Genomic DNA, 71,586 nt, shown 5'->3' on the forward strand with positions numbered 1-71,586 from the left:
CAACTGGAATAGTCTCGGTACACCAGTTGTGTATGGATATGTTTTGTATCTTTCAGATCCTTATTGTGGCTCAGTGGTTAAAGCTGCGGGCTACCGGTCTGGTGGTCTGGGGTTCGAGGCTCCAATGGGCCAAGTGAATGAAATACATATATATATATATATATATTATATATATATATATATAATAAATATATAATATTATTATATTTACCTGAGGGCCAATATCTCTTCAGTGGCCTCGACGAGGACAGGAAGCCGGCGGTCCCTATCTCATTTTTTAATACATTTCTAATTGAAGTTTCATTTGGTTGACTTAACAGAGAACTGACTTATTTTGTCCAGAATTGATTGATTAAGATTAAGCCACCCAAAAGGTGGCACGGGCATGAATAGCCCGTAAGTGGTGGCCCTTTTGAGCCATTACCAGTATCAATAGATGATACTGGAGATCTGTGGAGGTGCGACTGCACCCTGCGTGACGGGAGATGTGTCCCATTGTCCAGAATCTGCAGCACTGCGGATCTTTACTGCATCTTCTTGAGGTTATCTTGAGATGATTTCGGGGCTTTTTAGTGTCCCCGCGGCCCGGTCCTTGACCAGGCCTCCACCCCCAGGAAGCAGCCCGTGACAGCTGACTAACTCCCAGGTACGTATTTACTGCTAGGTAACAGGGGCATTCTGGGTGAAAGAAACTTTGCCCATTTGTTTCTGCCTCGTGCGGGAATCGAACCCGCGCCACAGAATTACGAATCCTGCGCGCTATCCACCAGGCTACGAGGCCTCCCCCACAGGGGAGCATCTCTAAATATTGTGTTTATATAAGAGGAATATTATGGTACTTGAAATATTTCGAATACCATTTTCTTAATAACGTGTAAAATATATACATTAAATAATTAGAATTGTTAATATAATCGTATATTTGGGTCGCAAGATTGGTGTCAAGTGAGTTCCATATTTCTGTTTATTTAGGATGTTGCAAACGTCAGATTTGCTTTGTGTTGGCAAGATCACGTCTCTGTGCAAGACCCTTGTTGTTCTTGTTGTTATAGATTCAGCTACTCGGAACATAAGTTCCAAGTAGCACGGGCTATGGTGAGCCCGTGCAAACAAGAAACTTGTGGCACTCTCGCTTAGTAGTTAACTCTTGAGAGAAGTGCAGGGAAGATAAGGAAAAGAAGGGAACTATCAGGAGAAAGCGCTAAGCCATTCCGAGTATAGAGCACTGGGAAGGGGGTCAGGATAAGGATTTGGGTTTGGGATGGGGGGGGGGATACTAATGGTACCCAACCGTAAAGAGATGGGAAGAGGTTTATTCATTATGTGGACTGTGTAGAATACACACACATAATAGTCACATGTAGTGTGTGTTGGAGAGTCGGGATGTGTGGCGCTGTGTGATACGTGAAGATGCTTCTCATTATAGATGTCTCATCTAGACTTGAGAATGACTTGACGGATGACTTGAGAATGGTCCAGGACGGACCGAAACGTCGTCGTCCCTTCAATTTCTAGTGTGTGGTCTGGTCAACATACTTCAGCCACGTTATTGTGACTCATCGCCTGCATATGTCTCATCTAGTCTTGGATAATATCTATTAACTTTATCTGTATTATGATATTATTAATTGTTTGAGTTTTATTTAACATGATTCAATTACCTATCCGGTAGTTGTGTTTGATGCAGCGATTGTATCACTTAGTCATTGTAATTATGAACGTATTAACACATAAATTAAACACAATGTCATTGTTTTATAATTATTATTAACAGCATATAACAAAGATTGATTGTAACACAGGACAGGAAGGAGGTGCTATCATGCCATTCCATATACTCAATACCAGGAAGATTAGTTAATATTTACGAACTAAAATGTGAACAACAAAGAAAAGTTACACTGAAGGAGCTCGGCGCTCACAGAAAGCAGACATTAGCTGGAGCTTGAGTCTGTGAGAAAGAGGTAGTGGACACTGTAGATGGGGCGGGACTACAGTGAAGGGGACTACAGTGTTTATTGTGCACCAAACTTGTCCAGTGATCAATCATAGGGTGAGGCGATTGGTCTCCTCATACTTCGGTTTATCCCTGGTAGCCTCTGGCCACAATGAGCTCGTGTGAAGAAAGTGAATTTGTCAGAAATTCTGAGATTGGATGACGTGTTTTAGCGTCATCAGAACGGTTACTGTCGAAGTGAAAGCTAAAGTGTTAAATCTGACGCTCGCAGATAACGGGCTTCGGGTGGCGACAGGCAACGTCGTGCCACTTGACGCCATCACCGTAGACGTTGTTGAGTATGGCGAGGCAGCTCTCGTTACCTTCACGGTTGTCGGGCTGAGGTCGGCCGAATCTGTAACGTACAACATTGATGACAAACTCGTCTCAACAAACTACATTGTCTCTAGATGCATGTATACTTAGGCCAAAGCTGACAGCTGACTAAAGTATATTCCAGTATAAACAAATTGCTGCAATGTAAGTGAAGTTGTATGTGTGTTTGTATATTGTCTTCTGCTTGTTTATAACTTCGTGTCCTTATTCGAGTCTGTAGGAGAGTGTTTTGTTTCGTGTGAATGTATAAACCATTTATTTTTAATTTCATGGGTCTGTATTCAGAGTGTGTGTGTGTGTGTGTGTGTGTGTGTGTGTGTGTGTGTGTGTGTGTGTGTGTGTGTGTGTGTGTGTACACCAACTTACCCTCCGGTGTGTGACCAATCATTAACGTTAAAAGGTTCTCCGTTGAGCCACCTGAAGCCGCCGCTAGAGATCACTCCGCCGGTCCAGATGTATTCCAGCCGGTCTGTACACAAACACACGAAAAAAATAATTAGAAATATATCAAGTATAATGAAATAATTTACATATACAGTATTCTGGGCTAACTTATTATTAACAAGTACTGACGAGTCATTAAACAAAATTTCATTTCAACGCGCAAGTAAGTAATTTTCAAAAAGAAGGCGCCAAGCCGGGGACACTAGCATAAATCTTACTTTTCTCAATTTTCTAAATACTTTCGAAGTGTTTACGTTCTCTGATCCCTTTCCTTGCATTAATTTTCTTAGCAACATAAATATACAATATCTCACATCTCGCCCAATCACCCACACACACTTCATTGCTAATAAAGTTGTCAAACAGTCCCTGTAAAATATAGTTACAGAAGCTGTAACAACTAACTTGATCCAACAATGCCACTGATGTAGCTGAGCTCGCCAGGAGAGCTGATGCCCACAGGCTGCCACCCGCCGCCCAGACTTGTACACAAGCCGTGAGCCTCTTCTCCGCGGTACTTCCTGCCGTTGTCGTGTCTCCAGGAGAAGTAGTACTGACTCCTATCGCGGGTATCGTCAACCTGTAATACCATCATATATTACCATCATATAATTCCATCATATTAACACCTTCAATTGATTCTAAATTGTATAATTTTCATGTGGAATAATTTTACTAATATTACATATTAATTATGTTAATTTTGTTATTAAAAAAGATGAAAACTTTCAGCCGAAATTGACCATTGAATATTGCAGTTAAACAGCCAGTTGCTGACATAATCCTCAAGCTAATATCAAGCCATAGTGTATAACTTTCTCCAGGTCATAATATGAAGGCGAATTTGACAGAGCTAACCTGGTCACCACTTCTTACAGGCGCGGGCCTAGGCCCACCACGGGTGGGGAAGGATGGCCTCCCAAAGAAATTCAGATTAAATGGAGGCCGTCGCTGACTGGCCGCCAGTCCGACCAGCGTGAGCATCATCAACACGACCTTCATCTGGGGAAGTACAGAACGTGTGCTTATTCTACCACAACTGCCCCAGCTCCTGTAATGTTTTCCCTGCGGGGTTTAAACCACAGACAATTTAGCCTTTCACCAAATCCAAGTTGAAGATCCGGCAGGTTTTTTTTATGAACGTTGTCAAAAACTCTGTCAAAATAATTGATATGAACAGATTTTGAAAGGATAATTGTGACAACATGCTCCTGTATTCCAAGCACAGTGAGAAATAAGTTCTGTAGCCTAGGGCATAGTGCTTGCACCAGTTCTCTTCTTCATTCTCATATCAGATATAAACAAAAATACAAGTTACAGCGTCGTGTCATTCTTTTGTAAATGATTCGAAAATTAACATGAAAATTACTTCTGTAAAAGACATTGAAAATTACAAGTTAATATCGATCAAATCCTCGTTTTGGCAACAAGAGATAAAAATGTTTAACAGGGACACATTCCAGATAGTGAACAGAAATACAAGGTACAAGACGCCATCAGATCTCACAGAAGGAAAATAATATTGAACACAAGGGTTCGTAACCCGTGATTCATGAACCACAGGTTAACTAGAGGTTCCTCAAGAGAAAGAGAGATACGTAGGCTAATTCTAATCATGTGCAAATGAATTTTTTTTTTTAATAAATTTTGTGCTCATTTAACCAGAATCAAGAGCAAGGACAGAAATGGTCTCGTTTCAATTGAACATGAAATCTTTGTGTATTTAAAATACTACTCGGATATTATTTCAAGGGCAAAAAAAAGGTTGAGAACCGCTGATTTAAAGGATCAGGGGAATACTGATGTTAAACGTTTAGTGAGCACACCACAACAAATATAGCATCAAACAAGGAAATAATAAGGTAGATTTTGAGATCCTTTAAGTCTAGAGATCCCACCACAACACTCCTACTATTGAAATCACTTGTGCTTTTCCTCCTTGAGCACAGCATGATGCTCACATCCCCCCTTTCAAAGCAGGAACCTTTTCTGAAATACATCAGAGACAGACTCGATACAGCACCTAAAGTATTGGGACCGTCTCAAAGCTTTCAAAGATTTAACTCCTTAATCGTAAAGATTGAAGGATATTAATCATCTCTTTTCTAGAAAGGAGATGAGAGAGGTATCACAAATACACGGAAGATCTCACACGAACAAATCCACAAGGGCCGTGACGAGGATTTGAACCTGCGTCCGGGAGCATCCCAGACACTGCCTTAATCGACTGAGCTACAATCGACTGCCACCACACGGAAGATCTTATACATGACCGCAGAGTTGAAGACAGTTATTTCAACATGAATTACAAGACATGAGAAGATAGTTACAATTTGAACGGTGGAAAAAAGTTGTGATAGTGTGCATGGAGTTAAGCAGCTATAGTGTTTAATACTTTGTGTACGACGAGGACGACATAATATTCTCTATTTCACTACGAAACGTGCTGGTCTATGTAACAGTAAGGAGGCACAGTGGTCTGTGGAACACCAGGATTGCATGTTGATCTATATAACTTAAGGGATGTTTGGCAATCTGTATGACACGTAGTGTTGTATGGCACAAAGGTAGTGTTGTATGCACATAAGTAGTGTTGTATGACAAAAAGTCAGTGAACGTTAAGTGTCTTTTTGCCACAGGACCGTTGACAGATGGTAGTAATGCTTGACTACAATTAGCCACATACACGCAAGTATACATAGTGATACACTGAGGAATTATGGTGACTTAAAATAATATACAAATGAATATGTATAATAAATACTGAGGGCTTCGAAAGATCACAAAAAACATTAAAGATGAGCTGACTGGCCTTATGAGAAACAAGCTTATTTCCTTATCAGCCCCTTCCACTCGTCTACGAATTGATTGATTAAGATTAAGCCACCCAAAAGGTGGCACGGGGCTTGAATAGCCCGTAAGTGGTGGCCCTTTTGAGCCATTACCAGTATCAAGAGCTGATACTGGAGATCTGTGGAGATGCGACTGCACCCTGCGTGACGGGAGATGTCTCCCGTGTCGTCTACGAAGATTGATTGATTGATAAAGATTAAGCCACCCAAAAGGTGGCACGGGCTTGAATAGCCCTAAGTGGTGGCCCTTTTGAGCCATTACCAGTATCAAGAGCTGATACTGGAGATCTGTGGAGGTGCGACTGCACCCTGCGTGACGGGAGATGTCTCGCCGTGTCGTCTACGAACCAGTGAGTTCCTTTATATACGTTACAGACTGAGAGAGGAAGACACCAGGAAGTGTTTGTGTACACAGTGGCGGGAGGAGGAGGTCGCGTGCCGTCCGTCCAACACCTACCTTAGCAACGGTAGAAGTGCTTGGCGGGACGCGGATCCGGACTTATATATATCGCTACTTTCTTTAGTGCTCCCAGACTCCGCCCTTTCCACCTGACACATTATAAGCTCTCATCATTTTTGGTTCCCGGCTGAACAGCTTCGTTACTAGTGTATCTCGCGCGGTGACTTCATAATTATTTACATGCTTATATCCTGCTTATTCAACAGCACTATTAAGACAAAGGGACATGTTAAACATAATTCCGTGTGAAGCAAAAGCTTTTATTTACAAATAGGACAGATATACGTTGACCAGACCACACACTAGAAGGTGAAGGGACGACGACGTTTCGGTCCGTCCTGGACCATTCTCAAGTCACAATCGACTTGAGAATGGTCCAGGACGGACCGAAACGTCGTCCCTTCACCTTCTAGTGTGTGGTCTGGTCAACATACTTTAGCCACGTTATTGTGACTCATCACCGACAGATATACACGTGTGTAAACCATTGCCTGAGTCTGTGTAGCATGGGTCAACAAGCCTATTGCAGTGAGCCTGTCTGGCACGGGCCAGTAATTATAAACAACCGTATTTCTTCCTCTTAATTTTCTAATCAAAGTTCTCCCTTCCTCTTCTTGGTGGTGGTGTCTACAGCACTGAGTCTTAATTGTCAAGCTGTCTCCCACTCCGTCCACCATGTAGGTGCAAGCCTTCAGTGATACAGGTGTTGATGATTGATTAAACACGATTGATTAAGCATCACAGGTGTGTGATGGTGTAACACACCTGTGTATAGCAAGGTGGCTGCACGGCAGAGATGTTTGTCAGCTATAACCTTCTGTCATCACAGAAGCAAACTGACATTGGAGTTATCTGTGGCAGAGTTGCTAAGTCTTAACTCTTGACACAGTGGATGGGTGTTTGCTTAGCACTCTAGCTCTCTGTCGTAATTAACTAAGTTACTGTTCATAGCATTCAGAGAGCTAGAATGCTAAGTTACTGTTCATAGCATTCAGAGAGCTAGAATGCTAAGTTAGTGTTCATAGCATTCAGAGAGCTAGAATGCTAAGTTAGTGTTCATAGCATTCAGAGAGCTAGAATGCTAAGTTAGTGTTCATAGCATTCAGAGAGCTAGAATGCTAAGTTAGTGTTCATAGCATTCAGAGAGCTAGAATGTTAAGTTACTGTTCATAGCATTCAGAGAGCTAGAATGCTAAGTTACTGTTCATAGCATACAGAGAGCTAGAGTGCTAAGTTACTGTTCATAGCATACAGAGAGCTAGAGTGCTAAGTTAGTGTTCATAGCATACAGCGAGCTAGAGTGCTAAGTTAGTGTTCATAGCATACAGAGAGCTAGAGTGCTAAGTCCTCCTCTTGTTCTCCTAAGTTCTCCTCTTAACATAATACATTCTAGTGAGTGACAAGTCAAAGATTAACAACAAGTATGACTAATGAGTCGTAATGAGTGACAGTGTGCACTGAACATCTGTTTAGTTTACAGCGGTTACCCACAATAACATTTGTGGGTAATAACATTTCACTCCCTTGAATCCTAGGAGCCTCGAACCTCCGCCCCACCCCAGAACGGGAGACTTTATCAACCACGCTAGGGGCCCAAGTGAATGAAATGTAATTACCTAAGTTTATTGTGAGGTGACAAGTTAAATGACTTGGGCGTGGATCACCTAATTCCTCCATGCTTGAGTGACAGCCCAAGAGAAGGCTTAAAGTTCCAGTTGGGCAGCAGTTAGCTGCTTCTGAAATCCTTCCTAATTGTGACTGATAATAGCGTGATTCACATATATCTATATGATTAATCCTACAATCTCACGTCTATTAAGTTACTCAGTAGTTCCACAAATCAACAACCCTGTTTCCTAACCTAACCAGGACTTTCCTGAACTGAACTTATCTAACTTGTATGTTCATCATTTTGTGCTGGTATATATAACTTTATTTACGTCCATTTTTCATTCCTTTTATATACTTCAATTGTCTCAGCCTTCTCTCTTCGTCGTCCTTAAGAATATGTATTAATCTCCTTTATTTTCTATAAAGGAAAGTTTCAACTTCGTGGAATTCAAGTGGTTAATATGCTGCACTCTTCGTGAGACAGTGTAAAATAAGTCCACGTTCATCTTGACAGTTGTAGACACGGTGCAAGGACTTGCCATGACAGTAGAGAACACGCATGCGCATGTTATGGCAACATAAGTGCTCCCTCACCCTGGCAACAGTAGAGACTGTACTCATACTCATCATGGCAACAGTAGAGACTGTACTCATACTCATCATGGCAACAGTAGAGACAATACTCACACTCATCATGGCAACAGCAGACACAATACACTCATCGTGGCAATAGAACTCATCAGGACAATGGATACAAAAAAGGAACAAAAAACAAAAACACCTCAACGTTTCATCCAATTTATATATTTATCTTGCCAACGGTAACAGGTTAGTTGACATAAAGAATGTTCTGGAAAAATAAATATATTAAATCACTTGTAGAAAATAACAAATAAACGTGGGATAATCCCCAATAAAATAATTGAGAGCTCTTTTTTTGTTAACTCTGGATCTTGATATCTCTTCGTCTCATGCCATTGTGCTACAACTTTAGAGAAAAGATATAGAAAGCTTCAAGTTAACTTCTGGTATATCCCTTGACGTTCCCATTAACACATAGCAAAGATTAACGATAACTTATGACGAGAAGAGTGTACAGGACACGCCATTACTGGGACAGACTCGCAGAAGGATGATTGTGTTAAAACGTGAGAGTTAGAAACAACAAGTTTTTTCTGAATTGGCAAGAGATAATGAAAAAGAAATTCCTGTTCCTTCAGATGACAGGTTTCAATAAGGGAAGAGTCTGTGTGAGAGAGCGAGAGGGGAATAGAATTATCAGTGGAAAGCGCCAAGTTATTACGACTATGTAGCTCACAATCGACTTGAGAATGGTCCAGGACGGACCGAAACGTCGTCGTCCCTTCACATTCTAGTGTGTGGTCTGGTTACCGACTATGTAGCACTTGAAAAGGGTCAGGATAAGGATTTGGGATGGGACAGGGTAGGGAAGGAATGGTGCCCCAACCACTTGGACGGTCTGGGCTTGAACGCCGACCTGCATGAAGCGAGATCGTCGCTCTACCGTCCAGTCCAAGTGGTAGAGGGAAAGAGAGGTGGTTTATTGTGGTATTTATGCACGACGTTCGCAGATGACGGCCTTTGTGTGGTGGCAGCCCACGTCGTGCCATGTGACGCCATCACCGTAGAAGTTATTGAGGACGGCCAGGCAGTTCTCTTGACCGTTCTCACGGTTGTCGGGCTGAGGTCGATTAGCTCTGCAACACACATATACTTCCATCACTCATGGCATACTTATCTACACTTTCTACAGTGTATCTTATGTATACGTCTGACAGGAGCTAAGAGCTGCCTGAAGCTCTGGTGTAAACATTCCGATGCAATACAAGAGTATTAAATGTAATGCTTGTATATTGCCTCGTATGCGATATGTACGTGTTCTTGTGTCTACTTATGTAGCATATCTAGTGCGTACATATATGAATGTGTGTTTGAATACGCAAGTGCGTATATTCAACTCACCCTCCGGTGTGTGACCAGCCAACAACGTTAAAAGGTTCTCCGTTGAGCCACCTGAAGCCGGCGCGATCTCTCACCCCGCCGGTCCAGATGTACTCCAGCCGGTCTGTTCAAGCAAAACAAATGCATATTTATTCGTAAATGGGAAATGAAACTAAAAAAAAATGTTCATCTATAAACAAAATCACTGGTAAAGGATCAATGGGTTTTACAGGCTTTGTTCAGTAGTACGTCGTATGTTTTGTATATGAAACATAGGATGTCTTACAAAAAAGTGCTTTTGTTTTTGTTTTTCCACGAGAAATGCTGGATCAACCGGGTTGAGATATGGATATGTGGGCCTACAGGTCGCTCCAACCAACAGCCTGTTGGACCAAACTCCCGACAAGTCCAGCTTGGCCTCGGGCCGGGCTTGGGGAGTAGAACTCTCAGAACCTCATCCAGTTATATGTGCTGTGTATTTGTGTGCATAGTATGTGTCGCATGCTGTATTAACCTGCAATTCATAAATTGTAAAAAATGTACAAAAATCGAAGACGGAATACAGGTTAAATACGAAAGGGAGTACCTAACCGGGACATATACACAGAGCTGTATATGTCGCTTCTTGGTGTATGCACTCTGAGAGTTCAGCCCTCAGACTATGTCCAGGACGAAAGTATTCTTGCTGGTTGGTCAGTTATTGCGTTGCCTTAATAACCTTCCAGAGGTTGATAACCTTTATGCCCAACACCAAACGAAAGTCATGCGTTTCATATGTATATTTGTTGTCTATAGTCGGGGACAGGAAGCCTGCAAGACTTGTTGAGGTGCCCCTAGACCAAGTACTAATCTCCTCCAGGCTACAACCAACAGCAGTAAATAGATACCAAAAGGTACCTGTTTACTGCTGGGATGAACGGTTGTGAGCCGACGACATAGCATACTGAGTCACACACATACACTCACACTGTGTGGAAACACTAACAGAGGCAACGAGAACTAACTTGAGCCAACAATGCTGTTGATATACTGGAGCTCGTCATGGGAGCTGATGCCCACAGGCTGCCACCCGCCGCCCAGACTTGTACACAAGCCGTGAGCCTGTCCGCCGGTGTACTTCCTGCCATTGTCGTGTCTCCAGGAGAAGTAGTACTGACTCCCACCGCGGGTGTCGTCAACCTATAATATCAACATATTTATAAGTTAACATCAGATATATTCTACGTAGAACAAATCACACTGGGATTAATCTTGATTGTTGACCAGACCACACACTAGAAGGTGAAGGGACGACGACGTTTCGGTCCGTCCTGGACCATTCTCAATCGACTGGAGAATGGTCCAGGACGGACCGAAACGTCGTCGTCCCTTCACCTTCTAGTGTGTGGTCTGGTCAACATACTTTAGCCACGTTATTGTGGCTCATCGCCTGCATATTAATCTTGATCTTACATAAAACAGATCAATCTTAATCTTATTACACCTTTTAATTACAATTTTTTTTACATGGCGCAGGGTGCTTGATCGCAAGTGGGTCAGACTCTAAGAAGTGGAGATGATGATAGCTGATAATAACGACGTTTTGTTACCCAAATCCCGAAGCTGATGTAATTCATACTGAGGAAGGAAACAAATATGACAATAGAATGTGGCAGCTTGCTAACCTGGCCACCAGAGAACTGATTCTGAGGGCCCTGGAACCCAGGTCTCCGGTTCCTGACGCGCTGTCTCCGGAATGAGAACTGGGAGGCCGCCAGCCCGACCAGAGTCAACAGCAACAAGATCTTCATCTGGAAAATAAAGTACAAGTTGTAACACAGTAGCAGCACAACTTCTCCAGCTTCTGGAATATCCTTTTGTGAAGGTAAAAATGTACCAACAGTATGTTGACCAGACCACACACTAGAAGGTGAAGGGACGACGACGTTTCGGTCTGTCCTGGACTATTCTCAAGTCACAATCGACTTGAGAATGGTCCAGGATGTCGAGGTGCCCCTAGACTAAGTACTAATCTCCTCCAGGCTACAACCAACAGCAGTAAATAGATACCAAAAGGTACCTGTTTACTGCTAGGGTGAACGGTTGGGGCACAATCGACTTGAGAATGGTCCAGCATGGACCGAAACGTCGTCGTCCCTTCACCTTCTAGTGTGTGGTCCGGTCAACATATTTTAGCCACGTTATTGTGACTCAAATCCTGCATACCAACAATATCTTTTTTTTTTGCAAATGTCGAAGGTTTATAGTAATTTGCTGACTTTGTCCAGAACTCACGATGGTAATACTAACTGTAGCCAGACTTAATTTTGTATTTTAAATTAGAATTTACATATAATTTGCAACCTGTCGTCAGGGAGGAGGTACCGTGGAGGTAATCACTTCAAAACTGATATGTAGTTTGTGCTATTATCTGCTCCTTATCAGTGGTAAGGTTAGGTTAAGGCTACATTGGGTTAATGATAGTTTAGGTTAGGTTTCCTTACGTTGGGTTACTTAATATGGTGTATTAATCTCAAAACGTGAAATATGAAATTTGAAAACTACTTGAGTATCCCCTAGAATTTTATTTTCGGAAAACCAAATTCTTTAGACCGTTTCAAAGAAAATTATATAAACATAACCTCTTTTTATATCCTAAATTAATGATTTATAATTGAATAAAGTTATAACTTGAGAATATTCTTTGTTTAGGACAAAAGTTTACTTCTCAGTCTACAAGTAAACTATTATTGGAACCGTATTATATTCTTTCAGACCATCATAAATATCGAGATAACTAGCCAGTTGGCATGAGAATAGATTTGGTATCTCGAGCTAATGACTATACTGAGAACGGGCTCATAATTTAAGAACAATGAGAAGAATTTCATGAGCATAATGTGTGATTACCATATCGTCTTCTTAAATATAAAATTAAATCATTTATAATAAAAATAATATAAAAAATGAAATCTGGGAAGCGTACGCATCATCGCACTTTTATAGGAATCATCCAATCCGTCAAAATTGCGGAGTTTAAGTAAATATTGAAGCACCGTAATAAGGACGTTTTTCTAAGTATTGGTCTCTGTCGGTTAGGCTAGTTGCTTAGGTTGTTCAAGTGACTGAGTTCTTCATGATACGTTGTTCAAGCGACTGAGTTCTTCATGATACGTTGTTCAAGCGACTGAGTTCTTCATGATACGTTGTTCAAGCGATTGAGTTCTTCAATTTCTTTACATGATCTTCCTCCCGGTGACTGCACGATGGGTGATGTTGGGGAGGCGAGTCACTGGTGATGATTTGGCAAGGCTTGCATGTTTGTTTTTTCAGGTAGCTTTGATGCATTGGCTGAATGTTGTGTTGATGACTATCTGACTGCTGCTGTTTCTTTGCTGCAACGTTTGCGTTTTCTATGACTGCCTAGATGGGGTAAGTTATATGAATAGGTCAGATGTGGTCTTAATTATTTTGTTTGAGTTAAATAGCGGTTAAATAAGCTGTGCCCCTTTACTCTTTACCTTTTATCATTCCCCCTTCTCTTATTCGCGACCCCATTTTCATTATCTTGCCTCGTCTCTTATTTTTACCTTTCTCCTATTCTTATTCATATTTTTTTTTCCTCACCTGTCGTCTCCTTCTACCTTATTTGCCTGTCCCTTACTCTCTTCTATGACACGACCAAAGATGACATTCACTCCAAAAATCTACCACTTACCCTTGCCCGTACCACTTATTCATGCCCATGCCACTTTTGGGTGGCTTAATCTTCATCAGTCAAATCAATCCTCTCTCTTTTTTCTCTATAACTTAATAATGATCCAGGCTAGACCGAAACGTCGTCGCCTCTTTATTTTCCGACATGTGGTTTGGTCATCATGCTTACTGAATAATACATAATCTTGAAAAGTTAAACAAAGTATTAGTCTGAGTTTAAAATAATATTTTGGGTAATATTCTTACTTTGAATGCTGAAGGATAGAAGTAGCCTAAGCTACTCCGTCCTTTGGGGATGCATTTTTATCTTTAAAGTTTAAGTACGTTTATTGAGACCATAAAATACATCTGAAATTATTATTACTAACATCCTCATTGACAAAATTAATTACAATTTTGCCTAATCTGAGGATTTCGATTAAGTCTTATTAAAGTGAGGATAATGCTGGTATTCACTGTCACGCAGGACAGAGGGTCATCTCAAAAGGATAGATTAGCTTAGGCTATTTCTACCCTCCTTTTCTCTGTAAAAACGTGTAGCAAAGAATCGGGAAAGTATAGGTAGGCTTACCTAATATAGAGTGCAAGTGAGGTCTAGCTCATTATCCCTCGCATTCTGGCCGGTTTTGTTGTGTTACACATGATGTGGGTTGTAATTTTCCTGACGTTTGCGTTATTGGTCGCATTCAGTACTAAAATTGTAGAAGGCAGCAGTTTGCCTAGCTGTCCTCTCAATGAAAGGCAGCTGAAGGTGAAGCTGAATCCATGTGGTCACCCACCCAATTATTAGTCGGACCCAAGAGAGCTTAACGTGTACACCATCCACGGCAGCAGCACAATGGAATAACAAGAGAACGAACATTCTCTTCCACGATTACCAACACAGTAATTGTGGGACTATCAACCTGCGTTGCCTCAATAACTCACCGATACTTAGTTCCGGAGAGGATTTGGCAAGGTGACGGAGGCCTTGTGCGTTATTGGGTCAGTGTGTGGTGATGGGGGAGGGAGGGCGTGGGTGTGATGAAATCGGGGGGGAATGATGAGGCTTCACGTAACAATTAGCAACAATAATGGAACCTGGAGGCAGGTTGCCAAGTTGGAATGACAGTCCGGAGAAAGGGACCCCCGTGGTGGCCGTCCGGGTCACTGGACGCCAACACCAACATTGCTTCCAAAGATATTTTTTCTCATTGATATTTCCCACTGTTGCCTCACACCGTCGCAACCTGTCAAATACACTTGTTTTTATATATCCTCGCGATATACTGAGACCTCATGATGAGTACGGGAGACACGGATGACTTACGGTAAAGAGGGAGTGATGTACGGGACGGTTGAGTAAAGGTGTGGTTGATCTCAGCATCCGTTCTTCACCTGCCTTAGCGGGGGTGGAAGTGCTTGCCGTAACGCAGTGGCCGCCTTATATACTAGTCGATGGGAAGCTGCGTGACTCCACACTCCTGCTCAACACAACAATTTACTCTCGTCATTCTCATTTCAGGATCAGCAATGTCACGATTTCCACATCCCACACATCGCTATTTTTTAATGTGTAGACTTTATATCGTATACATATTTTTTTGTTCTAAACAGTATTGAAAGAAAGAGATGAATTATGCTACTATGACAAAAAAATTGTATCATGTGGAAAGAAACATTTTATATTTTCCAAGTTGCATGATTTGTAATATATTTAAATCAATATATTTAATTTATTTATTCATTTCTCAGAAAATTCTCAAAAAATTAACAGAGAGAGGTCTTCAAAAAGAAATTGTAAAATCATTTTCAATAGAAATACTGAATCTACTGTGATATAAATTACAAAGCCATACAATTTGAATATAAGTAATGGTTTGTACAATTTGAATCCATTTTAATTTTTCAATTAAAAAAATCTTTGTAAGAGAATACACAAATAACCCATTAGTGCTCCTTAGAACTCGCATGTATTGGTCATTAGGCTTTCTGCAGTTTCATCCTCAGTTGTATTGACCATTAGGTCTTCCGGAGTTGCCTCTTGTTCTATGTTCATGAACCGATATTACAAAGAGATTGTTATTACAAATATTACAAAGAGATGACCTCATATGTCATCTTCCTGCCTACATATTCAAGTGCTGTATTACACTGATTGTACTTTATTTTATATATATATATATATATATATATATGCGAACAAGCCTGAATGGTCCCCAGGACATATGCAACTGAAAACTCACACCCCAGAAGTGACTCGAACCCATACTCCCAGAAGCAACGCATCTGGTATGTACAAGACGCCTTAATCCACTTGACCATCACGACCGGACAAAATGAGGTGATAGCCGAGGCTATTTGAACCACCCCACCGCCGGCACTCGGATAGTTATCTTGGGCATAGCATTTTACCAAATCACCTCATTCTTTGGGGCAACACGTGAGGAACACAAATGCGAACAAGCCTGAATGGTCCCCAGGACATATGCAACTGAAAACTCACACCCCAGAAGTGACTCGAACCCATACTCCCAGAAGCAACGCATCTGGTATGTACAAGACGCCTTAATCCACTTGACCATCACGACCGGACAAAATGAGGTGATAGCCGAGGCTATTTGAACCACCCCACCGCCGGCACTCGGATAGTTATCTTGGGCATAGCATTTTACCAAATCACCTCATTCTTTGGGGCAACACGTGAGGAACACAAATGCGAACAAGCCTGAATGGTCCCCAGGACATATGCAACTGAAAACTCACACCCCAGAAGTGACTCGAACCCATACTCCCAGAAGCAACGCATCTGGTATGTACAAGACGCCTTAATCCACTTGACCATCACGACCGGACAAAATGAGGTGATAGCCGAGGCTATTTGAACCACCCCACCGCCGGCACTCGGATAGTTATGAGGTGATTTGAGAATGATTTGAGAATGAGGTGATTTGGTAAAATGCTATGCCCAAGATAACTATCCGAGTGCCGGCGGTGGGGTGGTTCAAATAGCCTCGGCTATCACCTCATTTTGTCCGGTCGTGATGGTCAAGTGGATTAAGGCGTCTTGTACATACCAGATGCGTTGCTTCTGGGAGTATGGGTTCGAGTCACTTCTGGGGTGTGAGTTTTCAGTTGCATATGTCCTGGGGACCATTCAGGCTTGTTCGCATTTGTGTTCCTCACGTGTTGCCCCAAAGAATGAGGTGATTTGGTAAAATGCTATGCCCAAGATAACTATCCGAGTGCCGGCGGTGGGGTGGTTCAAATAGCCTCGGCTATCACCTCATTTTGTCCGGTCGTGATGGTCAAGTGGATTAAGGCGTCTTGTACATACCAGATGCGTTGCTTCTGGGAGTATGGGTTCGAGTCACTTCTGGGGTGTGAGTTTTCAGTTATATATATATATATATATATATATATATATATATATATATATATATATATATATATATATATATATATATATATATATAAGTATATTTTGGTAGCAGTCTTTCTTGTAAACCTATGTTGTTGAATATAACCGAAAGGGTAAGATTAATAATTCTAACACGAATCTTCTCAATATTTCTTTCGTTCTTCTTCACTGTTGAGGGTAATTGATAAAGTAACTCTCCAAAATTCATTCTTTTTATTCCTAGTCTGACGCCTTAACGCGTTTCGTAATTCCTACTACATTCTCAAATACCTGATTTACATACAAAATACATTCATACGTATACTCGTTTTTGGGTGAGGTGATATGGCACAAAAGTTTTGGGTGAGATGAAACATACGACAGAACACGAAACAATGGGTATGAGGACATAAGAATGGAAGTAACTGCAGAAGGCCTATTGGTCCATACTTCCTCTTGCTGCTTCCATATTGGTTCAGGGTCTTGAAGTGGGTAGAATATAGTTGTGCATTAATTGGCTGTCGATTACTGGTGTTGACATTTTGATGTGTAGTGCCTCGCTGATGTCGAGTCTCCTGCTATCGCTGTATTTATTGATGATTTCTGTGTTGCTTGTTAAGATTTCTCTGGTGATGGTCTGGTTGTGAGAAGAGATTATATGTTCCTTGATGGAGCCCTGTTGTTTGTGCATAGAAAGAGACGTTGTTGTCTTGCCTATATACTGAGTTCTTTGGGGCTTACAGTCCCCAAGCGGGCATGTGAAGGTATAGACGACGTTGGTTTCCTTCAAGACATTCTGTTTGGTGTCTGGGGAGTTTTTCATAAGTAGGTTGGCCGTTTTTTGTTTTGTTTTTGTAGTAGATTGTCAATTGTATTTTCTGATTTTTGTCTGTAGGGAACGTTATCCCTACAGACAAAAATTAAGCTGGGGTGGAATTTAGCGGGTCGTCGGTTCGAGGCTCCTAAAGCCCAAGTGAATAAATGGCTATTATGCGTGTTTATTGTGGTTGACAATGTAACAAACTAGTTGTTGTAGGAATGACCGAGAATGTTCTATCTGCGCATGGGAGAGTGGGAAGTGGAACCATGTGTAGGGACCTGGGAGCATCCCCTGGGGGGATTGGCGGTTGAAATAACTGGCGCCTTGTATTACAGTTTCGTATAATGAATTATTTCACATTATTCAGTAATTTAGAGAAATTAGTCTTCATTCAAATTGTATAGTATTACTGTTTATAGTATCTAGAGTATCCTAAATTGTCAGGAATGAGTAAGTCACCATCAGTGACGTCACTAGCGGGACTAGTCTCAGCCGCGGAATAATTTGGGCGACCTTAGGTCACAAGGGTCACCAAAGCTCCATATTTTTTGTATTTCTCAAAGGTCAAATAGCCATTTTGTAATCGGAAATAGCTCTTCCCTAAGATGCTTGTGCAATTAACTTAAGTTAAAAGAATTCAACCAATCTGGGTTGTTCAGTACAACAGAGATTAGTTGTTAAACTTAAACCCCTACGAGTAACGTAGTAAAGCCAGGCGTAGGGATACCCCAGCTTGCTGCTGGGTAGGACAGAGCGACTCGGGTAGACAGTGTGGAACTAAGAGCGGCCGGGGCAGGTGACCTCGACCCACCTGCCCCTAGACAAGTACACAGAGCTGGTCGTCTAAAAGGTAGAGTTGCTAGGAGTTTGGTATAGGGAATTAGTGCATCTCATTGCCCTTTTACGCCAGGGAAGTGTTCAGCCAGGGAGTGCTTTGATTTTAGATTTTGTTTAGTTTTGAATAAACCATTTAGCTAGTAAATTGTCTTTTTATTAATTTCCATTTTATGTAATTTATTTATATGTCCCGGACCACGTGGTGCCCTCGAGGCCGAGTTGAGTTGGGCCGCAGATTCTAACTCCAAGTAAGAATTCATTATCCCTTTGATTTTAATAATTCCGCACTTTTAACATAAAATTCATCCCTCCTATATATTACTAGTGGGGATCAAGCCCCAAGGTTTATTGATTTAGCATGATCGATCCAGACCTCGGTTATTGCTCAGTGGTAAGGGTCTGGTGGTGGCAGCGCAAGGCGATTCTAGAGTTTTGCTAGAAGTCTGTTTTCACGTAATAAGGGGTGTAGAATCTTAAGCCGGTCAACGGTTTAAGACCACGTGGCGTGGGGTCGGCTCAAGTATAGCTCTGGGGTCCCTTGGTTTGAGTAAGAGAATAAAGATTACGGACGGGAGTGAAGGTAAGAAGATTAACATAAGAACGAAGCCCCACCCGTGTTACAATGGTGGCAGCGGTGGGATGAAGACAACGGTAACTGGTGGAGGTCGGTAGCGATCCTGACGTGCATGGGATCAGGTTACCGCCTCACCATAGCCCGTGCTACTTGGAACTTGTTCCGAGTTCCGAGTAGCTGAATCTATAACAACAACAACAGGGATCACGTGTTAGCCTTACCGGCGGACGTCAGACATGTTTACAGACCATATTTTATGCCTCAGAAACAGTGCCGACAGCTGTCTCCAAGGAGTAGTAGTGTGAGATAGTGGTAAACCAGCGGGTTTACTAGTATCTCTGTAACTGGGTCACCAAAACACGACAGAGGTACATAACCTCTCTTGAGGCCCGATCACAAGACCCCTTTTTGAACAGATTTTGATCCAAGGGTTGTCACTGGGTAGAAGACCACAAACCGCAAATTATTACATGATTGTTGGCACAGAATTCTAAAGACCGCGATTTCAGTGAGACCGATAAGCTGGCTGTTGGTGGGCTCAGCAGATTGTGGTGGGGGCAGGTGTACAGCAAGAACTCAAACATACGTTAATATTTTGGAGGGTCAATGATGAGTTGGAGCTGTCTGTGAAGGTACCTGGGTCTCCTTGGTAGTGTTGCAGGTGAGGAACATAACATTACCCTCTTCGTGAGTACCAGATTAGAAGCAATTTATTTTCTCGTGAAGTGTGGTGAAGCGAGGCTAGCTACAAGTCCCTCACAGTGCCCCCCTAAGGGTAAAGATATTACTCATACTTATTTCCTCCTCTTCAGTAATTGGGGACTGGAAGTTGCTAGTCTAATACATTCCTGAACACTTACCTCAACCCACAAGTGTTTTTACAGCAGTGGTTGAGCAAACTAATTGTCTCATCAATTGTAAATCAGAAGTATGCAAGGCAAGCAGATATCATAGATGTGATAACAGTAGAGACAAACAGCAGGACAACAGCAGACACAAGGCTCAGTCATTATTAAAGCAAGGGGAAAAAAAGTAAAAAAAAATCATGTCATACAATCTATGAATTTATTTTCTAAATATTACTAGTTTCCGCAAGCGGAATTACGAAAAATAAATATAAAGATTAAATGGAGAAAATATAAATATAAATATACACATTCGAAAATGTTGATAATGCAATCAAGGAGTAGGAGTTTGGTGAGGAAAATTTCTCATATCTCACAAGACAAAAGGAAAACTACAAGTGTTAATTTTCAGTAAATCACTTGGCAAGAGCTGTTAATACTGTCCTTCGACAGCATATAATGTAGACAGAAACCTGGGACGGTAGTGAGAGGCTACACAATATTGTGTAGCCTACACAATATTGTGTAGCCTCATATATAATCATATATTGTTATAGGATTGATGATGCAGAATGAAATGTAAGTAATAAGACGACGAGAAGCATTAGAATGAGATACGAGTATTTCCAAACTCATGCATAGAAAGTATCGTGGAGCGACAGTTCCGTGAGTAGCAGGGGGGCAGTTTACGGGGCAGCTTAAGCTCGACGTTCACAGATGACGGGTTTCACGTGGTGGCAGGCCACGTCGTGCCATTTGATGCCGTCCTGGTAGAAGTTGTTGAGGATGGCCAAGCAATTCTCTTGGCCGTTCTCACGGTTGTCGGGCTGAGGTCGGCCGAGTCTGCAAAATATACACTCCATCACTTCTGACATATCCTTTACGGGCTATCCATGCCCGTGCCACCTCTTGGGTGGCTTAATCTTTATCAATGAATCCTGACATACCAGTCTACACTTAATGAAGTGTATCTCGCCTATGTATACATACAATGTCAGTCAATAGCTGCCTAACAATTGTCCATTATAATCATATTGATGCAATGCAAGCACAGTAGATTGAATGTGTTTATTCGTATCATATTTGGTTATATCTGAGTGTCCTTTCTTCACCTTACTGTGTAAGTGTGTGTGTATGAGAGTATTTACTAGTTGTGCCTACAGGATCAAGTTTCCTCTTGGATCCCACTTCGCTAACCGTCCGGTGTTTAATGTTTAACTCCCTCCCTTTCGTCATCTATGATATCTACTACATATATATCTAACACACAAACACCCCTTCCCCCAGGATGCAGCCCGCAGTAGCTGTCTAACTCCCTAGTTATCTACTGCTAGGTTAACAAAGACATCAGGTGAAAGAGACTGCTCATTCGTTTCTGCTTCGACCGGGAATCGAGCTTGGGCCCTTAAGATTACAAACCCAGAGCGCTGTCTGCTCGGACCTGTGTACTTACCTAGTTACCTAGTTGTGCTTGCGAGGGTTGAGCTCTGGCTCTTTGGTCCCGTCTCTCAACTGTCAATCAACCGGTGTACAGGTCTATGAGCCTACTGGGCTCTTATCATATCTACACTTGAAACTGAGATGTGTATGAGTGTGTGTGTGTGTGTGTGTGTGTGTGTGTGTGTGTGTGTGTGTGTGTGTGTGTGTGTGTGTTTGTGTTTGAACACGCACGTGAGGGCATGGAACTTACCCTCCGGTGTGTGACCAGCCAACAACGCCGAAAGGTTCACCGTTGATCCATGCGAAGGTAGCGCCAGATCTCACCCCGCCGGTCCAGATGAACTGCAGCCGGTCTGCTCACACAAAAGAAAGTCATATTCGGGAAAACAATACAAGGAGACGAAAGTATAAATTAGAAATGTGTCGCAAAAATTAAAATACGTCTGGTATAATGAAGTCATATATAAATTCACAGCATTTCATCCCAACACATTTTTATTTAAGAATAATTGGTATTCGTACGTGGTCATTGGTTTTTAACCCTTCCGCTGCTAACCCATCAATTACGACGAGAGAGTGTCTTCAACCACGACAGTTTTTCGAGGCTATTCTTAGTTTATTCAATGATGTTACTGATAAATTGAATATTAGATACACGAAGGGTCATATATACCAATGATGTTACTGATAAATTGAATATTAGATACACGAAGGGCCTCTCTGAATGCAAATTTTCGAAAATCGTGCATGATACTGAGAAGGCCGCCAACAGTACGTTGTGTAGGGGAGACTGAGGCAGAGTGGTGATGCAATCAGACCAACCTGTCGTCTTTCAAAGAACGTCGCATTTCGATAGTATGTGTTACATAAAGTAAAAAAAAAAAAATTGTCGTACTAGAAAATGGAGGCTGCTGGCGAAAGTGACGTGCTGTCCCGGTTTGTGTTTGAGTCCTTTAGTAGGTCAGGAGAGGACACTTTATTTTGACCGTTTTCTTGACGTTGGGAAACCTTAGGAGGACGGGCTGATCAGACACCAGCATGCATCAACTTTTCTCCCATTTCAAAACAAAAAATAAGATTTTTTGTTTTTATTCTTCAGTAGAACGCAATCTCCATACTGAAACGCGAAATTCGAATTTTATGCGCCTTAAATTTTCATGTTAGCTTCCTGATTGGGGTTCAGTTCCTCAGCCCATTATGTGCCTCTGTAGCTTTTTCCACTATCACCCACAGGATAGATATGTGGCGGATAATAAATGAAATAAACTAACTTCTCCTCTAGTCTCGCCATAACGAACTCCCTCAAATCTCCCGCCAGTAACTCGTCTGCCCACATTGCGCGCCAGAATTCTCTAAAGCCATGAAGTCTATTATAGCCTAACAAGCTTTCTGGTCCTGACAATGGTATGGTTTGCGTGCTTATGGCCTATCAGCCTCGGAAGAGTTATTGAGGCCACCACAGCAGTTTACCAACAAGTTTACTGAAGTCCTGAACATACTCTTAGTGTGTATACACAGATAAATGAGGAACACTGCAATGCAGAAAAAACATATCACTCAAACTTTGGCAATTTGATCTGTTTGTTTAGTTTTCTTGCACAATTTCACTATTTTTCTATATAACTTTATGAGAATTTATATTATTAATTATTCGAATTATGTGCCTGGACTCTTGAGAGCAAATGTGCACTTCTCTGGTCATCATGGCCAAAATTTTCACAATGAATTCCAAAGAACGTATAATTTTCCAACTTTCCAGAAAAAATATATAAAAGCTGTGGCTTAACAAAACTGAGCAGCGTAAGGGTTAAGAACGGGTTAAATATAGATTCAATGTTCTGAGGTTAAAGTCATCGAGAAATAAAGCAATTGTAACTAACTTGAGCCAACAATGCCGTTGATGTAGTTGAGTTCATCTTCGGAGCTGATGCCCACCGGCTGCCACCCGCCGCCCAGACCTGTACACAAGCTGTGAGCCGCATTGGCAGGGTAATCTTTGCCTCCGTCGTGTTTCCAGGAGAAGTAATATTCACTCCCGCCGCGGGTGTCGTCAGCCTGTAATACCAGCATATATGAAAATCCGTAGGAGCCGTGGTGAGGGCTCGAACCTATGCGGTGGGTGTTCTCTCATGTACACACAAACGTAATTACGTTGGTGTGGTTACCCTTTGTGTACCATCATATATATTAGCATCACCTGTAAGCATTTCCTACAGAGAATGATTGGCACTTGGAATAATGTGTGTGTGTAAATCACATAGAAACTTACACGTGGTGAATAAAGTGATATTATGTAACCGTGAAAGGAAATTAAACAAGAAATTCATTAAGTACTTTCATGTTAATCAACATATCATCCTTCTGGTGATGTGTTGATTAACAAGAAAGTACTTAAGGAATTTCTACTTATTATTTACTTCATGGTTAAACATTGTCACATTAATAATGTGTATTTTATTACATATTAATTACCTTGATGTTACTTAGTTACATAATATAACACGAGCCTTCGGGGGCCGAATCACCAGCCTGATAGGACTGAGAAAGATGGCACAAAAGTTAACTATTGACTTTTATCATTAAATGCTGTAGTTTTGTATGTTGATACAAGCATCAAGTTGATTCAAATAATAATTAACTCACCTGAGCACCAAAGCCTTGACCGCCAAAGTTTTGACCACCGAAGCCTGAGAACCGATTTTGGAATTGACAGGCTGCCAGCCCGACCACAGCGAGAAACAACACGACCTTCATCTGGGAAATAAAATATAATTATGGTAATGCAGGCCTTAACAGCTCCAGTGGTTAAAACTTATCAATAACAACACCTTTTGGCAATCGGGCGGTGTCTGGCGATTATCATGCTAAGGGTTTCTCACGTGTAAAGTACATTTGACCAATCCAGGTGCAAATTCTGTGAGCAGGAACTGGGGCATGAGCTTGCACACTATATCACCGAATGCCCAGTTATCAGGCTATTCAGACCCGCTGGCATGAGGTACCTGAAGCTTTGCAATTACTTTATTCACTCTCGTGTTCTTGAGGATATCCTCATAGTGCACCGAAAATTTGCCAGTGCAGGCTACTGAACGTATAGCCCTGTATGGCTAACCATCCTGCGAGATGGGGACTTTTAGTATCACTGCTGCCTTATTCTAGTGTTCATGATGATATCTTCATAATGCACCAGAGTCTGCCAGTGCAGACTACTTATCACATGCCTCTGCATGACTAACCATCCTGTGTGATGGGGATTTTTAGCATCACGTAACTAGTTTTCTGACACTGTACTCCCCTTCATATAGTCTAGAGTAGCTGCATAAATGAAGATGTACCTAAATGTGTTAATAAAAAAAAAGTGACTAGGTCACAACTTGAGACCAGCTGTAGCTAGAGGTCGCTTTAGGCTATATAATAACACATACTCTCCATCGGAATGCAAACGATTTGGTCTTGGCTCGAGTCCTGACCAGGGAGGATTGACTAAGCGCCAATCATCAACTGTTCGCTTCTCTTCACCCAGCAGTAATTGTATACCTGGTTAGAGTCGACATGAGGATCGTGTTCAGAGTAAACTAGTGGGTAAGGTTTCCAATGTTAGAGGGGAAGTTCTGAGACTGCTAACAGGAGTCAGAAGTCGTCTGCTCCGGTACCCACATGTGGTGAAAACTAGGGAGTATGAGGGCGTGGGAATGATGAGCGTGGGTGTGATTGGGAGGGCGTGGGTGTGTTTGGGAGGGCGTGGGTGTGATTGGGAGAGCGTGGGTGTGATTGGGAGGGTGTGGGTGTGATTGGGAGAGCGTGGGTGTGATTGGGAGGGTGTGGGTGTGCTTGGCAGGGCGTGGGTGTAACAGGTCCCGTCCACCACCTACCTTGGCAGGAGTACAAGTGGTTGGCAGGACGCAGCTGCCGTCTATATTAACCTGTTGGCGATCCAGTGGGTCAAGGAAGGTGTGGGAATCCACCTTCCTCCTTAACAACACAACTATCGCCACTCAGATCGCCATTACCATCCAGGGATCAGCAATGTAACCACCATCACGATCCCTACAATCACCTTCTCACTCTCTCATTGTTTTCAGTTAATCTAAAAAAAACATCATAAGCATCAAATAATCTACACTCATGATATTTGACTACTGAGGTCTGGCAACATTTTCAATTAACATTCTCGAGGAAGATGTTCTTGATTTGATTTCAAAGAATTACAGTGGTATATTCGTAATTTTCCCTCTCGTTAACAAGAATTTTCCACATGTGTATCACGGAATACAAAATTCTTATAATGACATTAGTCGGTATTTCACATCAGACATTTGACTTCCTATATTAATATATGATTGAAGTTCACTTCCTCTGTCTGTCTTTAATTCTGGTCATGCTTGCTCTCAATCTTGGAGGTGACTATATGTATATATATATATATAGCGGCCTCCAATCTATGGATATGCGTTGTGTGTGTATTCAATTATACATACACACAATATTTATGCACTATACATAGTGCATAAATATCCACTAGGAAAATGAAACGATAATTCCGAACATTTTCGTGTTTCAACACATTATCAAGAAATACTGTATTCCATGATAATGTGTTGAAAACGTTCAGAATTTTTGTTTCATTTTCCTAGTGGATATTTATGCATATATATATATATATATATATATATATATATATATATATATATATATATATATATATAATATGTCGTACCTAGTAGCCAGAACGCACTTCTCAGCCTACTATGCAAGGCCCGATTTGCCTAATAAGCCAAGTTTTCATGAATTAATGTTTTTTCGACTACCTAACCTACCTAACCTAACCTAACCTAACATTTTCGGCTACCTAACCAAACCTAACCTATAAAGATAGGTTAGGTTAGGTTAGGTAGGGTTGGTTAGGTTCGGTCATATATCTACGTTAATTTTAACTCCAATAAAAAAAAAATGGCCTAATACATAATGAAATGGGTAGCTTTATCATTTCATAAGAAAAAAATTAGAGAAAATATATTAATTCAGGAAAACTTGGCTTATTAGGCAAATCGGGCCATGCATAGTAGGCCCAGAAGTGCATTCTGGCTACTAGGTACGACATATATATATATATATATATATATATATATATATATATATATATATATATGTTGTACCTAGTAGCCAGAACGTCGTACTTGGCCTACTATGTAAGGCCCTATTTGCCTGATAACCCAAGTTTTCCTGAATTTACAATTTTTTCGGATTTTTTTTCTTATGAAATGGTAACTCTGTCCATTTCATTATGTATAAGTTAATTTGTTTAAATTTGAGTTAAAACTAACGAGGATATATGACCGAACCTAACCAACCCTACCTAACCTAACCTATCTTAATTAACTTAACCTAAACTAACACAACTAAGTCAATAAATTATGGTCTTAATATACTATAATAAAAATAATTCAAATAAACTAATTGGAAACAATTTATTGAAAATAAAGAAAATCACTCGGCCTATTAGGCAAATCGGTCCTTGCATAGTAGGCCGAGAAGTGCATTCTGGCTACTAGGTACAACATATATATATGTTGTACCTAGTAGCCAGAATATATATATATGTTGTACCTAGTAGCCAGAATGCACTTCTCGGCCTACTATGCAAGGACCGATTTGCCTAATAGGCCGAGTGATTTTCTTTATTTTCAATAAATTGTTTCCAATTAGTTTATTTGAATTATTTTTATTATAGTATATTAAGACCATAATTTATTGACTTAGTTGTGTTAGTTTAGGTTAAGTTAATTAAGATAGGTTAGGTTAGGTAGGGTTGGTTAGGTTCGGTCATATATCCTCGTTAGTTTTAACTCAAATTTAAACAAATTAACTTATACATAATGAAATGGACAGATTTACCATTTCATAAGAAAAAAAATCCGAAAAAATTGTAAATTCAGGAAAACTTGGGTTATCAGGCAAATAGGGCCTTACATAGTAGGCCAAGTACGACGTTCTGGCTACTAGGTACAAATATATATATATATATATATATATATATATATATATATATATATATATATATATATATATATATATATATATATATATATATATGATAAAAAGAATATACTAGTCACAAGTATTTCTAGTGAACCTCAGGTATATACTGACTACTAAAATATAGTGACCACAAGGACGTTGTGACCACTAGAATAGTGAGATCACCAGGGCATAGTGACCAAAAGGATATAATGACGAATGGGATATAGTGACCACCAGGATATAGGGACCAGTAGAACATGGTGTCCATTAGGACATAGTGACCACAAGGATATAGTGACCACCAGAACATAGTGACCACTAGGATATAGTGACCCCCTAGTGTATACTGACTATAAGAACATAGTTACCGCAAGTACATAGTGGCCATCAAGACGTATTGACCTCCAGGGCATAGTGGCTGCCAGGACATAGTGGACACAATGACATATTAATCACTAGAATATAATGACAATCATGACATAGTGACCACATGGATATAGTGACCTCGTGGACATAGTGACCACAAATACACGGTAACCACGAGGATATGGTGACCTCAAGGCGATAGTGACCATAGAACAATGTAACCTCCAAAATTGAGTGCATGCATGACCAGAATCCCAGAAAGACAGACAGAGGAAGTGAATTTCTACCATATCTCAAAAACAGGAAGTCAAATATCTGAGGTGAAGTACTGATGAACAATGTCATTGTAAGTTGCATTATCCGTAATACAGCTTATATGGACACAATTCATGATCACGAGAGTAGAATGTAGATACTGTAACGCTTATAAAACAAAAGAGCAGGGTTTTCCTCTTGAATGTAAATAAACCCGGCGTTGCCGTTGTTCACAAGAGAGACATCATGATTGTGGATTATTTACAGCTTTTTATGCCCATTTAGATTAACTCTAAACACCGAGAGAGTGAGAAGGGGATTGTAGGGGTCGTGATGGTGGTTACATTGCTGATCCCTGGATGGTAATGGCGATCTGAGTGACGATAGTTGTGTTGTTAAGGAGGAAGGTGGATTCCCACACCTTCCTTGACCCACTGGATCGCCAACAGGTTAATATAGACGGCAGCTGCGTCCTGCCAACCACTTGTACTTCTGCCAAGGTAGGTGGTTGACGGGACCTGTCACACCCACGCCCTCACTCTATAATCTCCACGCTCTTACCCTATAATCTCCACGCCCTCACCCTATAATCTCCACGCCCTCACCCTATAATCTCCACGCCCTCACCCCATAATCTCCACGCCCTCACCCCATAATCTCCATGCCCTCACCCCATAATCTCCACGCCCTGTCACCCCCACGCCCTCCACTTACCACCTATTCCCTGAAGAAACAGTTGACTACAACTGCGCTCAGTTGTGAATCTTAGCCCCGCGGCCGCATAGTTAAACACATCCAATTCAAGTTCAAATACGTTTATTGAGACAAGGATAGAGTAGCTTAGGCTATTTCTACCCTCTTGACTCACCCAGTTCCTATATAACAACATACCAAAGTGGCTTGGTCACGTTATTGTGACTACTCGTCTGCAAGCCAGAATGTTGTCTGGCGAAGCCTCATTTCATTCACGTGTGGCATGTGCTTTTAAGAACCTCACGCTTGCCGTGTACCAGTGCTAGTGTGCATGAGGCTTCAGAGACAAGTCCCTGTTTCCTGCTGTTTGTTAAATCTATGTGAATAATTTTCTTGGATATAGCCACAAGGCAAGTTTCTTGGAAATTGCTGAATCGTATCAGGATGATTACCAAAAAATGATAATTTTCTTGGACATAGCCACAAGGCAAGTTTCTTGGAAATTGCTGAATCGTATCATGATGATTACCAAAAAATAATAAGTTACATCTTATTGTAGCAGATAAAACTTTCATTTGCTTATAAAACTGATTTTTTTTTCATTTTATCCGTGAAAAAATGTGTAAAATAAAGAATGTGGCCCCGTTACCCCTGAGTTAAGGCAAGGATTACACACACTACTTCACAGATGAAGATCGTGTTGCTACTCACTCTGGTCGGGCTGGCGGCCTGTCAGTTCCAGTTCTTCGGGCGTCAACCTCAGTTCTCGGGCTTCAATGGGTTCCAAAGACCCCGAGCCTTTGGTGGCCAGCAATTTGGTCGTCAAGGCTTTGGTGCTCAGGTGAGCAAACCTTTGTTTATAACAACTTGTGTCAACAAATATCTAAAAGCTACAGCATTTGATGATCCAATCTTTTGTGTCACCTAAATCAGTTTTATCAGGCTCGAGATCCGCTCCAAGAAGTTCTTGTTATATGCTGTGAATAAGTAACATTAAAGTAATTAATATAACAAAATATACATTATTTAAAGTGCTAGTAAAAGTGTAAAAACTTGTAAAAAGTGTTCATAGGTGAGATTAAGGAACATGTTGGTATTATAGGCTGACGACACCCGTGGTGGGAGTCAGTACTATTTCTCCTGGAGACACGACAATGGAAGAAAGTACACAGCCGGACAGGCTCACGGCTTGTGTACAGGTCTGGGCGGCGGGTGGCAGCCTGTGGGCATCAGCTCCCCTGACGAGCTCCAGTACATCAACAGCATTGTTGGCTCAAGTTAGTTACATTTCCTTTATTTGTATATGGCCTCAACCTTATTCGACTTAATCTGCATTTTTATTCGTTCTTAACCCTTAGGCTGCTCATACGTTTCTAGCGATCTACGTTTTGGGGAAAATTAACAAAATAATTGTCATGAATTGATTGAGAAAATTATGGAAGTTCAGGAACATTAATGAAAGTGTTTAAGGTGTCATTCATTGGCCGCGGTGAACTGAGAAGTTAATATTTACCTTCAAGGATCACAGAAATATTATTTTGAATAATTATCGATAGTAAAACTATTTCCTTATAAAGTTGTATAGAAAAAAATATTGAGATTACGCAGAAAAATGCGTAAACAGTTCTAGATGCCGAAATTTGGTTGTGGGTGAGAGAAGTGATTAAGTGTCCCATTGTCGAGAGCAGGAAGACTGTTGGGTTTAATAAGGTACTTGGAGGCCAACAACTTACATTCCTCAGTTTCTTAACTCCCAGGATCATATTTTGTGTACTGTTAGGTGAACAGAGGCACCAGGTACAAGGAAACAACCAAACGCTTCGTCCTGCCTGACAGTCGAACCCGGGACCATTAGGTTGCGAGCCGACTGCACTGATCACTATAGATCACCTCTTAGCTTATCGAAGAAATAATAATTAAAAACGTAATTATTTATCATATGTTACATAAAAAGTCGACCACAAGGAAAATAAGGTCATAATTCCTAATGACCGAACTTTGGGTGTTGGCAAGATGATAGAAAATCATGTGGATGTTATGTTGGATTGGAAAGCAAAATGGATTTGTCCTGGGGTGTGGGAAGATGAGAAAATTTGATGTTGCATTTATACTCACGACGCCATGCACCCTCCCTCATACTCTCCTCCACAGACAACTTTCTGTTAGCACTCTGTATCGTCCGCCATTGGCATGACCAATAATCAAATAACAACACAGTCGGAGGAAATTTGACGAGGAAGCTGACACGATCTAGTCACTGTGTGAGAGTACTGATGGAGGTGAAACATTTTCATCTCCTTATGGCCACTTTAAGACCTCTGTCGACCCGAGGCCACAACCGTACCTCAGATGACTTGTATATCCCCGAGGGCCACTAACACTAGTGCCCTCGACAAGGACAGGAACCCGGCGGCTTGTCAAAGGTCCCCCCATTTGCCCTGATGATAAACTAACCTACCTAACCCAGATGATATCTACTTAATCCTGATAGGAACGCGCCCACAGATACCAGTCGCACCATAAACTTAATATATTTTTCACGTTCAAAAGCGAAAGTTGTAGCGAAAGGGTTAAGAGCACATATATTAATAAGTTTTTAAAAGTAGTATAATGAAAGTAATTATGCTTAAGGACTCATCAAAATTCCGTTGCGTTGAAATAATGTGAAGATGATAACATACAACTCTGTTATACTATACTTATTTCCCCTTTGTCCTACGTGGTTCCAGTTTCTTTTTGTTTCTTGACATTTTTTCTGTCACAAATCTGTCATTGTGTTGTGTGAACAGACCGGCTGCAATATATCTGGACCGGCGGGGTGAGAGCCGGCGCCGGCTTCAGATGGCTCAACGGAGAACCTTTTAACGTTAATGGCTGGTCACACACCGGAGGGTATGTTGAATATACGCACTTGCGTATTCACACTCAATCAAATTTGTTTACACTCATCAAGACACACCTTAACAGACTCAAGCAAGGACACGCAGATATAATCAAGCACCTGGGAAATTAACCTTCCATTTGCTATATTGCACAGAAATGTTTATAATTGAAATTATACAGATACAGCTCTTGGCTTTGTTACAAATATACACAAGTGAGATACACTGCAATGAGTGTTGATTGGTATGTCAGGAGTGATGGAGAGTATTTATATATTGCAGACTCCGTCGACCTCAGCCCGACAACCGTGAGAACGGCCAAGAGAACTGCCTGGCCGTCCTTAACAACTTCTACCAGGATGGCATCAAATGGCACGACGTGGCCTGCCACCACGTGAAACCCGTCATCTGTGAACGTAGAGGTTAAACTGCTCCAGTTAACTGCCTCCTTGCTACTCACGGGACTGTCGCTCCACGATACTTTCCATGCATAGAACATAATACTCATATCTCATTCTATTCCTTCTCGTCGTCTTATTACTTTGCATTCTGTATCATCAAGCCTATAATTGGCTCGTTATGCAGCCTCTCAGGTTTCAGTCTTCAGTATATGCTGTTAAAGAACGATAGTACCAGCTCTCTGCTGTTGCCAAATGATGTACTGAAAGTTAAATTGACATTCAATTAACTCACAAAATCTCTTGGACATGCAACACTTAAGTTAATATATATATTTATATTTTCTACATGTAATCTTGTATATTTATTTTTCGTAAAGCCGCTTGCAGAAACTAACTCGTTACCATTTACAAGATAAATATATAGATTGAAATGACCAAGTGTATGATTTTCCCGTTTTTTGTGTTGATTTTATATTTGCTTCCAGTCGTCTCCATTGTTTTTTTTAATATTGTGTATTTCCGCATGCCTTGTATTCTTGCCTCTGACAGTTGATGAGATCATGTTAGTGTACATAGTGTACGGTGTACGTAGTGTACGGTGTACGTAGTGTACGGTGTACGTAGTGAACATAGTGTACGTACATTATCTGTGTTGACCAGACCCCACACTAGAAGGTGAAGGGACGACGACGTTTCGGTCAGTCCTGGACCATTCTCAAGTCGATTGTGAAACATTCACTTCATTATCTGTAGTGTACATAGGGTACGGTGTACGTGCACTATGGTACGTGTACATAGGGTACGGCTCGTACTGCACCTGTAGGTCGAGGAAGGTGTCTGGGGGATCAATTATGATAGCCACATTCAAAGAAATTATTTAAGCAATACGTTCCACTGTGAGAGTATCCTATTTCGATTGTTTACTGTCCTTCGGTGAAGATTGTCTGAGTGAAGAAGATGCGAGGCACCCTCGATAAACTAGGTATCATGAATCGAAGTAAAATATTTTGTATGCCCTGGTAATGTCTCCTCCAATACATTCTCTGTAAGCAATGCTCGAAGACAGGAGAATAGAAGTGTAAGCAATGCAGGCAGTGAAGTGCTACCTGCTGTACCTTACGAATACTAATAGAAGTAGAATCCCTTCTTGACCAGACCACACACTAGAAAGTGAAGAGACGACGATGTTTCGGTCCGTCCTGGACCGAAACATCGAGTCGATTGTGTCATTATCAACATTTTTCAGTCACGTTATTTTGACTTCATCTGCATAGGATCCCTTGATTGTTTCAAGCGTAGGTTAGACATACATGAATGAGATTGGGTGGATATAAATAGGAGTTGCCTCGTATGGGCCAATGGACCTTCTGCAGTTACCTGCATTCTTATATTCTTATGAATAGCTGCTCCATAAGCTGAAAATAGCAGTGTTCTTTAATCCCGGTGAATGTTTCAGTGTAATGTTTATATTTATTATTTATTTATATATTATATTTTCAGTGTAATATTTAAACTAGATGCTTAAATATTTATATATTTCACGATCTCATTATGTTTACTTTCCTGGCTATCAAAGGAAACATTTCCCACAGATGAAAACATTATTCAGAGTTAGATTTTTAAAACTGAATAAAGTTTGGACCTATGGAATAATTTTCCTTTGATAACCATAGAGAAAGTTAAGCTGGAGTTACACGAGGAATCAATTATCACTAAAATACGACATATACAAAAAACTGCAGCTGGCAAAAAAAGTATTTTGCCTTATAGTCGTCATCTGGTTGACCATGAAATGTTCCCAAGTGGAAGAACACCGAGAAAATTTGCTTTGTTCAGTGTTGAATTTTTCTCTTAACATTAAAGTAGCAGCAGATAAATCCACATTTATTTGCTGCTACAGTAGACTTTATAAAGGGTTACATAGCTTCTATGGACAAAAAGAGGCAGGATCCGTGTGAGGGCGGTAGCACTCCCAGTTGCAATTCTTTTCCATGTGGTGGCACAGTCGATTAAGGCAGCGTCTGGGAACCTCTCTGACGTAGGTTCGAACCCTCATGACGGCCCCTTGTGGATTTGTTCATATGATGCATCACGCTGTTATGATTTCTTTGTGTAATTCAAGGGCTATGATATACTAAAACCCTTATCTCACATGATGATCATTCAGACGAATGTAATCAGTAATCATATAGATTATGTGGATAACCTAAAAAAACATAAGTGATGACACACACCAGAAGATGAAGGGACGACGACGACGTGTCGGACCGTCCTGGACCATTAATCAAGACGACGACGTGTCGGACCGTCCTGGACCATTAATCAAGACGACGACGTCTCTTCATCTTCTGGTGTGGGGTCTGGTCATCATATCATCAGCCACGTTATTGTGACTCATCGTCGACATCAGAGTGAATGAGGTAACTGCATAGCTCCAGTTATTTAATACTTAAGGGTGCCTTCTTTTGATAATTACTTACTTAATACTTAAGGGTAAAATGAGTGAACATTCAATAATGTGAGATCATGACTCAGGTCCTGTAAACAGAGAATACACTTGGAGTGTTTAGAATATAAGAATCGAGGACTGGGAGAACATTACAGGAAGATCTTGACATTACAAAGAAAAAAACATTACAGGAAGACCTTGACATCACAAGGAAGAAAAGATTACAGGAAGAGTTCCTGGACGAACTCCAGGAATGCATAGATAAATAGCTGTTAAGAGATCAGTCTTAACAATTTTCAGTTACTGAAGATAGGTAAGGAAGGAGGTGACCAGAACAATTGTATACTATAACTGGACATCAGCTACAGGAATCAGAGACAGAAATATTTGGTGGGCATAATTTTAACCTAACACCTGTGACACACACACAAACAGGGTAACATTGGCAAGACATATGAAGCTGGTAAATAATTAAATGACATTTTAAAACATAAATACAGGTTCGCTTTTTAAAGATAAAGTATGTAACGTATGTAAGACCAATATTAGAGTATGCAACGCCGGTCTGAAATCGAGAACGTATGGAAGACTCTACTCAGAACGAAATGTCCATGTAGCACAGGCTATAGTGAGCCCGTACTTGTGAGTTCGGTTATTCACAATAACCTTGTTATTATACAAAGGTTGCTCTTATGATACAAGGGGTTGCTGCTCAGCCTTATAGTAGGGAGTGAACGGTGCTGGAAAAGTTAAGTAGCTGGCAGATTCACGAAACAATTAGGCAAGTAGAGAACTTACGATCATGTACATCTTTCCTCAATCTGTGACGGCTTTGGTTACATTTATTAAACAAGCATGAAAACGTGCCAATCAACTGTTAATATTATAAAACAGCCTTCTGGTGCTTCGGAGCTCATTAACTGTTTAATAACTGTAAACAAAGTCGCCAAAGATTGAGAAAAGATGTACAGGTTCGTAAGTGCTTGCGTAACTGCTTCGTGAATCTGACCCCTGGCAGGAGAGGGGGGGGGGTCAAGCCCTACCCCCAGAGTTTGTTGGTTACTCTGAAAAGTAATAATATATTCAATAGTTCAAATAGAATTAAATACCGTTAGAGTGACAATAGACAGGAACATGACATCAGCAGAGACATGGTCCTGGGTTCGATCCCAGGCGCCGGCGAGAAACAATGGGCAGAGTTTCTTTCACCCTATGCCCCTGTTACCTAGCAGTAAAATAGGTACCTGGGTGTTAGTCAGTTGTCACGGGCTGCTTCCTGGGGGTGGAGGCCTGGTCGAGGACCGGGCCGCGGGGACACTAAAAAGCCCCGAAATTATCTCAAGATAACCTCAAGAAGATGGTATACAGAATGTATAAAAAGAGGTACTGAACAAAAAATCAATTTTTTTCTTCATAGAATATATATATTTATCTTCGAAAAGTAACATATTAGTTTCCATAAGTATATTTACGAAACATATACAAGATTATTTGGAAGCTATATAAAATATACATATATCAGTAGAAAATCCAGGAGTAGGAGTTTTTTTGTGAGGAAATATCCTCATATCTCATTTTAAGGAAAGATAGCACACTAAAAGTTGTAAATTAAGTTATCTTTCAGCATATCAGCAAAGAGCAGTACATAGCTGACGCTATCGTTTTTAAACATATAACAAGGACTGACAGACACATGGGTCAGGTGGTGAGTGGGTTCAGAACATGTCCTTAACCGGGACTCATTACTCGAAAGATGAATGCAAAAGACCTGAAAAGACAAGGAAATGTTTTTAACTGAAGGTAGAGAGAGAGAGAGAGAGAAATGAAGACATCCAGTATGAGAGAGAGAGAGAGAGAGAGAGAGAGAAATGAAGAGATCCAGTATGAGAGAGTTAAGCTCCAATATCTGACAGACTTCCTGGAACAGCAATACACAGAGAGAGAGAGAGAGAGAGAGAGAGAGAGAGAGAGAGAGAGAGAGAGAGAGAGAGAGAGAGAGAAGGAAGGAAGGAATTATCAAGGAAAAGCGCCAAGCCATTACGACTATATAGCACTGGGAAGGGGTCAGGATAAGGATTTGGGATGGGACGGGGGGAAAGGAATGGTGCCCCAACCACATGGACGGTCAGGGATTGAACGCCGATCTGCATGAAGCGAGACTGTCGCTCTACCGTCCAGCCCAAGTGGTTGGGTAGAGAGAGAGAGAGAGAGAGAGAGAGCAGGGGCGATTGACTGACTGATGAAGATCAAGCCACCAAAGAGGTGACACGGGCATGAATATAACCCTTAAGAGCATGGGGCTGGTTTTTGTGGCAATTTATATATGACGTTCGCAGATGATTGCCTTCGGGTGGTGGCATCCCACATCGTGCCACCTAATACCGTCCTGGTAGAAGTTGTTGAGGACCGCCAGGCAGTTCTCTTGGCCGTCCTCACGGTTGTCGGGTTGAGGGATGCCGAATCTGTAATACATATACACAGTCACTTCTGCTCTTCTACACTCCCTGCAGTGTAACATCTGTATTCCTAACTCAGGAGACCTTCCCGAGGGATATTCCAATATAAACATTGCTTTGTAGCACAGGCAAAGTAAAAAAAGAATGTGATATATTGCCTCGTGTGTAGCTATATTTGAGTCTGTCATTATGTAGCTTGTTGTAATAAGCCATATTAGGTTACGAGTGTGTGTGTGTGTGTGTGTGTGTGTGTGTGTGTGTGTGTGTGTGTGTGTGTGTGTGTGTGTGTGTGTGTGTGTGTGTGTGTGTGTGTGTTTACGTGTACGTGTACGATTACGTGGATTGACTTTGTCGGGGACAAGAAGACAGGCTTAAGGTTATCTATGATGCTAGGTAAACAGGTACATCAGGTGTAAGAAAAAGTGTCTGAAAATCTCGTCCTGCCTGAGAATTGGCTGCCCTGCACACACACACACACACACACACACACACACACACACACTCTCTCTCACACACCCTGTCCATGGAGGACAGAAGAAAATGTATATATTCTGGTTAGCATTGTAAATGTGTGGCCACGTCTGTGGTAGAAAATAATAAATAAGAAAAAAAAACTCTGGGCAGTATCACATCTACATTTGAAACTATGTACTATATGGAGTACAAAGTACTTCACCACATCACATCCTATAGTGCATTCCATTTGTTAACTACTCTGACACTGAACAAATTCTTTCTAATGTCTCTGTGGCTCACTTTGGTACTGTGTCCCCCCGAGCGAGTTCCACACGTGTCTGTACTCACCTAGTTGTACTCACCTAGTTGTGTTTGCGGGGGTTGAGCTCTGGCTCTTTGGTCCCGCCTCTCAACCGTCAATCAACAGGTGTACAGATTCATGAGCCTATCGGGCTCTGTCATATCTACACTTGAAACTGTGTATGGAGTCAGCCTCCACCACATCACTTCCTAATGCATTCCATTTGTCAACCACTCTGACACTAAAAAAGTTCTTTCTAATATCTCTGTGGCTCATTTGGGCACTCAGTTTCCACCTGTGTCCCCTTGTGCGTGTTCCCCTTGTGTTAAATAGACTGTCTTTATCTACCCTATCAATCCCCTTCAGAATCTTGAATGTGGTGATCATGTCCCCCCTAACTCTTCTGTCTTCCAGCGAAGTGAAGTTTAATTCCCGTAGTCTCTCCTCGTAGCTCATACCTCTCAGCTCGGTATGTGTGTGTGTGTTTGTGTATATTCAACTTACCCTCCGGTGTGTGACCAGCCAACAACATTAAAAGGTTCTCCATTGATCCACCTGAAGCCGGGGCCATTTCTCACCCCGCCGGTCCAGATGTATTCCAGTCGGTCTGTTCACACAAAAAAGTGACACATTTATTTACAAAAAAATATAAGATGAAAATATTAATGTAAAAAAAAAAGTGGAATTAATTTGGGTACAATGAAGTCATTTATGTGTAAATTCGTTTAATTATTAATGTAAATTGTAAATGTAATTAATTAATTAATTAATTAATGTAAAAAAGTGGGAATTAAATTGGGTACAATGAAGTCATTTATGTGTAAATTCGTTTAATTATTAATGTAAATTGTAAATGTAAATGTAAATGTAAATTATGTGTAGATTTGCATTGTCTCAACACAATGCATCGTTCTCTGATCATCATCAATCTCAATGCATTTCGACGCATGACAACTTCAGTATCTATATAAATAAAAATGGAAATGTTCGTTTGTTCAAAATCGCTAATCTCCGAAAGTTCTTCACCGATTGCTTTGAAATTTTGATATAACATTCCATTCGAATACGCGCGTGTTTTTATATTCCTACTATATAGATGCCACACCTGAGACAGGTAAAAACATTTTTTTTTAAACAGCGCCATCTTTTGCACGTAAGAGCAACACACACTATAATAAATATGCTACGATTCCATTTCAATGTTTCCGATTGCATTGATAAGTGGAATTTTCATTGATTTTGATTTATTTTCCGTTTGTTTTAATTATTTTGTGTGACATTGCGTTGGAATTGAGCTGTGTTGTTTACCAATCAGTTCATTTCATGGGTATAAGTATAGATGCCACACCTGTGACAGGTAAAACCATGCTTTTTTTGAAAAACAACATATCTGTTGCACATAAGAGCAACACACATTATACTAAATATGTTATGATTCCATTTCAATGTTTCCGACTGAATTGATAAATTGAATTTTCATAGATTTCAATTTTCATTTTCATTTAATTATTTAGTGTGACATTGCCTTGGAATTGAGCTGTGTTTACCATACCGTTCATTTTGTGAGAATAGTTTATTTTTAAATTTTTTATTTTTTTTTTAACTGTTCTTATTTTTCAGTAATGGGAACATCAGATTATTTGATGTTCCCAATTTTCTGATGGGAACATCAGATTATTTGGGAATGCATCGGACGAGGGAGTGGGGAATGGTGGGGAGGACGAGGGGACAAGGGAGGAGGACAAGGTGACAAGGGAAGGGGGGATGGTGGGGCGGAAGAGGGGACGAGGGAGTGGGGAATGGTGGGTAGGACGAGGGGACTGGGGGGGGGGAGGACTGGGAGACGGGGAAAGGTTGCTGTGCCTCTGCAACACACATTGGCTGCTGAGCCACAGCAACGCGTGGCCGGGTACAGCTAGTATTATTATATAAATAGCTCATGCACACATGTCGTTTGTGCTTAACCCTTAAACTGCTGAAATAGACCACTCCTAAAAATAGTTTAATTACCCCCTATAAATTGCTCAGTTTAACGGGAGTGTGTCTATGTGTGTCTAAGATTAATACTACTTCAGCGATGAGATTGGGGCCTTATACAAATAAAGGAAATGTAACTAACTTGAGCCAACAATGCTGTTGATGTACTGGAGCTCGTCATGGGAGCTGATGCCCACAGGCTGCCACCCGCCGCCCAGACTTGTACACAAGCCGTGAGCCTGTCCGCCGGTGTACTTCCTGCCATTGTCGTGTCTCCAGGAGAAGTAGTACTGACTTCTGCCGCGGACGTCATCAGGCTATAATATCAACATGAATCTTAACATCACCTGTATATACTATCTGCGGATAATAATTAACACATAGAATAATGTATATATTGTTATATATAAATTGCTTAAATGTTACTGCTTTAGATGCCTCACGAGCTTCCTGGACTGAATCTCCAACCTGATAAAACTGAGGATGGCGACACAAAATTTAACTATTGATTTGGATCATTAAATGATGTAGGTTTTTGATGTTTGTTAACATTAGCAACAAGTTGATGTAAACAACGGTTAACTCACCTGAACACCACCAAAGCCTTGACCACCGAAGCCTTGACCACCGAAGCCTTGACCACGGAAGCCTTGACCGCGGAAGCCTTGACCACCAAAGCCCCGAGACCCTTGGAACCTATTGAAGCTCGAGAACTGAGGTTGACGCCCGAAGAATTGACAAGCCGCCAGCCCGACCAGGGCGAAAAGCAACACAACCTTCATCTGGGAAGGAGAATACATGTGTGATGATACATAAAAAATACATAAAAAATACATAAAAACTAGATCTTGAATATAGTTCAAGTTCAAGTTCAAGTATGTTTATTGAGACAAGAAAAAAATACATCTCAAAGGGATAGAGTAGCTTAGGCTATTTCTACCCCCCTCTACTTCAAGTCCCTCAAGGGGCGCACAAATTCAGTGAGTACAGATACACAAATCACAATACAACATTTAACATTGCATATTAATATAGTAAGTGTTACAATCATTGGGGCAAAATTCTTGTAGTTCCTAAGTATTCTGTCTATCATATCATTATCACACATCCAAACAATTTGAAGTGGTACACTACTTATTTCCTTATTTCTATGGTTATCCATAATTTGACACTTTAATACATAATGGTCTTCCAAGTTCAAGTAGGTTTATTGAGACAAGTTAAAAAAAAAAAAAAAAAAAAAAAAAAAAAAAAAAAAAAATCAAAGATTAGCTTAGGCTATTTCTACCCCTTCCCATACTTCAAGTCCCTCAAGGGGCGCACAAATTCAGTGAGTACAAATACAAGAATCCCATGTAACATATCAGGTTAATATAGTACTATCTAAGAGTATAATAGTGTACATCCACCGCACTAGATTTTAACCCATTAACGCTCCAAGATAATATTCTCACTCTACTTTCATCCATGATTTAATAAAACTACCTTTGCCCTGTCTGTCACATTCCATGAGATACGAGATTTTCTCAGACAGACTCTCCCAACACTGTAACATTTCTGCTTTCTCCTCATTTGCACAACAGCTACTAGCATCAAAGGTGATCTTATTCATATCTAATTTCTTTCTTATTTCTCTATACCGTTTTACTTTAACCTTTGTTTCGACATTTGTCACTACAGAAGGTTGAACGCTAACACTACTAGAAAGTTCATTTTCCTGACTATCCTCTATCATCAATACGTCATGTTCTTCCTTACTTTCTTCAACGCACATTTCACGTCCTGTTTCACTTTCCACTTCACGTCCTATTTCACTTTCCATTTCACGTCCTGTTTGACTTTCCATTTCACGTCCTGTTTCACTTTCCATTTCACGTCCTGTTTCACTTTCCATTTCACGTCCTGTTTGGCTTTTCATTTCACGTCCTGTTTGGCTTTCCATTTCACGTCCTGTTTGGCTTTCCATTTCACGTCCTGTTTGGCTTTCCATTTCACGTCCTGTTTCACTTTCCATTTCACGTCCTGTTTCACTTTCCATTTCACGTCCTGTTTCACTTTCCACTTCACGTCCTGTTTCACCACCATCTTCACCCCGTCTACCCCCCATAGTTAATTTTTCTAATGCCTCAATCCTCTTTTCTAGTTTTTTTAGATATTCCAATATTTGAGTACCAACCTCAGAGTTCACTATATTGACCTGAACCTTGTTTCCACAAGGTTTAATTTTTTCAGCTGCATTTCCTACTTTCCCTAGGCTCGCCTTAATTGTCTCTGTTCCTTTCTCCCACACATTGTTCATAGGCGCTGTCATTGGCTTCCAACTGTTTCCTCCACGTTCCTGCTGCACAATCTTTCCTTCCTTCGAGGATACATCTATCCTGCTTGTAGCACCCGTCCTCGAGTCTCTCAGATGAGGCTTCATGCGACATAGATAGGAACCAGCATTGTGGCTTCCTCGACAATTGCAACAAGATGGGACGATTTTTTCACCGTTTTTAATCTTGACTCTACACTCTCGAGAGTCGTGTTTCTTACCACAGTACCGACACCTGGAGTCAAACTGGCATTTCCAAGCCATATGTCCCCAACGAGAACACTTCATGCATAATATGGGCTCCTCAATGTATTTTACAACTTTCCTGTAGCCTAGTCCTTGCACAAAAATTCTTTCTGGAGCCTCACCCTTTACCAAGGCAACAACCTGGCTTTGTTTTTCACCACGAACACTGTTCCTCTTTGCCCAAACAACACTATCATTGTTGAGCAATAGATAATCAGGATCCAAATAAGTTGGATACTTAAACACTATGACCTTGGTGTACATCATACCTTTTTCCGGAGTAACCATCACAATATTCTCAAACCCATCCTTCGTTAGGTGTTCCACGGCCTCCTCTGTCCCAACTGTTATATAGGGCCGGTGAAGACCCTCCTTGAATAGTGGTTCATATTCAAAAAACTCCTTAGCCAAACGAACCGTCCACTCCAGCTTTTGATGGAAATTCAGTTGACATGCTGTAGGGAACAACAGCCTCTTCCTTCCATTAGTCTGCATCTCCCGCGTCCTGCTGAGCATGTCTTCATTTTTTGGTCTCTTTGTTATTTCCTCCTCACTGTCTTCGTCTCGCTGTCTTTGAATATTTCTCCGTTTATATCTGTTTACTACTGCTTGATACGGCCTAGTATCATCCTGTCTGCCATCCCCACTGTCACACTCTCCAGGCCCAGTACAGGATCTTCCATCACCTAGGCAGACCGCCTCAGCCATTTCCTCGATACACAAAGGCACTGTATCACTGCAACAGTCGAGAACAAATTCACAACATCTAGCTGCAGCAGCCACGTGCAAACACGAAGATGCGGAGCAACACGTCCTCCTCGCATCATGCAGCAGACCGCACTGTCTTGAATATACTTTACTGTGAGGTAAATGCTATATCCTTTCAACAATATCCGGATAATTTTTAAGCAATCTAAGGAGGCACTAAAGGTTTCTTAACACATGACAATGACCATATGATTGTAAATTATGTTTTTCATCCACCGAAGTGGATGAAAAAAAATTGCACTGGGGCTACGGTTGCACCTGTGAATAAAAAAAATATTTAATAGCCTACAATCTATGGAATATCTCAAATTCACTTAATACATTTAGAAATTGCAGAAACTCCAAGTGTGTGTACTTTCTGAGCCTTGTGTCTGTTATCATTGAGTTTTTTATTATCTGAGAGTATTATTTTGCTATTTATTATTTACTGACGGTCATTATTTATGACTGATTTAACTGAGAGTATTAATCACAAGTACTAGGCTCACCCGCTTGAAGGTCAACCGGTGAAAGTAGTGTTTTGCACAATTACAAGGACGAGAGGAGCTACCAAACCACACTCACTCGACCTGACCTTGTATCCTGAGAGATACACAGTTTGATAACAGGTTCTCTCAGCTGTCTCGGTTGTATAATACTTGTATGATAGATTTGTTTACTTGAAAGAGTTGAGTAAGTCCCAGCTGCTTCTGGGTACGTATGAGTGACAGGATGAACAAGCTTTCCCATTGGAGGACGTTGTACATGCTGCTGTGTTGGGTTGTTTACTCACAGGATGAGTCCCGCTGAACAATACTGTCCCTGTGGTGGTTTGTTTAGTGAGTGAGCGAGACTGTAGACCTCACCACTCACTAACCTCACTCACTCACGCTGCACTCATTATTGCTAGCACTTAGACGACTTGTAAACAATAACTTAGACGACTTGTTAACAATAACTTAGATGACTTGTTAACAATAACTTAGATGACTTGTAAACGACAAGTTAGACAACTTGTAACTAATAAATTGAACTACTTGAAAACAACAACTTTAACAGACATGTAAACAGACGATTTGTAAATAATAAGTTAGACGATTTGTAAAAAAAAATAAGACTACTTATAATCAGTAACTTAGACAACTTGTAAACAATAATGTAAGCACCTTATTAACAATAAGTAAAATAACGTGCAATTAAGTTTGACAACTTGTAAACAAAATAGTTGACATGTAAACGATAATTTAGACAATTCTAATCAAAATCCCAGCATAGACGATGCCCAATAAAAACCAATTATCAACAACATATATTGCTAACTTGAAGTTTGAACCATAATTTATCTTAATACCTAACTTAACTTTTTGTACCTTACAGTTATCTTGCCGAGAAGTTTAACTTGATAATTAAGTTAAATGAATGTTTACTTTAAATTAAAATTTACTTTAAAAATAGGAACACGTTAATAGAGTAATGGTTATTATCCTGATGTTAATGGTTCTTATCGTGATGCTAATGGTCGTTATCGAGGTGTGAAGGGTCGTTACCGTCCTTACCTCACTCCCATCGTATATGTATGTATTGCGCGGTTTAAGGGTTAAGGGTTATCTCGGTGACGTTAGTGGTTGCTATCGTGACGCGTAGGGTCGTCACGGTTACGTTAAGGGGTCGTTACCGTGAACGTTATAAGGGCTATATTCCCGCGTGTTAAGCTTACACGCCCGGAGCTCCTTCGCAGTTGCCTATACGACCCCCAAAAACCCCATCCTCCAAAGCCTATTGCTTCACAATATTAAACCCTGGCTTTGGAAGAGTCATTCTGCGGTCCGCGCGCATCATCACTTGTCTGTATGAGTGTGTGTGTGGCCTGGACGACCAGTGACGCAGGTGACGCAAGTCTTGCATCACAGTCCGGACTCTGACACCACCACCACGCATGCTCTGGGTCACTGCCCACTAGACTCTAATGGCAAATGTCGACGCATCACTTCCCCCGGCAACTGCATTGTAGTGTTCCGACGTCCGTTGCCACTCAAGCAGGAATACGGACACACCAGAGGTGTTCGTTCCACGTATAGGGTGTATGATCACTGTGTGTATACTTTCAGTTTGAATTATGATCAAGTCTGAAGTAGATATGGCTAATATTTATGTTTATTAAGGCCGACACTAAGCCAAGTTGGCTGCCATATTTGTTCTGTTATTTATCAGCGAGGAGAAAAACGTTGTTGTGTTAGTATATAGGTTTAGGTCAAGTAGAGAAAGGGAAGAAGGCTGGTGGCCGAGTGTCGTGAGGTAGACCTAACACGGTGTGACCCCCAGGTTTGGACCCTAGCCCCGTGTGGCCCCCAGGTGTGGATCCTAACACCGTGTGGCCCCCAGGTGTGGACCCTAACACCGTGTGGCCCCCAGGTGTGGACCCTAACACCGTGTGGCCACCAGGTGTGGACCCCTAGCACCGTGTGGCCACCAGGTGTGGACCCTAACACCCGTGGTGTGTGACACTAGGTGTGGCTCCCAACACTGTCCAGAGAGAGAGAGAGACAGCAAGGGACCTTAGCTGGCCAAGGTCGTACGCTCCGACCCACCACCAAAAAACTTACGTCGCCCCATATCTGCTTGGCTACTCGTCTCGACGACTCGAGTTGGCAAAAAATTAACCATTCCTTCCAAGTGGTTGGGCACCATTCCTTCCCCCCCGCCCCTCCCATGCCTGTCCCATATCCCAAATCCTTATCCTGACCCCTTTCCCAGTACTTAATATAGTCGTAATAACCTGGCGCTTTCCACTGATAGTTCCTTCCCACGTTTCCAAATACAATGATCTTAAAGTAACATGGAGGATGATAGGTGGAGGATTGGTAACATGGAGGATGATAGATGGAGGATTGGTAACAGGAAAGGATGAGGGAGGGAGGAATGATAGCATTATGAAGGGTTATGGGACGGGGAGTGACACTGTCACACCCCCAGACAGTGACATAACTATAATTATTTATTTTTGTAACAGTTCCTACGATCCCAATTGCGCACATTAACGACCAATTATAACTTTATATCACAGGACAGCAGAGAGAAGGAAGGAATTATATCAAATGTCTCGTCTATTCCCTGTCCAACCACTTGGGCTGGACGGTAGAGCGACGGTCTCGCTTCATGCAGGTCGGCGTTCAATCCCCGTCCGTCCCTAAGTGGTTGGGCACTATTCCTTCACTCCCGTTCCATCACAAATCCTTATCCTGATCCCTTCCCAGTGCTAAATAGTATCTCCCTAAGTCTCAGTCTTATATAGGCTTGGGGGGGGTTATCCTAATTCCCTCTCTAGTCTATTCCCTCGTTAATTTTGTCTCGTGGAGAATGAGGTTATCAAGGCTTGTTCATCGCGTGCTTGTGATCCTATCGTGGAGAGGGGGGGGGGGACGGACCTGCTGCATGGGTAACAGCTTTTCCTCCATATCTAACTACCCAGTCTTTGCGCCCTGGAGAGATTGACAACCAGAGCGCAACTCCATAGTCTCAAAGAGACTGAAGGATGCCTACTAGTGTGATCCTATAGACTGTTTGTGTGGTGTTTAGCATATGTTAGTGTGCTTGGCTCCAGGGTGATGCGTTGGCGTGCGTAATTGAAATTGAAATAAGTTTATTGAGAATAATTACACACAAAGGGATGAGGTGGCTCAAGCTATTCTCACCCCATTGGCGTGCGAATAGTGCGTGATGTATGTTGAATTCCAGCCCAACCTGTTTAGGCAGTATTTACAGAAACGATGAGGACCGATGTACTTATATTGACGTAAAAAAGGGTTATCTTGAGGTTATCTTGAGTTGATTTCGGGGCTTTAGTGTCCCCCCGGTCCTCGACCAGGCCTCCACCCCACAGGAAGCAGCCCGTGACAGCTGACTAACTCCCAGGTACCTATTTACTGCTAGGTAACAGTAAATAGGCAATTAGAAAGTAGAAATCGGTACTATTGAATTTGGACAAACTGGAAAAGTGTGTGAACTATTGCTGCAATTTTTGTTTTAAGCTAACCTATCCTTGCTAGGCCTAATACACGCTCTCTGAGGCCTAATATAGTACATATATATACTATACTAGGCCTAGGAATGTTGAAGTTCGGCTCTTAGCTTTACCTTTTAGGAATATAAAGTGAATAGTTCAAAATTCTACTTTCTAGCTGGCCATTACGTCTATATATGTACGATGAGGCACATAGTTACAATAGTACAATAGTTACTAATAGTCACATAGTTACAATAAGTACTATCTAAAGAGGAGGATGGGTTGTTGAAAATTACCATACACCACTGTTGGATATCTTAGGCTGTCACTCCTTCAATTCAATTAATAATTCATTGTGTCGGGGGACAGGCAGCCAGTGTGTATATATATATATGTGCTAGGCTTATATCGTAGTCCCCCTCCTCCCCCCATCGTCGAATTATTGACCCTTCCCATAATGTAACCTCTCAACAAGCTCGTTAACTATTAGATACCTATTTACTGCAAAGGTGAACAGGTGCATGACGTGATAGGAAAAGTCACCCCTCCCCCCCCTCCTCCAATCACTTCTGTACCACCCGGGATTCGAACCCGAAATTCCCGATTGTGAGTCAAGAACGAAGCCGATTGTCCTTCCGCTGGACCCTAAATGGGGCTGTAAATATGTTGATTTGTAACTTTGAATGGGATATATATATATATATATATATATATATATATATATATATATATATATATATATATATATATATATATATATATATATATGCCCGTCTGTGACATTCATCAATGTTTCCCATTGTTGTGTTTTTCAAGAGATCCATAACCTTTAAGCACCTTTTTGCATTATTATTTTTGTATCAACCCATGTATATCTTGTAACCATCAAATGCATAATAAAGCACAAAAAATAAAAAAGGAAGGGGGTGGTAGGAGAAAAGCACACAGAAACTGTATTGGAGGGGATCTAAACATTCCCTCTGCGTTATGCGTGGTTTCCTCCGAGGCTATGGGTCCCCCTTCTTCCAGCTAGAGGTGGTACTCCCTTCCACATATATAAATATATATATATATATATATATATATATATATATATATATATATATATATATATATATATATATATTTGCTTTGCCAAATGAAAATCTATTCTACTTCTCATAATATACCTGACAAAAAGCGATGTTTTCACAGCAAAATTAAGATGTTCTGATCTTATGTCAAAGCCATAGGTAGATAGGTCCCTACACCTTCCATCCCACTCATACTTCACCCTCATCCTTTTTCCTGAATTTCCATCCTTATCCCTTATCCTCTTCCACCCCCATCCTTACCAAATCCTTTGGTCCTGAAAGCTCGAAAAATCTCTATCTTAAGTCGTATATGACAACCCATCAGTCATTATGACTGCACATGTAACAATCGGATGCAAATAGGATTGTTGACTTACGTTGCAAATGATTGTATTGCTAACCAATTACCAGGCAACACAAGAAAGGTAAAACTAAAACAACATCTCTAACCTTCCTAGGTGTAGCCAATGTTATCCTAGGCCTAACATAGTGCATATATGTACTATGTTATAGAATAGTACATACATAGTGCATATATGTACTATGTTATAGACCTCGGATAACGTTGGCAACGCCTATTAGGTTTGTGCTTTTGTTTTGGGTCCTCGTTTCTTATGTATCTTTTAGTTTTTACTTTTTTCAGATAGTCACAATGTGTACTGTTATCTACGTGCAACAGTGGATGTGTGTTTACATGTGCCTCTCAACTTGTGTATTTATTGTCTTTCCGGGGAATGAGTTGCACACACACATTGCCTCTCAATACAGCAACGAGCTCTTTGACTCCTCACTACATCAACAAGTTGCAGGCGATGAGTCGCAATAACGTGGCTAAAGTATGTTGACCAGACCACACACTAGAGGGTGAAGGGACGACGACGTTCCATTCCATTCGACGACCGTTCTCAAGTCGACTCGAGAATGGTCCAGGACGGACCGAAACGTCGTCGTCGTCCCGTCACCTTCTAGTGTGTGGTCTGATCATCAGCAAGTTGTCTCTCGCAACAGAGACTCCAGTTGCCCCTCACTTCAGCAACAGACACAATAGTTTCCTCTTACAACGTGAAGAGCCACTAGATATCTCTCATTACAAGATGAGACACTAAGATATTCGCAGCACTTGGGATTCTTCACTGTGACAAACTTGGGAATTTTTGGTGAGATGCAGAGAGCTCTCAGTGAGAGATTGTCGAGGGAATATTGAAACTGGAAGAAACTGAGGGACTCCTTGTGAGAGAGAGTGCGAGGAGGGAGCCGTTGCTGCTGCCCAAGAGGTCTTACACCTACCTTGGCAGGAGTGGAAGTGGTTGGCAGGTCCCCGGAGCCGCCTTATAAACCTGTTCAAGTTGCAATAGGTCAAGGGCGTCTCGGGAAACCGCGCTTTCCTTCTTAACATAATAATTTTCCCACTAACCAGATCATTCTTTTCAAGGATCAGCAATCAAAATATTTTCTCACCCAATCGGTGACATTTTGAGTATTCTGATAGTTATAGTTCGCCCAAACAATGGGAAAAAAAGCGAGAGACAATGCCATCTTAAGATGCCTGTCTTGTGGGCCATGGCAACCTGGAAAATGATTATGTACCCCCTGCTGGAAGACAATATTTATCTTTCAAGATGCACAGTTTCCGTTTCTCGACTTAACGCTTGTGTCACGCAGAGTGAGGTAAGGATAATATAACAGTTGTGGCATTATTGACGGTTGTTATAACTTGTTGTAATAGTGGGGAGGAGGCTTCCTGAGACATGTCTAAGGTGTTTACTTCCGTTTTCTGACCTTGGTGTTGGTCACGATTGTGCCCAATTCGTGAAGTCACTGAGGCATGGTGGTCACTATGTTCTGGTGGTCACTATGTTCTGGTGGTCACTATGTTCTGGTGATCACTATGTTCTCGTGGTTACTATTTCATAGTGCTCATTATATCCTTGGCATAATAATAATAATAATATATACAAAATATTCACATGTATGTGTGAATATTGCATCTGAAATAGATATATTATTATCATAAAATCAGCAAAAACAATCACGTGGATTTTATTTTGAAAATACACTTCCTGATATGTATTATTGTTTTGTTTTCAGTTCAGGCCAAAACTAAGTTTGCACAATGATTTTCCCTAAATATGCCCATTTCCCTTCCGAAATTGCCAGTTTTTCTACGGCCAATGAAAAGCAGCCTAGTCTAGTCTGCCAGCCAGAGGTTTAAAACTTGCGCGGGAACATCCCTGCCCCTCAAAACAAAAAAAGTTTACTCATTTGTGACTTATTCACTTAAAACACATGGGGCCACCTCGTGGTTCAGGATGCTGAGTCAGTGTAAACAAATATGTGTATAACTATCGCATGGTTGGTTGTCTAACTCTCACTTTAATCAAGGGCGTGACTGACACATTCAGCCACTATGTGTGTGTGTGTGTGGGTTGGTTGGTTGGTTCCACTCCCGCTAACATCTCGGCAAGTATAACGAAATAAGACTCTCACGTCTGAGCGTGAAAATAAACGTATATATATATATATATATCAGCTTGACGTCAGCCGGGGATACATTTATGTACCGAAAGCTGTAGCCTACTGCTCAGTACATGTACACTGAGATTTTGATTATTGCCGCGGGATGTGCTAAGTTTATTGTGCACCCTATATGGATCTCTATATGCCCCCTGTGCATATAGGGTGCACAATAAACTTGTAATAACGCAATAAACTCTATACGGCAACACCTGGAGGTGTGCCTAGTGGAAATGCAACCGTTCTTAAATTTTTTTATCTCTTATGTGTTTCCCTTATGCTATTGTCGATTCAAATTGAGTTATAGCAAATTGATCCATTAGATCTGGCGAGGAACTTGCTCTTTCAATGCTAAAGTTTCTGTTAATTTTAGTAATATTTAAATGCTGTTGTGTGTTTGGGGGTAAGGAAGAAATGTGTGAGACATTAGACCATTGACCAAAGAGCATATCATCATATTTTATTAAAGTATGATGAAGCTGAATTTGGGCTGAAGGCTTGGTAATATTTTTAGATTTTGTTCCACATTTCGATAAGGTTGTAGTCCTACGGATACCTCGTAGGAATTGTTACCAATGTGTGTTCTTAATTTGACCCTTAAGTTCGTAAAAAGCTTCGTTGGCGTTAAGAAATTATAGTAAATTGTCATATGCAGGCGAGGAGTCACAATAACGTGGCTGAAGTATGTTGAACAGACCACACACTAGAAGGTGAAGGGACGACGACGTTTCGGTCCGTTATGGACCATTCTGAAGTTGATTGTGAATGGTCCAGGATGGACCGAAACATCGTCGTCCCTTCACCTTCTAGTGTGTGGTCTGGCCATCAAATTGTCATATGTTTTGTTTGTAACTGTCAGCAAGCTGGGACATGGCTATATTGGGTGAGTGGATGATAGGATGACTGAGATCCTATACTATTGCTATAGGATCTCTTACAATATAAGAGCTTGCTATTCAATAATATGATCCTATGTACATGAGGAAAAACGATTTTTCGTCTAATTTAACCCAAGTATTATAATAATCGGTAAGGACATTAATAAGATCACTGTAAAAGTGAACCTCAGATACGGGTGTGTACCCAATGTACCACTTGTTGATGGTAGCCTTAAAGTGCCTTCTAAAGGTCAGTGAGCTAGAGTAGTGGCGGTTTACACCTCTCACTGATCACAGGTCTTAAACCCACCACCAAAAAAGTTTTCGTGCTGAGCTAAGATCAAAAAAGTTTTGAATAGCCTCTGACTTAACTGACATGTTTAGACTGAATAATCTGTCCAATTACGATTCTCCAACACTTGGGGTTAATAAGGATTTTTCTAAAAACTTAAAAAAACTATTTAACAGGATCTTGTGTCTCAATGATCTAAAAAAGACAATGTGTCTCAACATTCACTCAAGATACAAGTCATACCACAAAGAACTCAAACTCTAACACTTAATTACTTATTATTGCAATTCAATTATCAAAAGAAGGCGCCAAGCAGGGGAGACTTGTGTAAATTCAAGCAACAAACAAACTTTAGCAGCAGGATACGAACTTTAGCAGCATGGTTCAGCCTCAAGGTGTCAATTCCCGTCAAAAACATGTCAAGCTTCCTCGCTGTGTTGCAACACCGTCGGTCAAACGTTGCAGACCAAAACACACACAATGGAAAGGAATTATTGCCATTTGGATCCAAATATTAGGAAATTATAATGGCATGATTTAAGAACCAGATGTAGGCCGCTATCAAGAGAAAACTTCGGTAGCTCAGTCCTGGACCATTCTCTAGTCGATTGTCACAATCGACTTGAGAATGGTCCAGGACGGACCGAAACGTCGTCGTCCCTTCACCTTCTAGTGTGTGGTCTGGTCAACGTACTTTAGCCACGTTATTGTGACTCATCGCCTGCATTCGGTAGCTCACTATCGCTAGGTACTCATCTTCAAGTCAAGTTGGGGAGTTCTTTGATGTGGTTTCGCCAGTTCATACCTGTCACTGGGGTATCATCCACCACCCAACACAGTTCAGTAATCCTCCTTAGGCTTTAGTTTTGTTTCATGTTGGCATGATTTATATTTTGTTAATTAGATGAGGCCTACCACTCCTCAGTAAGCTTGAAGATGTTCTTGCAACGTGTCAGTCAATATGACGACGTTCTTAGAACCTGTCAGTCAATATGACGACGTTCTTACAACCTATCAGTCAATATGAGAACGTTCGTACGACCTGTCAGTCAATATGACGAAGTTCTTACAACCTGTCAGTCAATATGACGAAGTTCTTACAACCTGTCAGTCAATATGACGACGTTCTTACAACCTGTCAGTCAACATGACGACGTTCTTACAACCTGTCAGACAACATGACGACGTCAGTCGATTTTCTAGCAACCGATGGCACCTTAAGAGCGTCGTTAGTCATTTGTTTTTTGGTCGGCAGTGTTATTACAGCTTTTCCCTTGTGTGTGGTCAGGGAGGGAGTTCAGGGTCACATGAGATAATTTGGCCAATGAGTCTGCTTCTTCGTCAAAAGCCATATTATTGTCGTTTTGGCTCTGTAGACGATTAAAACGGGTGAGGATGATGATGATCTGGTTTGCCATAACAGTCATTGTATGCTGTACGGTCGTTGAGAGAGGGGGGGGGGGTAGCAAAACGTCCAGGCATCAGTAAATATAAGCACAAGCACCATTGTTCAATCACTATGAAGGATCGTTAACTACCTCGGAAATAGTTTTCGCTCTCTTCATTCCGAACAAAAAACGTAATTATCGAGCGTTAGTCAGCAAGGAGTGACGCTGCAGTCATCCGTCAGTCAACATAAAGACGTTTCTATCATCCGTCAGTCAACATAAAGACCCTTCTATCACCCGTCAATCAACATAAGACGTTTCTATCACCCGTCAATCAACATAAGACGTTTCTATCACCCGTCAATCAACATAAGACGTTTCTATCACCCGTCAATCAACATACGACGTTTCTATCACCCGTCAGTCAACATGAAGACAATTCTGTCATCCACATGCTAACCTACAAAAGTAACTATCGTTCTTCAATCCATATTTGAACGTAACTACAATTGTCGTTTATTATAACGACAGAAGAACGACGACTGAAGGACATATAAGGATGTTATGTTGTTGTTGTTTCAGATTAAGCTACTCAGAACGAAGTGACCATGTAGCACGGTCTATGGCGAGCCCGTAAGGATGTTACCGTCACCCCCCTACTATGTATAAGGGTACTAGAGCCGCCTGACTTTCTGTATTAGGACCAACTGCAATACTTTACAAATAGGGTTGTGTACTGATGGAACAGTTATCAGGTAACATAGTAGCCTCGTTTCGTTCCTTGCCCAACCACTTGCACTGGACGGTAGAGCGACGGTCTCGCTTCATGCAGGTCGGTGTTCAATCCCCGACCGTCCCAATTGGTTGGTCACTATTCCTTACCCTCCCCTGTCCCATCCCAGATCTTTATCCTGTAATCCCTTTCAAGTGCTAAATAGTCGTAATGGCTTGGTGCTTTCTCTTGATTTCTCTTGGTCGGTCGTGGCTAATTTCTGGCCCCCGTTATCGGGGCTTAATTACTGTCTGTAAGGTTAAACTGTTCCGTTTAGCTGTAGCTTCTAGTGATTATTTATTGTAATCACAGACGCCTTTAAGTAAGAACTGGAAACGGTGTGTTGTTCTTTGGTCCATTGACTGGTCTGTTGACTGATGTAGGATTAAGCTTGGGTCCATTGACTGGTCGGCTGACTGATGTAGTATTGGGTCCATTGACTGATCTGCTGACTGATGTAGTATTGGGTCCATTGACTGATCTGCTGACTGATGTAGTATTGGGTCCATGACTGATCTGCTGACTGATGTAGTATTGGGTCCATTGACTGATCTGCTGACTGATGTAGTATTGGGTCCATTGACTGATCTGCTGACTGATGTAGTATTGGGTCCATGACTGATCTGCTGACTGATGTAGTATTGGGTCCATTGACTGATCTGCTGACTGATGTAGTATTGGGTCCATTGACTGATCTGCTGACTGATGTAGTATTGGGTCCATTGACTGATCTGCTGACTGATGTAGTATTGGGTCCATGACTGATCTGCTGACTGATGTAGTATTGGGTCCATTGACTGATCTGCTGACTGATGTAGTATTGGGTCCATGACTGATCTGCTGACTGATGTAGTATTGGGTCCATTGACTGATCTGCTGACTGATGTAGTATTGGGTCCATTGACTGATCTGCTGACTGATGTAGTATTGGGTCCATTGACTGGTCGGCTGACTGAGCGTTTCTCGTGAATTATTCCATGTGATGTTACATTCCTATTATATAACATTTTACTAGCCATATAAAGACAAATATATGTAAGGAGATCTATATGGATCTCCTTAACTGAAAATAGTCGAAATATATGTGACTATGGTGAAAATGGTTTAGTAAATTCTCGTATACACAAAATAAACGTCTTAGAAATTAAACACTTTGTTAGATATTTCTGTCTGTCGTCTGCTCCTTCTGTCTGTCGTCTGCTCCTTCTATCTGTCGTCGGCTCCTTCTATCTGTCGTCTGCGTTTTCTATCTGTCGTCTGCGCCTTCTATCTGTCGTCTGCGTTTTCTATCTGTCGTCTCTTGTCACCTCGAGGTATGACGTCGAGAGTTGGAAATAATCCGCTTCGGAAACTCCCTGAAATATTCACAGTTTATATGTCAAAGGTTCCCGAAATTAAGGCTCAGTACGTTAGGTATGCGTCAGGCTGCGTCGCAGTATGCGTCAGGTATACTGTGACGCAGCAGAAGTTTAGGAAAACTGACGATTGAGTGAGTTGTGTGTGACTAAGTGGTAATGTTCACTGATCGTTATCAAAATGGAAATTTAAAATCACTTCATCTTGCCGAATGTTCAGCTTGAGTCATTGGTCCGTTGTCCCATATAAACGGTACTGGAAGTTCACCACTCGTGTTTAACATTATAAACAGCTTCAGGTAACATTTCTTTCAGAAGCAACCGGGTTAAGGGGCATGAACTTTAGGTTGCTAGATCAGGTATGGCAACCGGTTGGTCCACTTGTCACAAGTGGTTGAGGGCGGCTTGAGGTTGTTGGTTCACGTGTATAACAGTTGGTTGAACAGCAACCCGTCCTCTTGAAAATAACGTCACTTTTGACTCGTATGCGCGCAATGGCCAAATTTGAACGTAATTTGAAATGAAATCGACTCACAAAAGTGATGTACTGTTCCGTTTTCTGTTTGAGTCGTCCGGCTTACTCGGTAAGGTTAGAAGAGGAAGCTTTCAATTAACGTTTTTCATAACGTTTTGAAACTTATGAGAATTTCCTGCCCACTTAACTTATCAGAGGACCCTTAACTTACTGTTGTTGAAAAAAAAGTCCAAAATTTATTTTCATTTTCAAATTACGTCCACTTTCGGCCATACGGGCAAACGGCCAAAAGCGACGTTATTTTTAAGAGAACAGGTTGGGCTCGCTGGAACAGGTGGGGCGGAGGCTTAGGTCGTTGGGTCATGTGTAACAGCGAGAGGAGCTGTACTTGAGGTCATTAGGTCAGGTGTGGCAACAGAAAAGGCGGAGCGGGAGGTCGCCAAGTCAAATAAAGTTATCCAGTTCTCATAAATCAAAGATTTCTCTCTTTTAGCACTAGCGCTGGTGCCGTAGCATATTTTGGAACTTTGTTGACCAGACCACACACTAGAAGGTGAAGGGACGACGACGTTTCGGTCCGTCCTGGACCATTCTCAAGTCGATTCTCACAATCGACTTAAGAATGGTCCAGGACGGACCGAAACGTCGTCGTCCCTTCAATAGGAGATGAAGTACTTAATGAAATGGACAGAGAGAAAGATCTAATTGTTGATATCACACCAAACCTGTCTCCTGAAGCCCACATAAAAAGAATAACGTCTGCGGCATATGCGAGGCTGGCTAACATCAGAACAGCGTTCAGAAACCCATGTATGGAATCATTCAGAATCAGTGTGGTCTGGTCAACATACTTCAGCCACGTTATTGTGACTCATCGCCTGCATTTGGAACTTTCCATTTGTGTTTTACCAAATGTGTTCGCGAAATTAAGTTGGCGTATATGTGACTGTGTTACATGTTCTAGGATTGGTCTAATGCATGATATATTTATAGAACTTAGTATATATATTGAAGATTTTTGAGTGCCTGATTGAATTTCAGGGATGTAGGGATGAATTTCAGTAGTAGGGATAAAGCGCTAAACAGGATATTTTTTTTTTTAAATATCCCGTTTAGACTGTTGGGTTTTCTTAACAATTTTGCTAGTCCGGTTTAAACTGTCGGGGGTCCAGGTAAACTGGACCAGTCCTGCGTGGGGCGTCGGTTTTCCAGTTAATTTTTTCAGAGTTAAAAGAACTAAATTTTTCAAATACCATTTTCGGATAAAGTGTTCTAAAAGTTTGTTACGATTTCTTATGGGGAAAATTCGAGGCAAAATTCGCGTTTGTGGTCTTAAGGATTTCTTATGGGGGAAATTCAAAATTTTTCAGAGTTTAGTTTTTATGAAAATATTTCAGAGTTCATATGATCATAGAAGTTTATTTACGAGTTTATGACCGAAATTTGAAAAAAGATTATTGTCAGAGAATATTGTCATAGAAGTTTTGTTAAGGAAAATAGACATCTTAGCAGTAAGTTTTAGTTTGATACCATTTACATCTATTTCACCCGTATAAGACCGAAAATTATTCAGAGACCATTTGAAGACCGAAATTTACCGAAATTTGACAGAGAATATTTTAAACCCAAATATCACAGAGACTATTTTAAACCAAATAATTTCAAAGACCATATAAGATGGAATTTCGCATGTACTGCTGATTTTGTTTATGATTATTATTTGTGTGTGCCTTTAGCGTTAAGGTTAGTGATGTATAACTCCCTCTCCACCGTACTCTTATTCTGGTCTGCTCTAGCCTCTTGAAAAGTTCATTGCTTCACAAATTTTGTGATTAAATTCGAACAGCAATTAGACCTGCAGCGTGACTATAGATTCTCCTGCATCAGCATGCAGGTCTCTTTGGGCTTTACTATTCCCATTGACAGACAGTATTTACAAACATTGTCACGTGACATTGTTTATAAACATTGCCACGTGACAATGTTTACAAACATTGCCACGTGACATTGTTTACAAACATTGCCACGTGACATTGTTTACAAACATTGTCACGTGGCATTGTTTACAAACACTGTCACGTGGCATTGTTTACAAACATTGTCACGTGGCATTGTTTACAAACATTGTCACGTGCCATTGTTTACAAACATTGTCACGTGACATTGTTTACAAACATTGCCACGTGACATTGTTTACAAACATTGTCACGTGACAATGTTTACAAACATTGTCACGTACGATCGTACCTCCTCCGGAAGGTTGTTGACATCAATAAGGAGCGGTAGTGGTCGAGGCGCCGGGCTCCGAGACCCATCACTACTTCCCTCAACCCTGACACTTCTTCACTCACTACAACTCTCTGTTCCCTGTTTGTCGGATACTCTCTAATCCAGTCCAATATCTTCCCAGTTACCTCTAACCTGCTTTTCCAGTTTGTGAATCAGTTTTTGTTTTAAGGGGGGACGGTGTCAAAAGATTTTTGACATTCTGGGACGATGCAGTTCACCCATCCTGAGTGTGTTTGTATTGTAATTACCTAAGTATAGTTACAGGATGAGAGCTACGCTCGTGGTGTCCCGTCTTCCCAGTACTCTTTGTCATATAACGCTTTGAAACTACTGACGGTCTTGGCCTCTACCACCTTTTCACCTAACTTGTTCCAACCGTCTACCACTCTGTTTGCGAAAGTGAATTTTCTTATATTTCTTCGGCATCTGTGTTTAGCTAGTTTAAATCTATGACCTATTGTTCTTAAAGTTCCAAGTCTCAGGAAATCTTCCCTATCGATTTTATCAATTCCTGTTACTATTTTGTATGTAGTGATCATATCACCTCTTTTTCTTCTGTCTTCTAGTTTTGGCCTCTAACCTCTCCTCGTAGCTCTTGGCCTTCAGTTCTGGGAGCCACTTAGTTGTGTGTGTGTGTGTGTGTGTGCGCGCAGACGTATAGCCACTTATATATTCTTGAATTAGCTCCTGGGGCCCTTCGCCACACTTGGTCCGGGAGACATCTCCCGTCACGCAGGGTGCAGTTGCGCCTCCACAGATCTCCAGTATCATCTTTTGATACTGGTAATGGCTCGAAAGGGCCACCACTTACGGGCTATTCATGCCCGTGCCACCTCTTGGGTGGCTTAATCTTCATCAATCAATCAATCAATCTGGGGCCCTTTTTATTATCATCTCTTACAAGGGGATCTCCACGGGAGACATCTCCCGTCACGCAGGGTGCAGTCGCACCTCCACAGATCTCCAGTATCATCTATTGATACTGGAAATGGCTCAAAAGGGCCACCACTTATGGGCTATTCGTGCCCAAGCCACCTTTTGGGTGGCTTAATCTTCTCTCTCTCTCTCTCTCAAGGGGATCTCAACTCTCCAGCTTCTTCTCATTCTTTCACTTGATATTATGCAAGGAAGTAGTGTCAACTTGTTCTCATTCTTGTTCATTACTCTGACGCTCAAGAAGTGCAAACTTACATCCCAGTGACTCCTCACGTTTACTAGTTTCCACCCTAAGCCATAAAAGTTTTGTATATTGTATATCACGTCTTACATATTGTAATCAGGTCGCCTTTGTCCGTTCTCTTTTGCAGGATAGTGAAGGCGGAATTTTTTTATTTCTACCTCTTTGGTCTGTGAGTTTATGGAGCAAGTCTCCTGGCTAACCTCTTGACTAATTCTAGTCTTGTTCTTTGTTTTTTTTTTTAGGTGAGGATTTCACACTGGTGTATTTATCTGACATGGGGATCTTACACTACATTCTAAACATCTCCTTGTCCAGGTTCTTGTCCAGGTTCTTGAAGGCACCACGACTGTTCGCCAGCGTTGTGTGTGTGTGTGTGTGTGCCGCTGATGTTATACCGTTAATGTGTGTGACTTCAGTGGCAGCCTTTGTGTTGACTGTTCCGTGATTTGAGATTTTTTTGAGATACAAGAGTTGTTACATTCTTGTACAGCCACTAGTACGCGTAGCGTTTCGGGCAGGTCCCTGGAATACGATCCCCGCCGCGAAGAATCGTTTTTTCACCGACTTGAGAATGGTCCAGGACGGACCGAAACGTCGTCGTCCCTTCATCTTCTAGTGTGTGGTCTGGTCATCATACTTTAGCCACGTTATTGTGACTCGTCCCCTGCAAGCTGTTTATAGTTCGTCCAGACCCTCCTGGGGTAGATTACGGGCTCACCATAGCCCGTGTTACTTGGAACTTTTTGTTCCAGGTAGCGAATCTTTAACAACAACAACATCCTGGGGTAGTCTGTAGCCTTCCTTTGTTGTGATTCGGTCCGTCAATGTTCCCTCGTCCACAAAACATTAACATGACTGATCTTGATCAGTTCGTTCGTTGACAAACTGTAATATCAGGAACCTCGTCGTCTCTTAAATTTCTAGTGTGTGGTTTGGTCAACAACAGTGTTGATTATTTGCTTTAATCCCGCGTAATACTGCTCTCTCCATTCTCATCTTTCACAATATTACTGTCGATTGATTGATGAAGATTAAGCCACCCAAGAGATGGCACGGGCATGAATAACCCGTGGTAGATTTTTTTAGGGGAGAATGTAATCTTTGGTGGTGAATATTACTATCGTCTTGACGGCTTATATCATATTCCGGCTTGGGCTTCAATTCACGGGCCAGGGGCCAGATTCAAGAAGCAGTTACGCAAGCACTTGCGAACGTGTACATCTTTCCTCAATCTTTGACGGCTTTGGTTACATTTATTAAACAGTTTACAAGCATGAAAACTTCCCAATCAACTGTTGCTATTGTTATAAACGGCCTCCTGGTGCTTCGGAGCTCATTAACTGTTTAATAATTGTAAACAAAGCCGCCAAAGATTGAGAAAAGAAGTACAGGTTCGTAAGTGCTTGCGTAAGTGCTTTCGTGAATCTGGTCCCTGGCCTTCTTCTCCCAAATCCAGAGATCATGTGTATAAACAAGTGTTCTGCCATTACAAGCTTCTCACTTTACGCTTGTATGCCATTACAAGCTTCTCACTTTACGCTTGTATGCCATTACAAGCTTCTCACTTTACGCTTGTACGTTTTCTTTGACTGCTGCCACCCTTTTCCACGCTCCTATTGAAACTCCCTCTCACTCTCCCTTGAAAAATTTTGCTTCGGAGGTTGCCCGCTTGCAGGCTTTTCTTTCTATGCACGTTCGTATCTTTCTATGCACGTCCGTGTCTTTCTATGCACGTTCGTATCTTTCTATGCACGTTCGTATCTTTCTATGCACGTTCGTATCTTTCTATGCACGTTCGTATCTTTCTATGCACGTCCGTATCTTTCTATGCACGTTCGTATCTTTCTATGCACGTCCGTATCTTTCTACGCACGTCCGTATCTTTCTACGCACGTCCGTATCTTTCTATGCACGTCCGTATCTTTCTATGCACGTTCGTATCTTTCTATGCACGTCCGTATCTTTCTCTGCACGTCCGTATCTTTCTATGCACGTCTGTATCTTTCTATGCACGTCTGCGATGTGTAGCCTAGTATTGCCAATACCTTACCACGTGGTGAGTCCTGTATGTTAGTTCTTTTAACCTCTTCACGACCTCTGGACATTTTCGACACCATTCATGCCACAATTTAATTTTCTGGTGGATGGATCGAATTTTCCTGATTTCCTGAAATTTTGGGCTTTCATTTCGGGTTCTCAGACATGAAAACCAAGAGCTACGAGAGGAGGCCAGAGGCGTTAATTATATACCAAAGGTAGAACAGTTGGAAAAGAGGGAGGTGATATGTTCACTACATACAAAATAGTAACAGGAATTGACATTCTTGACAAAGAGGGATTCTTGAATGCTGCAACTTCATGAACTTGAAGATAGTTTCAAGCTAATGAAACAAAGGTGTCGATTTTTTTTTTAAAGTTCTCTTTTTGCAAACAGAGTGGTAGGCGGTTGGAACAAGTTAGGTGAGAAGGTGGTGGAGGCGAAAACCGTCAGTAGTTTCAAAGCGTTATATGACAAAGAGTGCTGGGAAGACGGGATACCACGAGCGTAGCTCTCATCCTGTAACTACACTTAGGTAATCACACACACACACACACACACACACACACACACACACACACACACACACACACACACACACACAGACGTGTGGGGCCTGGTAGCCTGGTTGATAGCGCGCAGATCTCGTAATTCTGTGGCGCGGGTTCGATTCCCACACCAGGCAGAAACAAATGGTCAAAGTTTCTTTCACCCTGAATGCCCCTGTTACCTAGCAGTAAATAGGTACCTGGGAGTTAGTCAGCTGTCACAGGCTGCTTCCTGGTGTGTGTGTGTGTGTGTGTGTGTGTGTGGTGTGGTGTGGAAAAAAAAGTAGTTAGTAAACAGTTGATTGCCAGTTGAGAGGCGGGCCGAAAGAGCAAAGCTCAACCCCCGCAATCACAACTAGGTGAATACACACACACACACACACACACACACACACACACACACACACACACACACACACACACACACACACCAGAAGGTTGAGGAAGTGGAGCTCCGCAGGGCGTCATCTGCAACAAACTAGAATAACTCACTTTCACTCTGTCTTAATACTCCCATTATAAACGGTCTCACGGGAGATAAACTTACACCCTCATCCATTTCCTCATTGTTTACAATCCAACAGGTGTATGTAAACTTAGGCACAGTTGAACACTCACTAACCACAGCAGAGTAACTGTTCAGCCTTTGAAAATATCCTTTTGTTGGGTATTTGTGATCCTGTAGAAGGAAATATCCGACGCGTTGTTCATACGTTGTTCATCAACTTCTGCAAGGTGTTATACGTTCATCTTCAGATATCTATCTTGAGGTTATCTTCGGGGCTGTGGTGGGTATGTGGGCCTGCGGGCCGCTCCAAGCAACAGCCTAGTGGACCAAACTCTCACAAGTCAAGCCTGGCCTCGGGCCGGGCTTGGGGAGTAGAAGAACTCCCAGAACCCCATCAACCAGGTATCAACCAGGGGCTTAGCGTCTACGCGGCCCGGTCCTCGACCAGGCCTCCTTTTTGTTACACATCCCCCAGGAAGCAGCCTGTAACAGCTGTCTAAATCCCAGGTACCTATTTACTGCTAGGTGAACAGGAATATCAGGGTGAAAGAAACTTTGCCCATTTGTTTCCGCCTTCACCAGGGATCGAACCCGGAACCTCAGGACTACGAATCCGAAGCGCTGGCCACTCAGCTGTCAAGGATGAGAATGGCGATAATTATCAGAAGATATCAGCTAAGACGGTCTGTCTGTACAGCATATGGAAGGGAATATGAGGTTAGAGGGAAGGAATGATCCTTTCCAACTACTTGGACCGTTGGGAATCGAACGCTGTCTTGCAAGAAGTGCAATCGTCGTTGCATTTGGTTGTACTGGTGGTCGTACTTGTTCTGGTGGTAGTATTGGGGGTCGTACTTGTGGTGGTAGTGGTGGTAGTACTAGTGGCGGTAATTATGGTGGTGGTAGTACTAGAGGTCGTACGTGTTGTGGTGGAGGCGGAACTTGTGGTAGTACTAGTGGTCGTACGTGGGGGTGGTAGTGGTGGTAGTACTAGTGGTCGTACGTGGGGGTGGTGGTGGTGGTAGTACTAGTGGTCGTACGTAAGGGTGGTGGTGGTGGTAGTACTAGTGGTCGTACGTGGGGGTGGTAGTGGTGGTAGTACTAGTGGTCGTACGTGGGGGTGGTGGTGGTGGTAGTACTAGTGGTCGTACGTGGTGGTGGTAGTACTAGTGGTCGTACGTGGGGGTGGTGGTGGTGGTAGTACTAGTGGTCGTACGTGGTGGTGGTAGTACTAGTGGTCGTACGTAAGGGTGGTGGTGGTGGTAGTACTAGTGGTCGTACGTAAGGGTGGTGGTGGTGGTAGTACTAGTGATCGTACGTGGGGGTGGTAGTGGTGGTAGTACTAGTGGTCGTACGTGGTGGTGGTAGTGGTCGTACGTGGTGGTGGTAGTACTGGTGGTGGTGCCTGTGATGCAAGAGGGTTGCAAGATTTAAAGTTCCCTTAACCTGTCCCCGTAGCGTAACCCCTCACAGTTCTGACAATAATCTTGCGACAACCATTATCATGTCTTCATTTTTGTTTAAGTGCTTCACAAAGTGCAGATTTCAGGCCGTTGCTGCATATTGATACATGATGACTTGAGAATCATGTATCAATATGCATCCTTCTCAATCGATAATTCTCAATCGACTTGAGAATGGTCCAGGACGGACCGAAACGTCGTCGTCCCTTCAATTTCTAGTGTGTGGTCTGGTCAACATTGATACATGATCATTTCCCTCTGGACCTCTTTGGATGTGACCCTTTGTTTCCTGTCCATCAGGTACCCCTTTAATATCTTCAGAGTTATCCCAGTTCGTGTCTTCATCTTATACACCTGTCTTTAACGAGGCTCGCTACGTGACCTTTTGACAATTCAAAGGTCAGAAGGTCAAGTACCTTTTGACAATTTAAAAAGACAGCGTCTACCCCAGCCTTCATTTTCCTGACGTATTTCAGTAACCTTTTCACAGAACTATATTAATTTTGTCAGGTACATTTTTCTTTTTATATGCTGCTTTTCTTTCATAAACTTTATCCTATTTTCAACCTAATTACGCTCTCCAGTACTTTATATGGAAACTTGTCAGTGACTCGGGTCTCTAAATTTGTGGTTCCTGTTTGTCCTCTTTTTCTGAATGGTGGTGGTGGTGGTGGTAGTGGTGGTGGTGGTGGTGGTGGTGGTGGTGGTGGTGGTGGTGATGGAGGTGGAGGCGGCCCAACAGGTTCCACGGCTGTAGGGTGTGACCGACCCAGGGACTGTTGGATACGGGGCATCACTTTTACTCCTCACACTCTAAACACCATTGTTCTGCTGATCCTATGAGCTTCTGGGGCAAGGCCAATCAGTCAGCCAACCAGTTTGCCAACCGGTCAACCAGCACGGTTGCCAACAGATCTGTCAGCAGGTCAGTCAACCGCACAGTCAGCCAACTGTTCAAGCTCCCGGCCAGCCAACCAGTCAGTCAGTCAGTCAGTCAGTCAGTCAGTCAGTCAGCCAGCCAGCCAGTCAGTCAGTCAGTCAGTCAGTCAGCCAGCCAGTCAGTCAGTCAGTCAGTCAGTCAGTCAGTCAGTCAGTCAGTCAGTCAGTCAGCCAACCAGTCAGTCAGTCAGTCAGTCAGTCAGTCAGCCAGCCAGCCAGCCAGTCAGTCAGTCAGTCAGTCAGTCAGTCAGCCAGCCACCTGGCTAGACAGTCAAATAGCTGGCCAAATCTTTCCTACCACAGACGTGGCCACACATTTACAATGCTAACCAGCATATATACATTTTCTTCTGTCCTCCATGGACAGGGCGAGAGATCTGTTAAACATATTGTTCAGGGATTTATTGAACAGTCAACCACTTGGTGTATTCGACATTTTACAAAATTGACAGTTTAGTTCATTTATTATGCACCCTCTACCCATCTTGTGGGCGGTAGTGGAAAGGTTACAGTCACCTAGTTACTACCAACTGCTAGCAAACTGGGGACATTTGGTCAAAATTTCTGGTAGCAGATCATTTTGAATGAAATATTTACTCATCTCTAGAACATCTGTTATAGAATTGTCTCTGAATTCACGTATCGTTTGTGTGCAAATAATTTTGTTGGCACAGTTTACATTTGGTCAGGTCTACATCAGCAGGTAATGAGAATTTCCTGAGGTACTTGTAACCGAGTCTAAGCCGAGCAGTAGTAACATCTAGAAGTCTGCTGACTTTATTGGGACAGACACATGGTGTATTTAACACTTTCACAAAGTTGACACAGGGTGTATTTAACACTTTCACAAAGTTGACACATGGTGTATATGACACTTTCACAAAGTTGACACATGGTGTATACGACATTTGGGTTGAAGCCTGTCCAGTTATAATTCATAATAACCGGGTCGTACCTAGTAGCCGGAATCCCACTATACTAGGCCTATTAAGCAAGGACCGTATTGCTTAACAATCAGAGCGATATATATAATAAAACCACACTAACGTAATGTATCAATGGAAAAAAAACACCATTGCTTCAATTAATGTTCTCAATTACAGCGATTTTGTATATTTTGAAAGCAATTACTGCTTTCGAAATTAATTCTCCTTAACAATATTAACATATAATGTTGACCATAATAATTTCTTATTTAATTAGGCCTAGTTTTGTTTTTACGTTAGGCATTATTCAGCAATAATAAGCATATTTAGGCTAGGTTTCTTTTAATTCAGGTATGTAATTATCAAAAGCAGGTGCTAAGTAAGGAAGACAGGTAGTAGTTTTTATTAAACAAAAGCATCAGTTTTTATAAAAAAGTAGTAGTTTTTAATAAAAAAAAGTAGTAGTTTTTAATAAAAAAAAGTAGCAGTTTTTAATAAAAAAGTAGCAGTTTTTAATAAAAAAAAGCAGCAGATTTTAATAAAAAAGTAGCAGTTTTTAATAAAAAAGTAGCAGTTTTTAATAAAAAAAAGCAGCAGATTTTAATAAAAAAGTAGCAGTTTTTAATAAAAAAAAGCAGCAGATTTTAATAAAAAAGTAGTTTTTAAATAAAAAAAAGTAGCAGTTTTTAATAAAAAAGTAGCGGTTTTTATTTAAAAAAATACATCTTTTCCATTAAGTTAAACATTATCAGTCCACAACATAATTAATTTGGAAACTTTTAAGGCAATTCGGCTTGTTAGACAGCAACGGCTGTTAGGCACGACACACGCTCTCCAAAATATACATTTTAAATATGCACATCAAACAGAATTACACTCAGTCACCACACTTTCTATAAGCTAAATCCTCACGCAAACAGAGCAAGTAAAACAGCATCAGATCCAATAACAAATATAGTCACAATGACATTATCAAATATACACTAATATATACATAAGCAAAATGTGTGTTTTTGTGTTATTTTGATTTTTTAATTTGAGATTCCAGGAGCCAAAGGCGCTGTTATGTTGTTATACATTAACTGTCCAGGTCCTGGAAGAGAACCAGTATCTCTGGAACAGAACCAATATCTCTACTACAAGTGCGTTGGTTCGGTTAATAACTAATAATAATAAATAAAATGTTCTAAGGAGCAAGATCTTTACCTGAACAAACAATATATATTCATATCGGTCAAGTTTTGAGACTAATTTACATAAACATTGGGTAATTTTCATTTAATTTTGCTCCGAGGAGCGAGTTTATTGGGCAGCGCCACTCATCCTGTGAGTGGACACATCGCCATAGCAGCATGTACAACACTCCCTAATAGGAAGAAAACCCGCTGGGTTGTTCATCCTGTCACTTGTACCCAGACACAGCTTGGAATTGCTTAACTGTCTCAAGTGAACAGCTTCTCAGACAAGAAGATTAACATTTCTCAACCCTTAAAATCTTACGTTATCTCGCGGGTGCAAAATGGGGCAAGAGAACAGTATCTTTAACTTTTAAGAACAGTATCAATATTTGACAAATAGTATTTTCCTAACTCAAAGAATGTTTTTTTTTTTTATTCTACACATATTTCTAATGATTCTTAGATGTTCACATTCTCTCAGGTAGTGGTCAAGGCGGTGTCCGTCACTCTCACCACAGATTCTGCAACTCCTCTGATCAACTGTTGTTTCCATTCCGAATCTCCATGGATTCAAGACGGATTCATTCCGTATCCAAGACGGATTCTCGCTATTATTGATTCTCTCCTGCGGCCACCAGGGGCCAGATTCACGAAAGCACTTACGAAAGCACTTACGAACCTGTACATCTTTTCTCAATCTTTGGCGGCTTTGTTTCCAATTATTAAATAGTTAATGAGCTCCGAAGCACTAGAAGACTGTTTATAACAATAACAACAGTTGAATGGGAAGTTTTCATGCTCGTAAACTGTTTAATAAATTTAACCAAAGCCGTCATAGATTGAGGAAAGATGTACACGTTCCTAGGTGCTTGCGTAAGTGCTTTCGTGAATCTGGCCCCAGGAGAGAATCAGTAGAAGCAAGAATCCACATGGATACAAATATCCATGTGGATTCATAATGGAAACAACAGTTGAGCACTGGAGTTGCAGTATTGGGTGTTATGCAAATTGGACATAATTATTTCACATGAATATCACGGCGATTAAAGTATATGGGCTTCTTATTTATGAAATTAAAACTAATTTAGTAATTTGAATTTAATAAAGTAGGCCAGAAAGGGAGATGCATATGTATAACATTCATACAACATGTATACTCTATACAAATAATACTACAATGATAAACTTACTATGATGAATAACGTGTAATTTTGTGATTAAAACTTGTAAAGATATTTGGTAATTAACAAAGGAATGGTAGTTAAAAATAGAGACATAAAAATAATATATATAGTTTAAATAACATATTGAACTGATATGTGTAATTAGTAAGATATCTTTTAACAATATAAGATAATGTGAACTGCTATCTAAATAAGAAATTACTGTCAACAAACATGCCGACATCGTCAAAGTAGTTATAATTTGGGTGCAAGTATGGTGAAAGTAATTGTAATTTGAGTTTTAAGTATAGTGAAAATGATTGTAATTTGAGTGCTTGTGTAGTGATATAATCTGCAGTGTTGGCTGGGAAGGGGTGACGTGCCGTCCAGCAGACGCAGACACTAAGCAGAGCGGCAGCAAGAGTGAATTAACCTTCAGAGCAGAGTTGCCGCCTGCCTCGCTGGCCAGCGAGAGTGAAAGTCAAGAATGACTGGTCCTTCAACAGCAGTTCTTCCTCCTGCCCTCACCCCCCACGCCTCCCCACGCCTCCCCACGCCCTTCCCCCCACACCACAACACAACACAACACCCCCCCCCTCCCCACGCCCCCCAAACATCTTGCCATCCCACTAATGACTTACCACAAGCTGCCCCTTCCTCTCTCTCTCCCCCATGATCCTTAACTTCCTGATTGATAAAGATTAAGCCACCCTAAAGGTGGCACGGGCATGAATAGCCCGTAAGTGGTGGTGGCCCTTTGTAGCCATTACCAGTATCAAGAGCTGGTACTGGAGATCTGTGGAGGTGCGACTGCACCCTAAGGAGAAGTCGTGACCTCTCTTTAACTTCCTGTTGAATGCTATTCAATATTCCCGCCTCTATATCTCCCTCTGTACAGCTTCGTAGAGAGGGAGTTGTATCCTAAGCTTCGTTTCCACCTTCCTTAACCGACTCCTGCCAAGCTGTTGTTATTTTAGATTTAGCTACGCTGAACGAAATGTCCATGTAGCACGGGCTATGGTGAGCCCGTAATAAAAAAATAAAAAACTTTTCCCCTTTCTCACCGTTTTTATTGATTTATCTCAACTAGGTTCCCGGGGAATAGTTGACTGTTGTGGACTCGGGGAAGCTTCATCAGCTTCGGTAACAAGCTTCTGTTACCTACATAGTGGTGACAGGCTCCTGTTACCACCAGTGTTAAACCATGTGTATATCTGGCCCTTCTCTCAGCCAGGAAGTGCGTGTGTTCTGCCCACAAATTATAATTATCTGCTAAATATAAACAAATTATAAGCCGAGTTTGTCACCAGCAACGTATCCGCGCTGGCAGAGCAGCTGCAGGGGACATATCGTCATCGCTAATTACCACAACAAAGGCTATTGCATAATGCCTTTATTATCTTCAGAAAAGAATACTGCAATAACGTGGCCAAGATCATGTTAAATTATCGTACTTGAGACCGCTCGTGATTGTGGACCCTGAAGGCAATTACATGTAATTATTCCAGCCAAACAGGAGAATTTCCAACTGAAACCAGTACATTTGTAGGCTAAAAAATATATATTTTTTGACATATAAAATGCAATTGAAAGCAGAAAAGGCTACGCTAGAAATCAGTGCGCGTGGTGTTGGAAGGAATGTAGTGAGACAGAATTGACAACCATGAGACGTGTTATTGTAATCGGCGGCCAAGGTCATGTTTTGACAGCGAGGGGTCTCGCCCGGCGGTCCTTTCCACCTTCCTGCACCTCTCACAAGGTCAACAGCACCGGGAAGGTCTTCTTTCTCTCTCCACACACAGACTTCCGCGGTGGGTACATTATCTCCTCCCCCAGACGACGACGACGACGCACACACACAAACTCTGACTTGAGAATTCGCTCTTCTGGCCACAAGGATAAAATACAGTCCTTATGTACCATCTTCTAGTGATAATTGTCACGCCCAAGTTTTCTCTCTCTCTCTCTCTCTCTCTCTCTCTCTCTCTCTCTCTCTCTCTCTCTCTCTCTCTCTCTCTCTCTCTCTCTCTCTCTCTCTCTCTCTCTCTCTCCCTCTCTCCCTCTCTCTCTCTCTCTCTCTCTCTCTCTCTCTCTCTCTCTCTCTCTCTCTCTCTCTCTCTCTCTCTCTCTCTCTCTCTCTCTCTTTCTCAAAATGTGTATATCGATATCACCGGGAAATGTGTGTAGTTCTTGGTTGTCGGGTATAAGTAATGTCAAGTAATGAGCCAGCGGGTGAGGGAGCCAGGGAGTGAGGGAGCCAGAAAGTGAGTGAGAGAGAGGGTGAGGGAGCCAGGGGGGGGGGTGAGGCAACCGGGAGTCACAATGATCGTCAGCCAACTAAAACTACATGTAATTGTGTACCATTGGTCAACGCCGATAGCGTAATGTGTATTCAGTAAACATAGTTAAACTTAAACAGAAGTGGTTCAGTTCATTCCGGTTTCGACTTGAATTTAATTTGTACAGCGGCCACGTGTCCTTGCCCTAGTTTTAACTAAGGCCCGACACCTGGCCAGGCCTCTACCATGGAGCCACCATGGGAGAGGGGCAACCCAAGGATCCTCCATGGGAGAGAGACAGCCCAAGGAGACACCCTGGGAGAGAGGCAGCCCAAAGAGACACCATGGGAGTCATGCCTCTCTGGGCTGCTGGAGAAGTGTCGGACCAACCAGGTTGTGGTGGATCCGTGGGCCTGCGGCCTCTCTAAACAGCAGTCTTTTCACCCAAGTTATCACATGACACGCCACCCGGCCCCAGCTCGGGCTTGGAGAGCAGAAGACCTTCCTGTTGTTGTTTTAGATTCATCTACTGGGAACAAAAATTTCCAAGTAGCATGGGCTATGGTGAGCCCGTAGTGGATTTACCTGTCACAGGAGCGGGGCTGTAACTGAAGACCTTCCTCTGTTGTTGTTGATTGATTGATTGATAAAGATTAAGCCACCCAAGAGGTGGCACGGGCATGAATAGCCCGTAAGTGGTACAATTTTTTTTTTCTCAGTATTCTGAGGTTGCATTTAACCATCAAGCTGTTATCGTGGGGGAGGATACTGCTTTACAGTCTTTATGAGGGTGTCCAGCTGCTGGTGTTGTTGTTGAAGATGAAGCCACCATAAGAGGTGGCATTGGGCATGAGTAGCTCGTAGGTAGTAGATGTTTGGAGTGAATGTGTTCTTTGGTCGTGTAACATCTTGAAGTGTCTCTGACCTTCCTGTTGTTGTTTTAGATTTAGCTACTCAGAACGAAATGTCTATGTAGCACGGGCTATGGTGAGCCCGTAATCTGACCTTCCTCAACACGCTCGAGGTATACAACCCACCCAGCACCTGACCTCTCCCTCACTTGGACCCTCGTTGCTCTCCTTCGTCTCTCTTGCTGCCAGCGTGATTTTACGTAATTTCAGAGTTGGAAAAGCTAGTTGTTACTTCTACTCATTCATATCCACTTCCACTTTGCCTGTGACGATGTTCAGAACATCAACGAAACGCGTCATTTAGAGACACATGGTCAGGCCCAATAAATTTGTAAAGTGAACTTTTTAAAGTTAATTTTTCAACTTCTTTCCCAAGTGAAGAGGAACATAAAAAAATCTGCAGGATAATTTAGCATCTAACCTACCGAGACCAGCGGCCTTGATAGGTTGATACGTAACCTCTGCTAAAAAAATACTTAATCCAGAGGTATTAGGCTTTCCTGACTTAGGAGGTGGAGAACGGGCGCCCACAGTCGCTGTCTGCAGCAAATAAAATATAAATTCTGCATCAATTTTTAATGTTAGGCTAAACACATAA

The 71,586-nt window shown here is 41.6% G+C and overlaps 6 protein-coding genes across 6 annotated transcripts in view; 1 reads left to right on the forward strand and 5 right to left on the reverse strand.

The window, feature by feature from the left end:
* The window catches only part of LOC138353199 (uncharacterized), a 4,476-nt gene extending 3,980 nt beyond the window's left edge, over window positions 1-496 (reverse strand). Inside the window, exon 1 of the mRNA XM_069306077.1 lies at window positions 425-496. Within this exon, the coding sequence (XP_069162178.1) occupies window positions 425-496 (72 nt within the window). The remainder of the gene's footprint in view (window positions 1-424) is intronic.
* A 1,713-nt stretch (window positions 497-2,209) lies between these two features.
* On the reverse strand, window positions 2,210-8,392 carry LOC138353200 (uncharacterized). The gene is made up of 5 exons (XM_069306079.1): window positions 8,294-8,392; window positions 3,635-3,778; window positions 3,182-3,356; window positions 2,699-2,801; window positions 2,210-2,351 (listed from the first exon to the last, which is right to left on the reverse strand). The coding sequence occupies exons 1-5, from the start codon at window positions 8,390-8,392 to the stop codon at window positions 2,210-2,212; spliced, it is 663 nt and encodes a 220-aa protein (XP_069162180.1).
* A 125-nt stretch (window positions 8,393-8,517) lies between these two features.
* LOC123770925 (uncharacterized) lies at window positions 8,518-14,772 on the reverse strand. Its single transcript, XM_045763103.2, has 5 exons — window positions 14,667-14,772; window positions 11,326-11,451; window positions 10,666-10,840; window positions 9,683-9,785; window positions 8,518-9,417 (listed from the first exon to the last, which is right to left on the reverse strand). Exons 1-5 carry the CDS (start codon window positions 14,721-14,723, stop codon window positions 9,273-9,275), a joined length of 606 nt encoding a protein of 201 aa, XP_045619059.2. The 5' UTR covers window positions 14,724-14,772; the 3' UTR covers window positions 8,518-9,272.
* A 5,246-nt stretch (window positions 14,773-20,018) lies between these two features.
* LOC138353018 (uncharacterized) lies at window positions 20,019-25,272 on the reverse strand. Its single transcript, XM_069305663.1, has 5 exons — window positions 25,125-25,272; window positions 23,896-24,006; window positions 23,133-23,307; window positions 21,503-21,605; window positions 20,019-20,655 (listed from the first exon to the last, which is right to left on the reverse strand). Exons 2-5 carry the CDS (start codon window positions 24,004-24,006, stop codon window positions 20,511-20,513), a joined length of 534 nt encoding a protein of 177 aa, XP_069161764.1. The 5' UTR covers window positions 25,125-25,272; the 3' UTR covers window positions 20,019-20,510.
* A 2,972-nt stretch (window positions 25,273-28,244) lies between these two features.
* On the forward strand, window positions 28,245-32,304 carry LOC123770926 (uncharacterized). The gene is made up of 5 exons (XM_045763104.2): window positions 28,245-28,394; window positions 29,276-29,428; window positions 29,690-29,864; window positions 31,377-31,479; window positions 31,752-32,304. The coding sequence occupies exons 2-5, from the start codon at window positions 29,276-29,278 to the stop codon at window positions 31,894-31,896; spliced, it is 576 nt and encodes a 191-aa protein (XP_045619060.1). The 5' UTR covers window positions 28,245-28,394; the 3' UTR covers window positions 31,897-32,304.
* A 3,464-nt stretch (window positions 32,305-35,768) lies between these two features.
* On the reverse strand, window positions 35,769-40,317 carry LOC123770700 (ATP-dependent RNA helicase A). Its single transcript, XM_045762805.2, has 4 exons — window positions 40,097-40,317; window positions 39,652-39,826; window positions 38,037-38,139; window positions 35,769-36,781 (listed from the first exon to the last, which is right to left on the reverse strand). Exons 1-4 carry the CDS (start codon window positions 40,307-40,309, stop codon window positions 36,637-36,639), a joined length of 636 nt encoding a protein of 211 aa, XP_045618761.1. The 5' UTR covers window positions 40,310-40,317; the 3' UTR covers window positions 35,769-36,636.
* Window positions 40,318-71,586: the final 31,269 nt, after the last annotated feature.

The sequence above is a fragment of the Procambarus clarkii genome, chromosome 56, assembly GCF_040958095.1.
Source record: "Procambarus clarkii isolate CNS0578487 chromosome 56, FALCON_Pclarkii_2.0, whole genome shotgun sequence".
NCBI lineage: Eukaryota > Metazoa > Arthropoda > Malacostraca > Decapoda > Cambaridae > Procambarus > Procambarus clarkii.

Excerpts from the sequence above, each read along its gene's own strand:
- LOC138353200 (XM_069306079.1), bottom strand. The coding sequence starts at position 8,392 with ATGAGTGTGAGTATTGTCTCTACTGTTGCCATGATGAGTATGAGTACA. Across the intron at positions 3,779-8,293 it reads CAGTCTCTACTGTTGCCAGG|ATGAAGGTCGTGTTGATGAT; the intron begins GTGAGGGAGCAC and ends GTACTTCCCCAG. Across the intron at positions 3,357-3,634 it reads CTGTAAGAAGTGGTGACCAG|GTTGACGATACCCGCGATAG; the intron begins GTTAGCTCTGTC and ends ATGGTATTACAG.
- LOC123770925 (XM_045763103.2), bottom strand. The coding sequence starts at position 14,723 with ATGCTGAGATCAACCACACCTTTACTCAACCGTCCCGTACATCACTCC. Across the intron at positions 11,452-14,666 it reads TACATCACTCCCTCTTTACC|ATGAAGATCTTGTTGCTGTT; the intron begins GTAAGTCATCCG and ends TTTATTTTCCAG. Across the intron at positions 9,786-10,665 it reads CAACAGCATTGTTGGCTCAA|ACCGGCTGGAGTACATCTGG; the intron begins GTTAGTTCTCGT and ends TTGCTTGAACAG.
- LOC138353018 (XM_069305663.1), bottom strand. The coding sequence starts at position 24,006 with ATGAAGGTCGTGTTGTTTCTCGCTGTGGTCGGGCTGGCAGCCTGTCAA. Across the intron at positions 23,308-23,895 it reads GTCAAGGCTTTGGTGCTCAG|GCTGACGACACCCGCGGCGG; the intron begins GTGAGTTAATTA and ends CTGGTATTACAG. Across the intron at positions 21,606-23,132 it reads CAACGGCATTGTTGGCTCAA|ACCGGCTGCAGTTCATCTGG; the intron begins GTTAGTTACAAT and ends TTGTGTGAGCAG.
- LOC123770926 (XM_045763104.2), top strand. The coding sequence starts at position 29,276 with ATGAAGATCGTGTTGCTACTCACTCTGGTCGGGCTGGCGGCCTGTCAG. Across the intron at positions 29,429-29,689 it reads GTCAAGGCTTTGGTGCTCAG|GCTGACGACACCCGTGGTGG; the intron begins GTGAGCAAACCT and ends TTGGTATTATAG. Across the intron at positions 29,865-31,376 it reads CAACAGCATTGTTGGCTCAA|ACCGGCTGCAATATATCTGG; the intron begins GTTAGTTACATT and ends TTGTGTGAACAG.
- LOC123770700 (XM_045762805.2), bottom strand. The coding sequence starts at position 40,309 with ATGTATTCTCCTTCCCAGATGAAGGTTGTGTTGCTTTTCGCCCTGGTC. Across the intron at positions 38,140-39,651 it reads CAACAGCATTGTTGGCTCAA|ACCGACTGGAATACATCTGG; the intron begins GTTAGTTACATT and ends TTGTGTGAACAG. Across the intron at positions 36,782-38,036 it reads GGCTGGTCACACACCGGAGG|ATTCGGCATCCCTCAACCCG; the intron begins GTAAGTTGAATA and ends TATGTATTACAG.